General features: G+C 48.5%; 2 protein-coding genes across 3 annotated transcripts; one reads left to right on the top strand and one right to left on the bottom strand.

Moving 5' to 3' along the window:
• Positions 1 to 43900: 43900 nt before the first annotated feature.
• LOC109751891 (phospho-2-dehydro-3-deoxyheptonate aldolase 2, chloroplastic) lies at positions 43901 to 47534 on the bottom strand. Its single transcript, XM_020310767.4, has 5 exons — positions 46963 to 47534; positions 45913 to 46190; positions 45238 to 45514; positions 44566 to 44811; positions 43901 to 44370 (listed from the first exon to the last, which is right to left on the bottom strand). The coding sequence occupies exons 1-5, from the start codon at positions 47431 to 47433 to the stop codon at positions 44101 to 44103; spliced, it is 1542 nt and encodes a 513-aa protein (XP_020166356.1). The 5' UTR covers positions 47434 to 47534; the 3' UTR covers positions 43901 to 44100.
• A 1879-nt stretch (positions 47535 to 49413) lies between these two features.
• Positions 49414 to 68416, top strand: LOC120976874 (uncharacterized). Of its 2 annotated transcripts, XM_040404490.3 has the most exons (6): positions 49414 to 49578; positions 50843 to 50987; positions 51202 to 51273; positions 51403 to 51453; positions 66839 to 66961; positions 67999 to 68416. In XM_040404490.3, the coding sequence occupies exons 1-5, from the start codon at positions 49457 to 49459 to the stop codon at positions 66938 to 66940; spliced, it is 492 nt and encodes a 163-aa protein (XP_040260424.1). In that variant the 5' UTR covers positions 49414 to 49456; the 3' UTR covers positions 66941 to 66961; positions 67999 to 68416. The 2 variants fall into 2 exon arrangements, with proteins under 2 accessions (XP_040260424.1, XP_040260421.1); XM_040404487.3 differs by having other exon boundaries at positions 66839 to 68416.
• The last annotated feature ends 3256 nt before the right edge of the window (positions 68417 to 71672 follow it).

Below are 71672 nucleotides of genomic sequence, written 5' to 3'. Positions count from 1 at the left end.
AATGAAAAAAAAAGATATTTGAAACTAATTGCCGATTTGATGTGTTTTAAAAATTTACAGCCCATTTCTCATTACTGATGGGCCATTTTCTCAGCCAGCCGAATGAAAACTCTCCTCGTCTTGAAAGATTTGCAGCCCAATAGGCCTGACAAAGCGACTTACTTGGCAAATCACAAAAAAACTGGGTTGTGGTCATGGACCCAGCTGTCAGCCTCTCCACGTACAGTACTCTTCCGTTGGAAGTCGTTCCTTGACCACGTTGACCACGCCGTGCGGAGAGCACCATGGCGGTGGACGACGGCGAGGCCTAGGAAGGGGACGACGCGGAGCCGGGGAAGACGCGGCAGTGGAAGCCCGCGCGGAGAGGAGTACGAGGGTTCACTGGTTCGGCTGCGGTGTGAGGCTGCCGTCGCCGCAGGGCCTGGCCAGCGGTGGGAATAGTAGGGGGCGGTGAGGCCTCCGCGGCAGCACAGCCGGCCACGGGAGGCAGGAGCATGCGGCACGACCGGCGCTGCTTTGGGCGGCTGGAGCAAGAAGACCAGAGGTTGAAGAAGCACTACGGCCGTTGGATGGACATCGTACGGTCACCGGAGCTAGAATCGTTCATATTGACTAAAGTTCACAAAGGACCCCGTCCCAGTCAACTTAGTTGGCCCACAAGTCAGCCTCCCACCATGGTGGGTCCCAGCTAGCAGGGGGAGTATTCATTTTTTTGTGCGTAATAAGGAGGCACTTCCTTGCGTGCGAAGATATAGCTGGTGGGTCCGAGCTGTCAGCGGCGGTAACGTTTTTTTCGTGAAATACAGAGGCCCATTTGGTGGGTCCGTGATGTCAGGTAGAGGAATCATTATTTTGCGCATAATAAGGAGGCATTTCCTTACGTGCGGCCGTGGACCCAGCTGTCGGCCTCTCCACGTACAGTCCACTTCAGATGCATGTCGGTCGTTGACCACGTTGACAAGGCCGCGCCGAGAGCACCAGGGCGGTGGACAACGACGAGGCCTAGGAAGGGAATGACATGGAGGCAGGGAAGACTCGGCAGTTGTTTCCCAAGCGGAGGGGAGTACGACTGTACGAGGGTTTACTGGTTCGTCTGCCGTCGCCGGAGAATAACAGCAGGTGTGGGTGAGTAGAGGGATGGCTAGGCTAGCGATGGGAGTACGGTGGGGCGGTGAGGCCTGCGCGGCAGCAGAGCCGGCCGCGGGGAGGAGGGAGCAGCAAGTCCCGCCGGCGCTTGTTTGAGCGGCTGGAGCAGGAAGAGCACAGATTGAAGAAGCACGACGGCCGTTGGATGGCCATCTAACAGTCACTGCTTGTGCGTCAACCTTTTTTTAGGAAAGCCTCAAATCGGTGGAAAACAGCATACAGCCCATCTGCCATTATTTTATATAATTTACAGCCCATTTGCTAATTATTAAGGTTTTTTTGGAGCCCATATTCTTTTTGTTAGCATTACAGCCAATATTGTGGCCACGGTTAAAAAATTATACGAAATTTTGCATATTTCGGTGCGGTCCGAACTGTTTTTAATCCCGAAATTTCGACTCACATTCAAACTGATTTTAAAAATAAATGTATATCAATATAAAATCCAACAAATTCTCCACGCATAAAAATTAATGTAATTTAAAATCTCGAAATGAAAAAAAAAAGATATTTGAAACTAATTGCCGGTTTGATGTGTTTTAAAAATGTACAGCCCATTTCTCATTACTGATGTGCCATTTTCTCGGCCAGCCGAATGAAAGCTCTCCTCGTCTTGAAAGATTTGTAGCCCAACAGGCCTGACAAAGCGACTTACTTGGCAAATCACAAAAAAACTGGGCTGTGGCCGTGGACCCAGCTGTCAGCCTCTCCACGTACAGTACTCTTCCGATGGAAGTCGTTCCTTGACCACGTTGACCATGCCGCACGGAGAGCACCACTACGGTGGACGACGGCGAGGCCTAGGAAGGGGACGACGCGGAGCCGGGGAAGACGCGGCAGTGGAAGCCCGCGCGGAGAGGAGTACGAGGGTTCACTGGTTCGGCTGCGGTGTGAGGCTGCCGTCGCCTCAGGGCCTAGCCAGCGGTGGGAATAGTAGGGGTGGTGAGTCCTCCGCGGCAGCACAGCCGGCCACGGGAGGCAGGAGCATGTGGCACGACCGGCGCTGCTTTGGGCGGCTGGAGCAAGAAGGCCAGAGGTTGAAGAAGCACTACGGCCGTTGGATGGACATCGTACGGTCACTGGAGCTAGAATCGTTCATATTGACTAAAGTTGACAAAGGCCCCCGTCCCAGTCAACTTAGTAGGCCCACAAGTCAGCCTCCCACCATGGTGGTTCCCAGCTAGCAGGGGGAGTACTCATTTTTTTGTGCGTAATAAGGAGGCACTTCCTTGCGTGCGAAGATATAGCTGGTGGGTCCGAGCTGTCAGCGGCGGTAACATTTTTTTCCCGAAATACAGAGGCCCTTTCGGTGGGTCCCTGATGTCAGGTGGAGGAATCATTATTTTGCGCATAATAAGGAGGCATTTCCTTGCGTGCGGCCGTGGACCCAGCTGTCGGCCTCTCCACGTACAGTCCACTTCAGATGCATGTCGGTCGTTGACCACGTTGACCAGGCCGCGCCGAGAGCACCAGGGCCGTGGACGACAGCGAGGCCTAGGAAGGGAACGACACGGAGGCAGGGAAGATTCGGCAGTTGTTTCCCGAGCGGAGGGGAGTACGACTGTACGAGGGTTTACTGGTTCGTCTGCCGTCGCCGGAGAATAACAGCAGGTGTGGGTGAGTAGAGGGATGGCTAGGCCAGCGATGGGAGTACGGTGGGGCGGTGAGGCCTGCGCGGCAGCAGAGCCGGCTGCGGGGAGGAGGGAGCAGGAAGTCCCGCCGGCGCTTGTTTGAGCGGCTGGAGCAGGAAGAGCACAGATTGAAGAAGCACGACGGCCGTTGGATGGCCATCTAACAGTCACTGCTTGTGCGTCAACCTTTTTGTAGGAAAGCCTCAAATCTGTGGAAAACAGCATACATCCCATCTGCCATTATTTTAAATAATTTACAGTTCATTTGCTAATTATTAAGGTTTTTTTTGGAGCCCATATTCTTTTTGTTAGCATTACAGCCCATATTGTGGCCACGGTTAAAAAATTATACGAAATTTTGCATATTTTGGTGCGGTCCGAACTGTTTTTAATCCCGAAATTTCGACTCACATTGAAACTGATTTTAAAAATAAATATATATCAATATAAAATCCAACAAATTCTCCACGCATAAAAATTAATGTAATTTAAAATCTCGAAATGAAAAAAAAAGATATTTGAAACTAATTGCCGGTTTGATGTGTTTTAAAAATGTACAGCCCATTTCTCATTACTGATGTGCCATTATTTTGGCCAGCCGAATGAAAGCTCTCCTCGTCTTGAAAGATTTGCAGCCCAACAGGTCTGACAAAGCGACTTACTTGGCAAATCACAAAAAAACTGGGTTGTGGCCGTGGACCCAGCTGTCAGCCTCTCCACGTACAGTACTCTTCCGATGGAAGTCATTCCTTGACCACGTTGACCACGCCGCGCGGAGAGCACCACGACGGTGGACGACGGCGAGGCCTACGAAGGGGACGACGCGGAGCCGGGGAAGACGCGGCAATGGAAGCCCGCGCGGAGAGGAGTACGAGGGTTCACTGGTTCGGCTGCGGTGTGAGGCTGCCGTCGCCTCAGGGCCTAGCCAGCGGTGGGAATAGTAGGGGGCGGTGAGGCCTCCGCGGCAGCACAGCCGGCCACGGGGGGCAGGAGCATGCGGCACGACCGGCGCTGCTTTGGGCGGCTGGAGCAAGAAGACCAGAGGTTGAAGAAGCACTACGGCCGTTGGATGGACATCGTACGGTCACTGGAGCTAGAATCGTTCATATTGACTAAAGTTGACAAAGGCCCCCGTCCCAGTCAACTTAGTAGGCCCACAAGTCAGCCTCCCACCATGGTGGGTCCCAGCTAGCAGGGGGAGTATTCATTTTTTGTGCGTAATAAGGAGGCACTTCCTTGCGTGCGAAGATATAGCTGGTGGGTCCGAGCTGTCAGCGGTGGTAACTTTTTTTTGTGAAATACAGAGGCCCTTTCGGTGGGTCCCTGATGTCAGGTGGAGGAATCATTATTTTGCGTGTAATAAGGAGGCATTTCCTTGTGTGCGGCTGTGGACCCAGCTGTCGGCCTCTCCACATACAGTCCACTTCAGATGCATGTCGGTCGTTGACCACGTTGACCAGGCCGCGCCAAGAGCACCAGGGCGGTGGACGACTGCGAGGCCTAGGAAGGGAACGACACGGAGGCAGGGAAGACTCGGCAGTTGTTTCCCATGCGGAGGGGAGTACGACTGTACGAGGGTTTACTGGTTCGTCTGCCATCGCCGGAGAATAACAGCAGGTGTGGGTGAGTAGAGGGATGGCTAGGCCAGCGATGGGAGTACGGTGGGGCGGTGAAGCCTGCGCGGCAGCAGAGCCGGCCGCGGGGAGGAGGGAGCATGCCTAGACGGGGCAGCCCAAAACCACGTCCAACACTTGCCAAAACTTCGTCCCTCGTTTTCTCTGTGTGTCGCACACTCGACATTGTGTGGGCATTTTGACTGTGCATCATATGAAGATGTGCTATGCATGAATATTCATCAGCATGATGTTAACTGCCTGGTAGTTCCATTTTCGACCATGAATAAAACTTCCAACATGATGTTAACCCTGTTTGAAAAGGCCGTGTTAATATAAATGCTCTGCCTCTGAAAGTTGCAGTTTCTTATCTGAAACTGAACTTGCAGTTTCTTATCTGAAACTGAAACTTGCAGTTTCTTCTCTGAGAATAACATTGTCTGCACTTTTATACTCCTATGAAACTACATTTTTTAAGTGCTAAAAATAGATCTCTAGAATTCATAAAATACTTCATATGCTCAATACTGCAAATCTGGAATTCAAAAGACATTCATATCTGAAAGTACTCTCAAAATACACAACACAAAACACAATTCACAACCTGCAAATACTGACATCCCTAAGCTCCTCCTGACAATTCACAACCTGCCCGACTATTGGGCTGGGGGGCAGCCCCCTCCTATTCCTCGGCGGCAGACAGCCGCCCCGTGAGACGATGTGAACGGCGAGGGAGACGATGGCGGGAAAGCGTCGTCGGGCCAACTGCTTTTCTCCTCTTGCAGTTGGGTTCGGTCGACGAAGACTCCACTGGCTCGCTCTGGCAGGACACCCTCACAAACGGCATCCTGTAGATGCCTGATCCTTCAATCTGTGGTGGATGCTCCATCTGGGATCGATACTCCCACCACCGCTCCCTCATGATCGGATTCGGTGAATCTGTTTGCTCCATGGCCCAGAGGAGCAGCTCTATGTACTCCGGCGCGACTCCCTCCGGGAGTATCGCCGCCTTTTCGCTCTGTTGCAGATATTTGGCCATGGATGTCGCCGTCGCCGCTAGTTGGTCCTTGTTGTCAAACCAAGATTGTATCTCCAACATCCTAGCTAGCTTCACAGGGTCGCCGTCCGCGATCCTCATGTATCGGTTGTACTCCTCCATCGATCTACTTCTCCACAGCACCTTCACTCGCCGGCGGTGGTTTTTGAATGGAAGAGGAGAGGAGCAACGCTGGTTTTGGATTAGAACGGGAGAGGAGCGACGCTGGTTTTGGACTGGAACAGGAGAGGAGGGGCGGTGGTTTTGAAATGGAAGAGGAGAGGAGCGGCGCTGCATTTAGATTGGAACAGGAGAGGAGCGACCGTGGTTTAAGAGGAGAAGAGCGGAAGAGCGGCGCTGGTCTTGGAAGTATTTTTTTGTTGTTTTGCGTATTTTGGGTCAAAGTTTAACCACGTACTGTATTTGACAAGCAAAATGTGAATGCATGTCACCAAAAATTGTATCGTTTGGTTCGTATCTGAATGTACTTTCAAGTTATATTATTTTTGCAACGTATAACATATATTTTATGTGCGAAAATCATGGTCAATTATGACCCAGAATAAAAGGGAGACTAGTTAATGTGGGGTCGCTTTCTTAATTGAAGGGTAAATTGATTTTGATTTTGATCCAGTCACAGCGCGCCGGCCCTCTCGTCCAATCCTAAATCGCTGCCGCACGCTCCTCTCCCTCTTCTCCATTGCAAAACTACCTCCTCTCCTCTCCATCATCTCCATTCCAAAACCACCATCTCGCCTCTCCCTCTTCTGATCTTCTCCATTGCAAAACTACCTCCTCTCCTCTCCATCATCTCCATTCCAAAACCACCGTCTCGCCTCTCCCTCTTCTGATCTTCTCCATTGCAAAACCACCTCCTCTCCTCTCCATCATCTCCATTCCAAAACCACCGTCTCGCCTCTCCCTCTTCTCTATTGCAAGACCACCATCTCTCCTCCCATCTTCCAAAGCAAGCACCGGACCACTCAGAAGGACATCTATGGAGAGGATGCAACAACGAATCAGGCAGATCGCCGGCGGCGACCAGGCAAAGTTAGCCAGGTTGAAGGAGATCCTTAGTTGGTTTGACAATGAGTGGGAGATTTTGAGGACGGTGCGGGCCATGTGGCAATGTATGCGAAAGAGCGAGACGGCGGCGATGAGGGCGGCGATGTACATGTACTCCTCGGCGACAGTCACGCCGCGGTCCTCCAAGTTCATCGAGTATCTCCTCTAGGCGATGGAGCAGACAGATTCGCCTGAGGCGACAGTCAGGCAGAGGTGGTGGGCGTACAGGTCGAAGGTCGAGCACCCAGAGGATAATGAATCAATCGAGTATGGTGTGCCGTTCGTGAGGGTGCAGAGCTAGCCGGAGCCACAGGAGTATTCGTTCTCCCACCGCAAGAGGAGGTCGGATGGCGCGACGTCGCTTCCCCGCCGTTCTCCATGGTTCCCTCGATGCTCGCCTCATTTCAACGGCGGCAGTAGGGTTTAAGGTAAGCTTCACACTAACCTAATCTTCCACCTGCTCATGCTTACAATCAGTGTGACAGCTAATGAAAATCATGCTTACAATCAGTCTCCGAGTACTATGCCAATCACCCTAAAATAGCTCTGGACCTTTGGGTCAAAGTTATGGCACAGTGTACAAATAAAGAAAAATAGATTGGTGCTTCTTTCAGAAAAGAGTACTCCCTAGAAAACTGCCAATATAAGCTACTAGTATTTGGTTAGGTGATTTGCTGCCGAGAAAGATCCGTCCACGGAGAGCGCCACACATCCCACTGGTGGTGGTGGATGCCAATGCGTGCATGCAGCATGGTTGGTGTCGGTAATTTTTACTTGGCACACCTCGCACTCTGCATATATGCCGGTTCCATACGTACATTTGTGCAGTTCCACCAAAATGCAGCTGAATAACCCTGTTTGCACAGATAATGAAAAAGCGTGATTACATTATAGTGGCACTAGTTGATGAAACACACAAAATAAATAGAAGAAAATATTGCAATAGTATCATAGTATTCCATGCTGCGAGGGCGAGATGGGCCCTGCGACGCCTCATACGGTACGCCTCATACTGGACATCGTCCCAAGTCTCCCAGATACACCTTCTGCCAGTGATGAACATCAGTGTACAGCGGTAGTACAAGGAGGCGCCTTGAGACATTCAAATCTCTATTTTTGTACATATCAACTAAAATTAAGCACCCCAGTTTGCAGAAACGCTTAAACATTAACAATGGGACTAGTTGATGAAACATACATTAACAAAGAGAAGCACTTTCTTTATCTACATTGGAAATGAAATGATAGAGATGACACTCGCTCTATTTTAACTGTATTATTACTTCATTTTATCAGTGACACTAGGGTCGAGCAGGTGGCAAACGAGGTGTACCGTGCGTCGCAAGGATGGAGGCCGGGGGTGCTTAGACTGGGATGCTGAAGCTGGCTCTTTCAGTCACCAACATGGATGATTCAATTCATGGGACCTTTTGGTGCAGTTCACCTAAAATGAAGCAATGTCCCGTGAGCTAGCAGCTTCTTCTTCAATTTTTTTTAAGAAAAGGGCTCCAGCCCCGGTTCCATTTCCATCAGAAAATGAAACCCACGGAGCTTCTTCTTCATTAGTTGCAATAAAATTGAGCAACATCAAGGTTGGTTGTGAAGCTCCTGGAATGCTCAACTATAATTTGGATATCATTTGTGCAGTTCAACTAAGATCGAGCGTGAAATGTATATCTTTGTTTGCACAAAAAAGGTGGAAAGGAGGGTGACTAACAAGTGATGAAACATGCATCAAATGAAAAGAAGCATGTTCCTTATCTGAATGGCAATCCTACAAGGACAGTAGCAATTTCTAAAGCACTGTCATTGCTAGATATTAGTGTGGGCATTAGGATTAACTATGACAACCGTTAAATACGACATTACTTTGGGCACGGGAGAGTAGGCGGACTAGGACAGTTGCATTTCTAACGAAAAGAACCAACTTATCTTAATGGGAAATTTTAGCAGGACATGTAAAGAACTGCCATTGATTCATATTACTGGAGGCATTACATTGAAAACAACATTGGTTTAACGTGTCCTTACTTTTAACAGTGCGACTGCTACATTTTACCAGTGGCATTACATAAGAGCGGCTCGGGGCAACAAACATCAGAACAGGATATCTGGGTTGGTCCCATTTTTGTTTGGTATAGCCACCTTATACTGTGTGAGGCTAGCAAATCTAGTGCTGGACTTACTCTGTTGACTTGTCCCCCAGTCCCCACTTTCTTTCCTTTTTCAACCAATAGATCGGGTTTATATTGAGTTTGTACTGCGTTTCCCTTTATTTCCCTATTAGACCTAGAGACCAGTTGGATAGCTAGTCTCTGCTACTTTTCGCCCCCATTATTTCCTCTTTCGACCAAGTCCTAGATTCAGGTAACAAATCCTCCCCCACCCCCACACCCTTTCTTCCTTGTTTGAACCAAGTAGTACTAGATTCGAGTGCAGGAACTAGTTTTACCTCTTAAACGTTAAAAAAATTAGGTGGTTTTCGAATAGCCGATCGATCCTATCTACGAGGGGGCCTGAGAAATAGTAAAAGATACAAATGCAGCGACGTCAGGAGCTCGGGAAGTAGAGCAAGGCCGGTTTCGAAGGAAGTTATACCTGATGGTCGCCGGGATGTCGCTAGGTGGGCGGCGGGAGGCCGGATCTGCCCACACTACGGCAGCGAGGAAGAAGGGGTCGGAGGCCCTCCCTCACCAGTGGTGCTTGGGAGAGAACGGCAAGGCAGGCTGATCGGGACGCGCCCAGCAGTGGGTAAGAGCCGTCGCCGAGGACGACCGCGTGAACGTTGCACCTTCTCACCTTCCCCGGTGGAGAGGATCCGGCCGGATCTGTGACCAGCGGTGAGCAGAGAGAGAGAGAGTGTGTGGCCACCGCTATCGTGTTTAGATCTGGAGAGGCCGAGACAGTGTGAAGAGAGCAACACTAGCAAGCAAGCGTGGAGGCTCCTGCCTATATAGTGGAGTAGTACTAGTTTTATTTTGTCTACCGGAGCCGGCTTGACCTCGTCAATGACTGTCGAGAAGTCTTCATGCACGTGGCCCGGAGGCGCAGTTGTCGTCATTTTGATCTGAAGCGCCGGATTATAACATATAACACGAAAAAATGCCACATGACAATAAATCATAACCTCACTGCCCAAAGGAGACAACATGAATCCCGACGGACAAACTAGATGAGGAACAAAGCTCAAATTAAAGATAAACTCGTAGAAAAGGGGTCCGCCGATAGATGTCCTAATTAACATAGCCGGCTTGACCTAGATGGCAGCCGAGTAGTCACTATTCGTGCATGTGCCCCCAATGACTAGCCCAACTCAGTTGTCGCTGTTTAACCCTCGCAGTGATCCGAAGCACATGACACCTAATTTTGCGAGATGACAAGAAACCTTTTTTTAGATTTCTCACCACAACTACAGCCATGTACAACATAGCCTGCATAATATGTAGACGATAGCCAATCCAGGCGTGTCTGCTGGAGTCTGGTCACATGCATGGACGAACTGATCTTCCGTGTCTTGCAGGGATCGTCCAGGCACCAACGTAGTACAACACTTCTCTAGTACTATCGCTCGTCTCCCTCTTCTATTAAGTCACCCGACTTGCAGGGCCGGGGAGTGTGCCTATGGTCGGTTCTCAATTGTCGTCCCACATGTGTGTGCAAACGCAATATGACACGCGTTCCATTCGGAGAGCAGCGTGCTAGACGGACCGACCGTCTGGGGTGCGACGCGAATGCGACGGGCGTGCTGTATACTCCGTACATGTGTACCGCCATTTTCTAGACGCTTTGCTCCATGGCGCGGGCGCAATCCATGGATACAAAATTAGTATACTGTATACTATTTAAAAGTCGAGGGCGGGGCTTTTCCTCCGCAGTAGGCGGGGCAGTTCCGCCTAGTCGGTTCGACAGAGACGCGAGAAGACGATGGAGTAGGCTGCTGCAAACGTAGGGCTATGTGATTTGACAGCGAGTTACTGCTGGACAGGTGGGGCCCCGTGATTTGACTTGCCATTATCATTTTAACTGCGGCGCTACGACCGGCGTGAGTCTCCCGATTCCTGACCACCTCCATACAGGTGCCTCTCCCAATGCTCCACCATGTAGTAGAGGTTGGCTCTTGCATGAGAGCCCACTTCTCCACTTTTTCCTTGCCTCTCTTTCCTCCACATATGCAAAAATGCCATGTAAAGCGCACTATTGTACTTACTTTTACTTGCTCCTATAGGTGCTTAAGCTTGCCACATAGGCATAAAGTCTGATGTGGCAAGTTAATCAAGAAGAGAGAGACTAGTTTGGTGACCCAAGGAAGAAACGGTGCTAAGCGCGTGTACCTAGGTGAAAAGACAATTTTGAGTCTATAGCTAATTAAATGAAGCAAACTTAGCAACACCATTTCATTGGAAGAGGTCACTCCTTGGCAAATGCAATAAATACTAGTACTCCCTGTGTCCCATAATCTCAGAACGTTTTTAGCACTACACTAGTGTCAAAAATGTTCTTATATTATGGGGCGGAGGGAGTACGAAGAAAGAGATAGAGAGGAGTAAAAAAAATTACACTTATAGCCAACCTTGTTGTAGTATGAGTGACTAAGTGATGACTATGTATGACATGCCAACATCAGATAGCCTAACGCACCGTGTTAAATCTCCAAGGGCGCGAGCGACGCGACGGTCGTGGTAGGCGCGACCATGATACGGGCTGCTGGCAGCCCTTGGATCTGAGATCAAACGGTCGCATGCTAAGTTGCTGAAAATTTGCAGAATAACCCTCCAGGATAGGATATTCACCCATAGGTCTAGAATCGCGCCATGCAACCGTTCGATCTCAGATCCAAGGGCACTCGGAAGCCCGTATCATGGGAGAATGGAAAACCACTACCCTGCCGTTCGCACGCTGGCAGTTCGCTCCTACTCATCCCCGCACGTCCTTCAATACTACGGCGGTTTGCTCCTAGTCGTCCCGTCCATTCACATTACGGCAGTTCCACTAATCCTAACCCTCCTCCCAAATCCATGGCATCCCAAATCTCCCCGATCGGCGGTGAGTACAAGGTTAGAACCATCACCGGCGATGAGTTCGACGTCATCTACACCCATTCTTCCACGACGGTGAAAGGATGCCTTTCTCGCTTCAGACGCATGTCCGAAGACTCAGATGAGGAGTGGGTCGCTGGGCTAGATGTTGAGTACACCACAGTCCTGGGACGAGAGAAGGATCTAAAGGACGAAGAGAGGAAGAAGCCCGCCGTGATCCAGGTTTGCGTGCATGACTTATGCTTGGTCTACCACATATGCCATGCCGACGTTGAGTGCCAGGATTTTAAGGACTTCCTCGAGAGCAACCTAGTCAAATTTGTTACTGTAGACTTTGGTAACGACAAAGAAGTCCTGCGTCGGATAGGCCTCGTTGTAGGCAACACCTTCGACCTCCAAAAGAATCGGCTGGTGTCCTCTCGTCAGCCTTCAATGCTGACCCTGGCAGGAGCCATGGTTCATCCTTCGTACGGTAAACTGGAGAAACCTCCATACATGTTTCATCGTCATGCATGACAGCGGAATGTACTAGATATAGACCACATCCACTACGCTGCAATGGATGGCTACCTTTGCTTCAATATCTACAAGGGTTGGATGAAGAGCAACAGCCAAGTGTGCGGTTCAAGCAAAGAAGTATCGGCCAAGAGGAAGAGGGACAAGGACGAAGTCGAGGACATGGACGAGGACTCCGAGTAAGATGGCAGTGTCGTTGCTCATGGTGGTTCTAATGCAGTATCTACCGGAATAGTTGCAAAGTTTAATTTCAGGTGTGCTTAATTTAATTTGAGGGGTGTGTTGTGATGAGCCCCCAGCAGAACTATGTTATGTTTCTTCTCGTTACTTTAACTCTTCAGTACGTACATACTAGTATTTCTTACATTTCATCTTTTAGTTGGTATAGTACTACCACTCGTTTCTTCACATTATATACGTACAATATATATGGCCAACATCATATAGCCAGCAGTTTAGTTTTCAAAGAATTTCAGGGTGCTTAGTTTTGTCAAAGAATTCCAGGATGCTTAGAGGGTGCTTGGATCCAAGGGACTTATTTTAGTCTGACTAAAAATAGTCTCTTTAAGAGGCTAAAGTTCCAAGCACCCCTGACTAAAGAGGGGCTAAAACTAGTCTTGAGACTAAAAATTTTTAGTCAGGGGTATCCCTACTAAAATGTGGATTAGTCCTCTCTCTACTCATTTAACTCCTCTCCTTTAACACAGGCGAGTTCTGGATTGGAGGGTTTGGAGGATAATAAATGCTCATTAACTTCATTTTAGCCTTTTTAGTATTTGGATCCAAGCATGGGTGAGGCTAGCATGTTTTAGTCCCACTACTTTTAGTCATGTGACTAAAACGTATCCAAGCACCCTCTTAGTTTTATTTGAGGGGTGGGTTGTGCTCGACACCATTATTGTGACTAGCCTTTTTAATAGTACTATATGCATAATTTGGCGACGAGCGCTCTCTATATGTACCACCTTTTTTTAATTTCAAGTTTTGCTCCATGGCGCAATCCATCGATACTACTGCTGTACAAAAGTATACATTTTTTAAAAGGCTAGAGGGCGGGGCAGTCTAGCTTGGTCGGTTTCATGAGAGGCGAGGGCCTTTGTGATTTGACGGCTCATTACTGCTGGAAGGCGGGGCCTTGTGATTTGACTGCTCGTATAAATGCGCCGACGACCTGATCGAGGAGGAGCAAAGAACCGTGCGGTATACTCAAGTTTTCCACTGGAGTAGTACTGCGACGGAGGAGGACGAAACACGGCAGCCCAGTGCCATATGGCGATAAAAAATGATCTAATTTGCTAGTCATCTCATTGTTACCATTGTTCTATTCATTCCCTAAAAAACATTGTTCTATTCATGCCTCGCAGAGAACGTGACACGTGCGGCGAAACACCCGAAGAAAAAGATGAAACACAGGAGCAAAAGAAGAAGGAAGATTATCACCCCAAATGATCTAATTCGCCGCGGAGTCGTAACTGCTTCTTCATCGCCTCCACGACCTCCATCTCCTTGCGCGTCTCCTCCGCCATCTTCTTCATTCTGTCCATGACGCGGGATTTCTCGACGCGAGCCTTCATCATCTGTTCCACGGCCGCATTACGTACCTTGACAGCAGTCGGGTGCTCGATGCGGAGCTTCGCCAACTCCTCCTTCTGTTCCATGACGAGGGCCTACAGCATCTTCATCGAGGAACTACTATTCTCATGCAGCTTCTTCCAGCCGGCATTCTTCTCCTTCAATAGGTCGATCTCGTGGCAGAGCTTCGCCTTGTCCTCCTGAAGTCGCAGGATTTCGCCGGTCGCCTTCTTATCCGAGGCAATGCTCTTCTTTAGCAGCATCACCAAGCCGGCGGTCAACTCCCCCTGCTGATTGAGCTCAGCAGGCATGTCGTCGAGGCTCTCCTTCAGCAACTCCATCAAGCCTTGGATGAACTCCTTCGGCTTATTGAGCTGATCGGGCATGCCGTTGAGGGATAACGACTCCAGCTCCGCCGGCTCGGCATGTTCGCCTCCGCGGCTAGGGCGCTCCTGGGAGCCATCGCCTGCCCGTGAGAGATCTTTCGAGGTCTCTGCGTGGCGGCGAGCCCTCTCTTTTTTTCCGCAGCCTTGGTTGCCGCTCCCTTGTTATGAGTAGTTCTCGACCTAGAGCTCTGCTCACCGACCATGGCAACGACGGACGAAGAAGAAGCACTTATGAGGAGGAAAGGTAGAGTAAATTTTGGTTAGGTAGTTCCCCTTTTTATAACCTAAGTACTAGCACTAGTACTAATACCTGCATAGTGGGAACACGTTCAGGTTTGGTACGTACTGGTAGGTGTGAGCAGGCTTTCGAATGTGATGGGAACAAGGTAAAGATTAATTGATGGTTTTGGTTTCGAGGCCCGAAACGGCTCCCGATGAGTTTAGCGGAACATAAATTTCAAGTACTACACTGCTCAAATGCGTAAATATTATGTTACTATCAAAAATTGGCACAAAATACGAAGGAGACCAATGGAAGTACTACTAGTAACCCACGATTTAACTACTCGCATGCGCACAGTGGAGTAATAATGTCTTTCTTCCGCCCTCACGTCCACTCAATTTGCATGCGCTGTATTAATTGACCATCAATGAAGTGAACGACTTTACATGCGTCAAATTATCACATCGGGTGGATCTTGGTACAAAATTGCGTCCGCCCGTGTACCCGCGTGTGCGTGCGAGGGAATGAGTCCGTGCGTGGCGTGCGTGCACATCTTCGCTTCGTGCATGTACCGCCAGTATGGCTCAGGGAGGACGAGTACATTCTTCTGGAACCAGCAGCACGTCACTGTGATCAATCCACGCAAGGAGGTCACGACAACGCCTCCACATGTGCCACGTGGCTTCATGAACTGTAAGAGAGACACTGTGTAGCGTGCCATTGGTATTCTAATTTACGTGTTTTGCACATATTCGAAGTACTAGTAAGGTAAACGTGCATTGCACGCATCAGTTTTTGCAACCAAATTATGAATAAATACCACACTATAGCATGTAAGCGCTGAGTCATATATGCCTGATGTAGCCCTTCGTTTAATCTTATAGTTCATCTCATTCAAAATCAATTAGTTTTTATAAAAAAGCTAAGAACGCGGGAATAGGAAAAACATGGGATTATAGTGGAATGTCGTCTTGAATCCTACAGGATTGTACGAGTGTTTGATTGTGCATAGAAAAAACGCAGAATTCTTTCAAAGAGGTTTGAGTGGATGGGATGTTTCCTATGAAATCTAGTGCAAATGAATCATATGGAAAAATTCCTATGGTTTACAATCCTACGAATCAAACAACCAAGATAGGAAAAATTCCTAATGATTAGAATCCTCCAAAATTCCTTTGAGAATCCTTTGAATCAAAGAAGCCCTTAATCTATTTTATGATTCATGGAATTGTGCGTTGTAAAGCATAAAGTAAAAACAAATAATGGCAATTCAACTAGAAAAAAAGTTTGGGCAGTTATGATACGGAAGATTCTAGAACAAAAGAGAACCACTGTTGTTTTGAGGTTTGTGCATTATGCTTAAGTTCAACCATGGAGTCTGCTAGATTGTACATGTGGCAAAATCCGGTGGGGGCTAGAAGATGGTGCGAGGGACCAAGTGGAGGGAGACTATGAAGGAATGCACAAGTGCGAGATCGATATTTAGAGAGAGGGGGCGAACACGTGCGCTGTTGCGCGCAGTGGCGGAGCCATGAAAAATAAATGAGCTAGGGGACAAGCATTGCTAATCCTTTACTAGGAGGGTCAATTCATGAACTTAAACCATTTTTAGCAGCAATTGTCTAATGATCACATTCATAGCCTCGATATATAGTGATGTTAGGTGGGAGGGGGCAGGGCCCTTACTGCCCCCTGTCTTCGCCATTATGCATGCGTCTGAGAGATGAAGCGGAAGGCATGGATGATGAGAGGGGGACATTGGATATATAGTTAATGTGGGTGTATTAGCTATATATGTTAATCCTATATAGAGAGGTATAGATTGATCGATGTGGACGTGGGAAAGAGGGTGAGACCTCACTGGATATATCGATTGATCGGTTTGTGTGGAAAACTATGAAAGACCTAGCTATATACACACATACATAGAGGAACATCGATCGTTGCGCATGCACGCGTGAGAGATAAAGAATGCCTGATATGATGGAGAGGGGGATGTGTGTGGGTGTGTGCCTTCATGGGAGTCCGACCTGAAGAAAAAGATTGTATGCGTGCGATGGATAATGCCGACTGGTAGTGTGTGTGCATGCATGCACGAGAGAAAGTTAGTGGTACAATTATAAAGAGAAGACTACTGTGCGGGTGTAAAAGAATAGGTGAGGTCATAATCAATGTAAAGTTGAATTCAAATATTTGAATAAGAGATCCTGATGTTTGAAACCCATGCATGCATGAATATAACGGAGATCTGCGCGGTGTGGTTTGGAAACGAGCATGTTGTAATGTATACACATTAAACAAGGTCAGACTAATTGAATTTGAGATACCGATGGCAGACATCATTTGGCCACGTCGCATCCGTGCATGGACACACTATTCTAATTGGAGATGATGGGCAGCTTTCGCATCACATATCTATATCTATACCCCTATATATATATATATATATATATATATATATATTTATTTATTTATTTATATTTTTTTATATTGTGTGCGGGTAACTTTAACTTTGAAAGATGGTCGTTGGATGAGGCGAATCCGATGGTCCAAAGATGGCAAATTTGAGCACTACTGGCCGTTGGATATCATCTACATTCCACCAGATTTCGCCACATGTATAATCTAGAAGACTCCATGGTTGAACTTAAGCATAATGCACAAACATCAAAACACAAGCACTTCTTATTTGTTCTAGAATCTTCCGTATCAGAATTGCCCAAATATTTTTCTACATGATTTGCCATTATTTGTTTTTACTTTATGTCTTACGATGCACAATTCCATGAATCTTAAAATAGATTAGCTTTCTTATAAAAACTAGATGATTTTGAATGAAATGAACTATAAGAATTAAACGAACATCTACATCATGCATATATGACTCAAAGCTTGCATGCTATAATGTGGTATTTATTCATAATTTGGTTGCCAAATCTCATGCGTGCAATGCACGTGTACCTTACTCTAGTCTAAATGGTGTTTGTGTGTGTGTTGTGCGTGTTGAGGTGCAAATTGTCTTTTTTGGGTACACGTTAAGCTTGTTCTTCCGAAATTTCAAGCCGCGCCTTGTTATGCCGAAAATTCAAGCTAGCGTCTCTGTCTATCGTGCTGCGAAACTCCCGCATCTTCAACTCACGCCTTGTTAGCCCGAAATATTTAAGATATATCTTTGTCTCGTTGTGCTCCGACAACTCCCTCCATCTCAACCCGTGCCTTGCTATTCCGAAAATACAACGCGCGCGAAAACTCCCACCTCCTGTGAAATCCCGACACGCGAAATGCCCGTGGTACCCCTGAACCGAAAGAACCGCCTCAAATTGGTGGGGGTACTTTCGTAACTTACCCCACATTTCGGACAAGCGCGTCTCTAAGCCATGGTTCCCCACTGCCATCCCATCCGCCCACCCATTCGTACACCGAGGCCGCGAAAACCCGCGATGAAACCCTACACCCTGCTCCGTCCACCACCCAGCCGGAGCCTCTTCCCCGACGACGTCGTCCACAGCAACACCTCGACGTCCCTCATCCACCGTACCGGATGAGGATCCGTCGTCGACCTCATCGTCCCGCCGGTTCAGCCACCCCGTCCTCCACCTCCAAGGAGCTGCCCCGACGTTCCCCTCGTCTTTCGCGCCACCTCCATTCCCACACCGCCGTCTTCACCTACACCACTGGAAGAGCATCATAATCACCGTTTCCTCGGATGAAGCTGCGGCCTAATCGGCGCCACCAAAGAGGTTGTACACTAATCGCCGCATTTTCTTCTTGATTCAATCTCACAGTGCTGTCGGCGCTCGGTCCCGAGCCAACACGGCGCGGCTCCATCCACGGCGGTGTCGCCGGCCACTTCCTCCATGGCGTCGCTCCCTCGGCGGCGACGTCCACATCAGTAGGAGTTGCAGCTGCTTTAGCTCTCGCTCGCGCTGCTGCTCTGCTCTTGCTCTCGGTCCAATGCCTGGTCTGCTCTTGCTATTGCTCTTGCTCGCGCTGCTGCTCTCGCTCTTGCTCTTGCTTGCGATGCTGCTCCGATTTAGCTACACTTCAGTCGACTAAATCGACTTTTGGGTCAGTCAATTTTCAGGGGGTGGGGGGGGCTCGCCGGGGTGAAGGAAGAACCAGCCGCAGCTGGGAGGGGGCTCGCCGGAGAGGTACCCCACTATCTATCTTAGGCTTCAGGATGGGGGCGGTGGTCGCCGGCGGTGGTGGGGCGTTGGTGGGGTGGTGGCGTGGGGATCGCCGGAGAAAAAGCTTGGCACGGGGGGGCCTAGAGGGATGGCCGGGGCGGCGGCGGACCGGCGGTGGGGAGTGTTTTCGGGGCGGGCAGGGCGGCCCACCGCCGGCCGCGGGCGGCGGGGAGCTGCTGTTTGGCCGGTGGTGGCTGGCGGCTCAGGGGGGTGGAGATTGAAGATGAACCGCAGGCCCTTGATTTCGTATCCAACGGCTGCAAAATCGACTGACCAGAGATGAAAAAGTCAGTCGACCGACGTGTAGCCTCACCTTGCTAGTGCGTTCAGTTTCGACAGCAAAATTCAGTTTTGACAGTTAAGTTCAGTTTCGACAGTTAAGTTCAGTTTCGACAGTTAAATTCAGTTTCGACAGTTAAGTTCAGAGATGAGCGGCTGATGTATTTTACATCTAGCACTTTGTGGTTATGTATTTTACGTCATGTATTGGAGATGCTATTAGAATTCCACTCAGGTTAACGTTGTTCGTTGTCTCTCTTGTCCCGCTTCAGCCTCGGCGTCGTACAACTCACCGGAGCTGCTCCAACGACGAAACCCTCCATCATAGCGGAGCAGTACCTCGGGATCCATCTCCAGACGCCTAAGATCTTCTTCCCCTCCTCCGACAGCCAAGTCAGCCGGAGCATCCTCACCGGCCAACCCAATCACGCTGAGATCGACATGGCTTCGCCAAAGAGGTTGTACACTTGTTGCATCTCTTTATTACTCTACATGTTATATATATTGTCCACTGAGCACTCGTAGTAACGGGAAATACGATTATTTTATCCTACTATATGACAAGCAGTGAGGTACCAGGCAACTTAGCTATCCGTGATGGACTCTCTTGAACGCCATCATTATTTATCTCTGCGCGTTTGAGTTGTGCATTTGTCGATGGGCCTGGGAGTTGAGCTAGTATGGCAGTGGCCTGGGTCCAAAGTAATAGAAGTAGCACAAAAACATTTTTTTAGTGTAGGATTTTCCTTGCTCAAGCCTGCCTACAAGAGTCGCCAGTGCTTGAAAGGAAAAGTGAATGAAAACATCGGAATTGGAAAGTTTCCTATGGGACTACTTTTCATGAATTTGGTGCAAAGGAATGGAGCAAAGGAAAACTGTAGGATTTGTTCCTTTAGTGTCTCCTTGAAAGAAAAATCGTAGGAATTCTAATTTCCACTTCTCCTCCTTTTCATATTCCTATTCATCAAGCACAAGACTAAGAGATAGTAGCATAATAGCATTATAACCGTACATTTTCTTGTGGTTTGACTTAATCTCACCATGCTTTTTTGCATCCTGTGATCTTCCAATTGTTGTGAATCAAACACCCAGATTGGCAGAAATCCTGTGTTTTTAAATTCTCTGTTTTGCACGTGCATTCCTATCCTATTCCTGTCTATTTCCTATCCCGGCATTGTTAGAATCCTCAAATTCAAACAAGCCCATACTCAATTACTTCTGTTACAGATATGTGTCAAAGAAAACCTTGTGTGGTTTATCCTGCTCCTCCGGCGCTGTGTTCCACCCCAGCTCAGCTGCTCCAACGACAGAAGGGTTCACCACAGCGGGGATCCGCTCTCCAGACTGTCTTTCGCCGCCTCAGATCTTCTTCCCCGCCGCCGGCAGCCACGGCAACTGCATTACCATCATCAACTGAGCAGATGACCTTGAGGACTACACGGGTCCGCAAGAGAGGTCGCACTCTTCCGTGTCTGCTTACGTTATGCGTCACTTAATATGATGACATGCTACATTATCGTCGTGTTCACCTATTAGACTCCGAGTCAGGTCCAAACTAATGCTGAAACTTGAGTTTTTAAATGGTTGTGGGGTACATATTGGGGCAGCAATTAGTACTATCTGTCTACTATCTGGTTAATCTCCGGTGTCTACTATGAGTTTCATGTTGGGTGCAAACAAACATTAAAGGAGCCATTATCTGTATTTTTTTAACTAAAGCTATTATCTGCCTGCTATCATTGGTTTTGGGTCTATCCACAGTTTGCTACCATCACTCTGGATTTGTGCATGCACTCCTTACATAATCTCACTATGTTTTATTCCTATGCATGCCAGTTATTGTACACAATGGAACTGATCATGTAGAGCAAAAGAGACGAGCCTTGCGTGGCAATAAAATTTCATGCAGACGTCGTTCCATGGTGGGCGCAAAGGCAGCCCCCCTCCACCCATTTCGGATCGTAATCAAGAGGAAGATAACTGTTCTGAGGGGGATTCAGAAGGAGAAGACCACTCCTATTTACCCCATGAGGTCTTCGCTCTAACTTGGCATGCTGATGTTGGTAATATCATGCATATGGTGCCTTGCATTGCTTACTGTATACATTAAAGATGTCATCTGCTTAGTTTAGACATGCTTTGTGTCAATGCCATCTGTTTAGTTTCTTTATCGTATATGTGAATCATGCAATGCCATTTGTCTAGCCAGGCATCATATATGTGAATTTTGCAATGCCATCCTGGTTAGCCAGTCATCTTATATGTGAATTATATCATGCCATCATTTTTTTATTACGTGTTAAATTTGTCATCAATTTTACTACATTCAATTACTCTTCCTGTGCATCAGCCATTCGGCACGGTCATGGAAAAATCTGGAGTGGAAACAAGGTCTTTAGAGCAGACAATGTTATCTGACGAAGCGCATGTCTTGCTGGTTACCGATAGCTCCTCAGAGGAGGATTCAAAGACAGATGACCAGTCATATTCCCCCCCCCCCCGAGGTGCATGCCCTAACTTGGCAGGGTTATGTTGCTTATATCGTGCGTATGGTATCTTGCATTGCTATGTCATTTGCTTAGTTTAGACATGCTTTGTGTGAATGCCACCTGTTTAGTGTCTAATTACCATATATGTGAATTATGCAATGCCATCTTGTTGCAAGACATTATATATGTGAATTATGCAATGTTATCTTGTTGCAAGGCATTACGTATGTGAATTATGCAATGCCATGCTGTTTAGGCAAGTGTCATATATGTGAATTATATCATGCCGTCTTTTTTTGTATTTCTCATTGCTTTTGTCGACAATGTTTGTATATTCAACTGCTCTTCCTGTGCATCAGCCATTTGAATTGGTGATGGAGAAATCTGGAGTGAAAACAAGGTCTTCAGAGCAGGCAATGGTACCTGCTGAAGCGGATATCTTGCTGGTTACAGATAGCTCTTCAGAGGAGGATTCAGAGGCAGATGACCAGTCCTATTATCCCCCTGAGGTGTATGCTCAAACTTGGCAGGGTTATATTACTCATATAATGCATATGTTGTATTGCAATGCTTAGTTTTTACATCATATACACAATATTGAATGACATCTCCTTAGTTGACACATCATATATGCGATTGCCCTCTGCTCACTTCCTTAGTATATAAATCATATATTTGAATTATGTCATGCCATGATGTTTACATAGACAGCATGTATCTGAATTATGGCATGCCAACACATTTTCTAAAGACATAATGTAGTTATATCATCTCATCCTGTTTACATAGTCATCATATTTTAAATTATGTCATTCTATCCGTGAATTATATCATGCCATCATGTTTCCATCGACGGCATGTTTGTGATTTATGGCATGCCAACCACTTTAATAGACACATCGTATAGTTATATCATGTCATCCTGTTTACATAGTCATCATATTTTGAAGTATGTCATTCTATCCTGTTTAGTTAGCCATCATACATGTGAAATTGTGTCATGCTATCCTGTTTAATTAGCCATCATATATGTGAAATTATGTCCTGCTATTCTGTTTGCTTAGACAACATAGATGTGAATTATTTCATGCCCTGTTTTCTTCCCTACTATCCATTGCACCTGTCTATCTTACAATGTCTGTACATTCAATTACTTTTCTTGTTTATCAGCCATTTCAATTGGAGGGAGTGATGGCAGTATCTGTGGGAGTAAAAACACGATCTTCAGAAAAGATCGTGCTACCTGTCGATGCAGATAGGACCACGGTTGTACTTGCCCAAGAACCAGCCCCACCACACATAACCCACACTCATGCAGATTGTACCCCTACCCAGTTGGACAGAGAACCAGCTACACCCCTTCTAACCCCAACCCCAGCAGATAGACACCCAGTTCCCGTTGACACAGCACCGTCTCCACCACAGAGCACCCAAACACGAGCAGTTAGTAAGGCAACTGCAGTGCCCAAATCACGAGGACCACCACTCCGAACCCGAAGTCAACGCTTAAAGCAAAAGAAGAATTGTTCTCAGGTCAGGTTTCGTAGTTATGGTTCATACTACTTTGCTCTTGCATCACTATATATACTAATACCAACTAATTTCAAATTTGAAGGATGCAATTGAAACTCCAATGGCGCAACAGGTATGTTTTAAACATGTTTCTTCAACGTGTTTGGCTGTTTGCTGTTGTAACTTGCTCTATGTTGATTTCAGTTTCAATTGAATAAACAGCTATGTTCTCATGCCATGCACATTACAAGTGTTGTTATTGCTGTGTAGTTTCCCACACTTATATTCTGTCTATGCTGCTTTGTCTTAAATAGATATGGTTCGAACTGTATCTATCTTGATTTGGCAACATAAACTAGAATGATATAGACCATACAGTGACCATACTACATAGATATATGTTTATTTCATGTTGTTATCCTGTCCACCATACTACTGAACTGGTTTACCAAAATGAGTTTCATATACTACATTGTAAACCTGAGATGTGTTTGTTTGTTTCTCTTTTAGAACGCGGATAAAATATTGGAGAAGAGTACCCTGTTATGCAATGGTAAAGGAAGTAATGCAGATAAGGTTGAAGATAGTGAGACATCCCTGTTGGTCTCCAAGAAAGCTGATAAAAACTATATTGAAGACACTGAGACAACCCCAAAGTCCTGTCTTGATGTAGTGTTCGAGTTACTGGCTACCACTGCTCGCACCAGCTCTTCGAACTCGTTGCCTGAATCAGTTCGGCTTCTTGAGTCTCAACTTCAAGTTGAAAGACATCGATCAGATGTTATGCGACAGGAAGCCGAAGGACTGAGGAAGTCCCTGCAGAATTCAGATGCATACTTTCTGGTGCAACAACAAGCGCTGGAGGACTTAAGCGCCAAACAAGAGAAAGTTAATAAGCTTGCTAAGCATCTTGCCAGCATTATGGGTACCCAGGATATTGTTTCTTGAGCTCTTCTGAAGTGGTTTTAGTTCTGGACTTGTTTTGCTGCGGCGTTTATATGCTGCTGTGTTCCCTATATTTGCACTGGTGGCGAACTTTGATGCCCAGTGGATGTAATACGTGTAATAGCCGTGATAGCCTAGTGTAAGTTGCTTGCTTATTTATTTCCTTGTTGTCTTGTTTATTTGTTTGCTTGTAGTCAGTGCAGTTCTTTTTCTGCGGTTTGCTAGTGGCTGCAATAACCTATTTTTTAAAACTAGGCCACAATAACCATGGGCTAATATTTACTGTAGTGACACTGGGCCTCCTACGGGTCGTAGAAATAGTGGGCCTTCTACGGGCCGTAGAAACAGTGGGACTTCTATGGGCCATAGAAACAGTGGGCCTTCTATGGGCCGTAGAAACAGTGGGCCTTCTACGGGCCGTAGAAACAATGGGCCTTCTACGCGCTGTATCATCAATGGGCCTTATACGGGCCGTATGATCGATTGGCCAAACATGGGCCAAACAGACCGCATTCTGGCCGTAAACGGGCTAGAGTTGGAATCGTCCGTTCATGGGCCGACCATAATGGGCCATCGTTAATAGGCCGTATTTGATGACGCTATGAAAACGGCCCAACGTATTAATGGACCACAAACGGGCCGACTGTAACCACGGGCTAAATTTGGCCCACAAGCAGAAAATGACAGTAACGGGCCGTAAGTAAACGAATGCTGGAAAATAGCCCAGGAATAAATGGGCTCTGAGAAGGCTGAAAGATAACATGGGCTGGAAACGGCCCAACAGAATAACGGGCCGTTAATGGGTATAAAGTGATACACTGTTCTTTACGGGCCAGTTTCACCACGGGCCGTTAATGGGTGTAAAGTGATACACTGTTCACTACGGGCCAGTTTCACCACGGGCCGTTAATAGGCCAAGAGTTACATAGGGCCTCATATGGGCCGAAAGACGTCATGGGCCATACATGGGCCAGAAGTGAAAACGGGCTGGAATCATATTGGATGGCCCAGATGACGCTACTGGGCCTAATTTGAATAGGGTGTAACGAGCCTTGGGTTAGCGGGCTGTAAATGGGCTATATGCGAACAGGCCGTTAACAGGCTTTCCATGGGCCGGCCTGCCACCTTTTGACCGAGTCAAACGGGCCGGCCTTTTCACAGGAATGGGCCTCTGTTGGGCCATGCCACGTGTCGACGTATCATAGGCGCCTTCTGTCCAATGAGTGGATGACATCTGTCCCAGCGATGAGCCGACACGTGTTTCCTCCAGCCAATGATGATTTTACACGTGGAAAATCCCCATTGGTCGGGGCTGTTAATGGGTTATCGGATCTAAAACCCGACCCGATAGCTTAACGGCGTTCCATTACGGTGGATGCCACGTGTCGGTCACCCTTGACGAAAGCACTTCTGTGACACGCGATTTATCATCATGGAAGTGGACACTTCCGTGATGATAATTTTGGTAATGTCATGGAACACTTCTACGACAGCACAGGTATGACTATCTTGATTCTGTCATAAATTTGTCATGGATGTACATGCATGACAAAAAACGCGACCTACTGTGACAAACACGTATCATCACGGAAGTGTATTTTTTTTGTAGTGTGATCTGCTGCAAAGGCTATCGCAGATGCACGAACAGGCGCGGCTCGCGATGCGGAGTGTTGCCAAGGCCCTGTGGCCATCCGCCTCCCCTCCGGGAAGTATGGAGGAGCTTGTAGAGCTGTTCAAAGGAGCGCGGCGGCGTATCCGACTATGGAAGATATTGGCCTGTCGAGAGGGTGCACGAGAGGCTTGGGCCATGGTGAAAACTCGGTATACCAAGCTTGATCCTAATCACATGGCTCGGGTTGAACCGCTAGGGTCGAATGAGGAAGAAATTCCCATTAGTTTAGTGTATGACCAAGTAGAGGTGGCCGCCAAATATTCCCAACAGGATTGTAAGTTAGACCGCTTGTTGGACGGTATAGAGAAGGAAGTGTTTGAGTCCAAGTGACTATGTACTTTTCTTACCCTATGTAATTCTAGCTGAACTGTATAGCATTTGTCATGGCAGACCTTTTCACTTCAACCTCCAGACTCGATGGTGCGGAGTGTTTCCGAATACCCTCGCGGCCGAATAGACCGGGGTATGCTTGGAAAACTAGGCGTAGGGGTCATAGTTGCTTGAACAGACAAGTTGTATTCTGCTAGTTATGTTATATTACATTGAAATAGTAAGAAACATCTTCCAGAGAGAATAGTTCCGTTAAGGGTTCCTTTCTCTGGGTGTGCATGCATTAGGATACATGTCTAAATTGTGATGTGAAGATCACAGCGTGTACAGCTTCTGGGGGTTCGTAATGGAGTGAGTACAGAAAACATCTTTAATTCGCCGTCCGAATATTCCCTTAAGAACGCTAGCTTTCGGCTTCACCCAGTCTGAGGTACACATCCGGATGACCCGGCAATAACAATCGCAGAGGTGCTCCTTTTATGCCCTAGCCGAACTAACGGGAACGTAGGGCATAAGCACAGGAGCCATGCAACCCAACTTGGCCAAAACTTAAGTCATATCGATGCATATAGTGGCAAAGAAAAGGTACGTATGGAAAGACTCATATGTGAAGAGCTTGATGCTCAGTGAATTAATGAAAAACTTCTGTCCAAGAATCCCCCAGCCATAATGGGCGTACACATCTAAAGATATGTACGTCGGCAGTGTTCGTTCAAGCCGTATGAGAGCTTTAAAGCGAAAAAGGTGTAAAAGAGAGAAGAAATAATGGAAACAAGGGGAGAAGGAGACTAACAAAGAATTCGGCGCTACGCATAGAACCTTCGGAGTCTAGCTGGATTCCAAGGGTTCGGCTCTAGGCGGTTGTCTGATGCATCATGAAGATGGTACGCTCCTCCGGTAAGAACTTCGTCAATTATGAAGGGACCCTCCCATTTGGGCTTGAGTTTGTCCTTTTTCTTCTCCGGCAAGCGTAGAACGAGTTCGCCAACGTTGTAAGTCTTGGCCCGTACTTCTCTGCTTTGGTATCTTCGAGCCTGTTGTTGATAAAATGCTGAACGGGCTTTGGCGACGTCGCGCTCCTCCTGCGGGGCATCTAGGTTGTCCTGCCGATCCAACTCGGCCTCTTTCTCTTCGTACATAAGCACTTGAGGTGAGTCATGTATAATATCGCAGGGCAATACAGCCTCTGCCCCATACACCACGAAGAAAGGTGTGTATCTGGTAGCACGGTTGGGCGTGGTCCGCAGCCCCCAGAGTACGGAGTCGAGCTCCTCAACCCAGTGCTTGTCTGATTCTTTCAAAGACCGCACTAGCCTGGGTTTGATGCCGCTCATAATAAGACCATTGGCTCGTTCGACTTGACCGTTTGTTTGCGGGTGGTAGACAGAGGCGTAATCGAGCTTAATGCCCAGATTAACACACCAGGTTTTTACCTCATCGGCTATGAAATTGGAACCGTTGTCGGTGATGATGTTGTGCGGGACACCATAACGGTGCACCACATCGGATATAAATGCAATCACCGGTCCGGACTCGGCCGTTTTAACTGGTCTAGCCTCTATGCACTTGGTGAATTTATCCACCATGACCAGTAGATATTTTTTCTTATGGCTTCCCCCTTTAAGGGGTCCAACCATGTCCAAGCCCTAGACCGCAAAGGGCCATGTAATGGGGATTGTTCGTAGGGCGGTTGGGGCATATGGCTTTGGTTGGCGAAGAGTTGGCATCCCACGCAGCGCTGGATGAGGTCCTGCGCGTCTGCTCGAGCCGTAGGCCAATAAAATCCTGTCCGGAAGGCCTTGCTGACAAGTGCCCTGGCTGCAGCGTGGTGCCCACTAAGACCGGCATGAATTTCTGCCAAGAGTTGCCGCCCCTCCTCCTCGGAGATACACCTTTGAAGGACTCCGGTAGTGCTTTTCTTGTAGAGCTCTCCTTCATGAACTTTATAGGCCTTCGAACGCCGGACAATGCGGCGAGCCTCGTCCTGATCTTCTGGGAGCTCCTTCCTATTAAGGTAGGCCAAGAATGGTTTGGTCCACGGGGCAATGACTGCCATAATGAGGTGGGCCGATGGTGTTATTTCGGTGGCTGAACCTCCAATGATATCGGCGTGTTCGCTATCTATGTTTGTGTTCGGAACGGGACTGTCGTTGCTGTCTCCCCCTTGCCACACCATGGATGGCTTAAAGAGCCTTTCGAGGAAGATGTTAGGTGGGACGGGGTCGCGCTTAGCGCCAATGCGAGCAAGGACGTCTGCTGCCTGATTACTTTCGCGGGCGACGTGATGAAATTCGAGCCCCTCGAACCGAGCCGACATCTTTAAGACGGCGTTGCGATAAGTTGCCAGCTTTGGATCTTTGGTATCAAAGTCTCCATTAATTTGGTATATTGCGAGGTTTGAGTCCCCGCGCACCTCCAGGCGTTGTATGCCCATTGATACGGCCATCCGAAGGCCATGTAGCAAGGCCTCGTATTCGGCTGCATTGTTGGAGTCTGTGTATAATATTTGAAGTACGTACTGGACGATATCTCCCGTGGGGACGTTAATACGACGCCTGCTCCTAGCCCCGCCAACATTTTGGAGCCATCAAAATGCATAACCCAGTTGGAATACGCGCCGTACTCTTTAGGGAGTTCGGCCTCTGTCCATTCGGCGATGAAGTCAGCCAGTACTTCGGATTTGATGGCTCGACGTGGTTTGTACGTGATGTCGAATGGAAGGAGCTCAATGGCCCATTTGGCAATCCGGCCGTGGCATCCCGGTTGTTTATTATATCATTGAGGGGCACTTCAGAAGCCACCGTGATCGAACACTCCTAAAAGTAGTGTCGTAACTTTCGAGATGCCATGAAGACTGCATATGCTATCTTTTGATAGTGAGGGTGCCGGGATTTGTATGGTGTGAGGACGGTCGATATGTAGTATACGGGCTTTTGGAGCAGAAATTTGTGTCCGTCCTGTTCTCGCTCGACAACGAGTACGGCGCTCACCACCTGGTGTGTTGCCGATATATATAGGAGCATTGGTTCGCCGACGTTTGCCGCAGCCAGGATTGGGTTGCTTGCCAGAAGGGCTTTTATTTCTTCCAGTCCGGCCGTCGCCGCGTCTGTCCACTCGAAGTTATCGATGTGCCGTAGAAGGTGATAAAGTGGCAGCGCCTTTTCCCCCAACCTGGAGATAAAGCGGCTTAAAGCTGCCACGCACCCAGCGATTTTTTGGACCTGTTTAAGTTCGGTTGGCGTAGCCAATTGTGACAGAGCTCGGATTTTGGCTGGATTTTCTTCAATCCCTCTGTTGGAAATGATGAAGCCCAGTAGTTTTCCGGTGGGGATGCCAAAGACGCACTTTTCCGGGTTAAGCTTGATGTCATATGTGCGGAGGTTGTTGAATGTGAGACGCAAATCGTCTATTAGTGTTTCAACGTGTCTTGTTTTGATGACGATGTCGTCCACGTAGGCCTCCACTGTCTTGCCGATCTGTTTCTCGAGGCATGTTTGGATCATGCGCTGGTAGGTGGCGCCGGCGTTCTTGAGTCCGAAAGGCATGTTGTTGAAGCAAAACGGCCCGTATGGTGTGATGAATGCCGTTGCGGCTTGATCGGACTCCTTCATTTTGATTTGATGGTATCCGGAATATGCATCAAGGAAGCACAACGAGTCGTGTCCTGCAGTAGCGTCGATGATTTGATCAATGCGAGGGAGGGGAAGGGATCCTTAGGGCAAGCCTTGTTAAGGTCTTTGAAATCGACGCACACACGCCAGGATTTATCCTTCTTTGGTACCATTACCAAGTCTACCAGCCAGTCCGGATGTTTGATATCTCTGATGAATCCGGTCTCGATGAGTTTGGCCAGCTCTTCCCCCATAGCTTGTCATTTGGGTTCGGAAAAGCGCCGCAGTGTTTGTTTGACCGGTTTGTATCCCTTCAGTATGTTGAGGCTGTGTTCGGCCAACTCGCGTGGGATTCCTGGCATATCTGAGGGGTGCCAGGCGAATATATCCCAGTTTTCGCGCAAGAAGTCTCGTAGTGCGGCGTCGACTGTGGGGCTGAGTTGCGCTCTGATAGATGTTGTCTTCTTCGGGTCTGTTGGATGGACCTGAAATTTGACTGTTTCTTATGCTGGCTTCAAGGAAGTAGATTTGGGTCGTTTGTCCAGGATCACATCGTCCCTATCCACAGTGGAGCGTAGTGCGGTTAGTTCTTCGACCGCAAGGGCCTCAGATAATGCCTCGAGGGCCAAGGATGCGGTTTTGTTCTCGGCGCGGAGTGCTATATCCGGATCGCTGACGAGGGTGATTATTCCATTAGGCCCGGGCATTTTTAGCTTCATATACCCATAATGAGGTATGGCTTGAAAGCGCATGAAGGCCTCTCGCCCTAACAGGGCGTGGTATCCACTGTTGAAAGGGGCCACCTGGAAAGTTATTTCTTCGGACTGATAGTTCTCCGGCGTGCCGAATACCACATCAAGTGTAATTTTTCCCGCACATCGTGCTTCCTGACTGGGAATGATACCTCGAAAGGTTGTGCTGCTTCTCTCGATGCGGCTCCTGTCTATTCCCATCTTGTGGAGCGTGTCCTCATAAATGAGGTTTAGTCCACTGCCGCCGTCCATGAGGACTTTTGTAAGTCGGAAACCGTCCACGATGGGACTAAGGACTAACGCGGCTGGCGCTCGGACTGTTCTGTATTTAGGTTCGTCACTGGCGTTAAAGGTTATGGCCGTGTCGTTCCAGGGGTCAATTGCGGCGACCTGGCAGACTTCGGCGAGATCGTGCAGTGCCCTTTTACGCTTATTGTTTGAAGCGAATGTCTCGAAGACCGTCAATACTCTTGTGTCGTCGTTTTCTGGAGGGTGTTGTTCTGGGGTGTCCTTGATAAGGATGTCCTCGCCGCTCTTGGCTACCTGCCAAAGTATCCAACATGCTCTAAGGTTGTGGGTTGCCACAGTGTCTGGCGTTGTGTGTATTTTGCATGGGTCATTGAGCCATCCCTCCAGAACGGTGCCATGCAGCGCTGTGGGTTTATGTTTTTTGATTGTTGGGCTGGGCGTGCCACGGGGGTACATCCTCTTTGCTTTTAGGAGGATTTGAGTTGGGCCCGACGGTTCCCAGCAAGCTGCCTGAGTTTTCCAAGCGCTTTCCATCGCGCTGTACTTTTGTACGATAGTCTCTAAGTCAGCAAACTTTAGTATGTGGCGGCGATTGATGGCGTTAAGGATACCTCCGTCCGCGCAGTTGTTGCAAAATGCTGCTATCACGTCTTCATCGCGGCAATCCTTTATCTTATCTTTGACAAGGAGGAATCTGGCCCAGAAGTGGTGGACCGTTTCCTGAGACTGTTGTTTGATGCTCATGAGAGCGTCTATGTCTGGGTGGGTGGGTGGAATTAAATCCGCACCCCAACCCGATTTTGGATCCGGAGTTTGAAGATCAACCGGACCTGACAGTTCGGGCTCCGGGATATTGGCTGATTTTTTAGGCTCATCGTCCGACTCTATGTTCGGAGGACGAGACACGCCTTTCTGCCGTAGAATATCCGACCCTTCAAGATCGGAGATCCGAACATAGTTCGTCTTCAATATAGCAGAAGAGTTGTTCCGCTCCTCGACTACCGCTATCTGGTGGGTGATCGGCAGAGTTTTAATTTCTCTCTGGTCGGGTTTAAGCCCAACCCGATCATAGTCTGTAGCGACCCCCAAGGCGGCCATGCGATCCAGGAGTTTGTTCAACGACGATAACTCCGTTGGATCCATTCGAGCGGAGTATTCGGGATCAACGCGGAGGCGATTTTCGATGACTTGAGAGGTCATCGTCGGCTTAAGGGCCGAACTAGCGGTCATGACGAAGCCGCCCAGCCGGAGGGTTTGTCCTGGGGCCAGGGCTCCTCCGGAGACGATATTATCCTTGACAACAAGGCGAGCCATCAACCCTCTTGGCGACGGCACAGTGGAACTCTCAATCAAAGCACCAATGTCGGTGTCAAAACCGGCGGATCTCGGGTAGAGGGTCCCGAACTGTGCGTCTAGGATCGATGGTAACAGGAGACGGGGGACACGATGTTTACCCAGGTTCGGGCCCTCTCTATGGAGGTAATACCCTACTTCCTGCTTGATTGACCTTGATGAATATGAGTGTTACAAGAGTTGATCTACCACGAGATCATAATGGCTAAACCCTAGAAGCCTAGCCTATATGACTACGGTAATGTGTATATCCCTATATGGACTACGCTCTCCGGTTTATATAGACACCGGAGAGATCTAGGGTTACATGAAGTCGGTTACATCAGAGGGAATCTACATAGTCAGTTGCCAAGCTTGCCTTCCACGCCAAGTAGAGTCCAATCCGGACACGGGTACAATCTTCGGTCTTCATGTCTTCACAGCCCATCAGTCCGGCCCACGAATAACAGGCCGAACGCCCGAGGACCCCTTAGTCCAGGACTCCCTCAGTGGTGTCCTGTATATGCACATATTTGAAATCATACTTATATTTGGGTTACAAGAATAAAGTCCCAAGCCTTTTGCAAGCAACAATGCTTGGCACTTGGGGGCTAATGCGTACAGAAAAATTCTTCATATAATGGCAAATACGAATAAGTCCCAAGTACTTTGCAAGCAAGTGCACTCGGCACTTGCGGGCTAATGCATATTATTCGCGTTTCATTACTACTTTATGATGACCCGGTTGTGCCACAAACACCACAACCGGTTCACGGGGGCTACACAAGTAAGCTTTCATTTATAAACAATGGTGAATAGTACTGGTTCATTCATGCTGATTAAACCGACCCTTGGGGGCTACGGATGCAATGTTAATTGTTAAAGACCTTGTTTAACTCGGATGGTGAAAGCCGGCCTTTGATGGATTCTACCAAAGCTGCTTTTTATACTCATGGCTATTCTAAGTCTACAGCATATTCAATCCTATCATACACGGTAGACTTGGGGGCTGACAGGATATGCATAACTTATTAAAGCAGGAATTCATACCTCATATTTTTGATGCATCTGCTTCACCATATCAATTTCAAGGTCGCGGCCGGTATGCACTTGGTTGAGATAACCAGAGAGTACTTCACTAATGTTCAATTGAGAATAGTTGGCGATGTCAAATCTCACTTTTCGCCTTTCAATAAGTTCTTCTTTGGTGGAGTGCTTGGCCAAGACAGTAGGTTTTCCCGGCTCTTTGAAGCAGGTGCTAGTGATCACAACATCGTCGGCATGTGTTTCTGACGGTTTAATTGGGCTTGATGATTCAGTGTTCAAAGGATTGATGTTTGTATGGTCACTGGAGAGGTCAGGAATTTCTGGTGGAACATCATGGACAGGCTCTTCTGGTTGTGGCGCGGAGGTGTCAGACGCTGGAATTTGCGGCTCCGGTTCATGGACTTTGGGGTCTTCAACCGGCTTGATCACCTTTGCCTTCTTGCTAGGCTTTGCTTTTCCACTACATGGGTTATGAGAGGTCAGTACAAGTATAAGAGCATAAGGAGGTAGAAAATAAAAAGTAATTGTTATTACCCAGGGGCGGTTTTGAAAGCTGGCAGCTGGGTCTGTGATGAGTCGCCGGAGGAGGAGCGAGAAGCCTCCTGATAGTTTGAATCGGAAGAATTAAGTGGCTGGCGAATGAGACCCGCCAGAGGGTAAAAAGAGTTTAAATTTGGAAGGACCTCGTTTCGACGTTTCCGCGGAGCTAGAGTATATGGTAAGCCGGAGGATAACTCTTCACATCCGCTGGTCCGCGTTTGTCACCGGGTCTCGTGTTGCTGTTGCTTCAAAAGAAAGTGAGGATCCAAATGAGCTAAGGGGTGTGAAAAGCTTACTTTTCGGGTTACCTGTCGAATTTTCTGTCTTGGCAAAGGCGCTGAGTCGGAGGAAATAATAGTTACCTCTTCTTCGACCGCTTGACTGGCCCCCGTGTCATCCTGATGATAATTAGTGTCAATAAGATAGTTGAAAAAGGATCCAAGGGAGTCAAGGGCTACCTCCGACTCAGAGCTGTCGTCCAGTTCAAACATCTCAGAAGCGCTTAATTTCTTCTTATTCTTCTTGGCAGCTCTCTTAGCGGCTTTCGCTTTGGCCCTCGCTTTTTAGCAGCTTCATGGTCATATTCTTTATTCCAAAAATCGGATTCAGCCTGTGAAAGTCATCAAAGTTAAGTTAATAGAACATTTGAGTGATAAGGTATAGTAAGTGATTTAGAGACTCACATCTGGTGGCGGATTAAGTTTGCAGAAAGGGTTCAGTCCCACTTTGCTGCAGCTTTCTAGGCTCTCATTCAGAAGGGTCTTTGTCATTTCATTGACTGCATCATTAGTTAAACACACGGAGCTGTGGCGTAGTGGATCTTTTGCACCACCCGTGTAAGTGCACATTAAGCCGGATCGGCGGCTCAAGGATATGATTCGCCAAGAAACCCAGCACCGTACCAAGTCAATACCGGTTAACCCATTTCCCAGCAGGGCCTTGACCTTTGCAATAGTGGGTGCAAGCTTTGCACGTTCAGCAGTGGTAAGCTTTTTGGGAAGATGATGCTTTGGGTCGAGCCGCTGGACACGATAACCCGGCAGTGGATTTTCATCAGCCGGAGAAGTATCTTTACAATAGAACCATGTTTGGTTCCAATCTTTGGGGTGACTCGGCACGCGAGCATAGGGGAAGATAGCATCTCTTCTTCGTTGAATTGAGACCCCGCCAAGTTCTAAGCTGGGGCCATTGGTAAATTCGTTCTGCCGGTTCAGATAAAAATATTCCCTGAAAAGTTCAACACTGGGTTCCTCTTGAAGGTATACTTCACAGAAGACTTGAAAATTACAGATGTTTGACACGGATTTGGGTCCGATGTCTTGAGGATGCAGTTGAAAGAAGTGCAGAACGTCACGGAAAAAATTAGATCCAGGCGGTGAGAAGCCCCGGTTCATATGATCAGTAAAAACAATGATCTCACCATCCTGCGGCTGAGGTTTTTTCTCATTTGGCTTGGGAGCGTGCCAGTGCATGATGTATTTTGCTGGTAAAAAGCCGACTTTAACAAAGTCCATGAGCGTGTTTTCGGTGACAATATAAGGAACCCAATTACATGAAGTGACTGTCTTCGGCATTGTGAAGGAAGAAGCCTAAAAGAAAGGAAATTTGCCGGTTTAAGTTGATTCGTTAAGCCGGAGGTGAACATTGCAGTATAAATTCACATTGGCGACTTAATGGGGCCTAATGACATATGACTAGTTATAACTGGTGATGTAAGCCGCCATGACAATACTGATATTTAAAATCTATCAAGAGCAAATTCTGCTAAGTGTTGGATAAACCGGTTTTATACATTGGTGCAGTCGATTTTGGATCTGACGCTGTTCGGAAAAGAAAGGTAAAATCAAAGTCTAAACATCACAGCAGCCAAGGAACTAGCGCATTGCCAAGATTTCTGCATCTAAGAAATATATTTGGTGATTAAGGGAAGGTACAGAAACAGATTCCACATGTTTGAACTGTTATCGTTGGATCAAAATAAAGATTAAACAGAGGTATGGTGAACAACGATGACGAACTCCTAAGAACTTCAGAAACCCTAATGGAGATCGACAGTGGGGAAAAGTGATGTGCTTACTAGATCTGTTGAGCAACGGAGAGGCACCGCAGTTGTCTGGATTCGTTCAGGTTGATGCAGCGGCCGGAGTTGAGGAAGCTGACGATCTCGGCGGCGGCGGTGCCTAGGTGTGCAGATGTGTCGCGAAGAGAGAGGTTGAAGATGATAAGGAGAAGGGGGAAATGAAAAGGCTGTCTGACCCTATTTATAAGGAAAGGGTAACAGGTGGGCGCGAAAATCGAGGAGGCCAAAGAATGATTATCTAGCTGCTCGGATGCCTCGATTTTCGGGATGGTTATTAAAGATAAGGTTCTATTAAGATATGCTGGGTATTGTGTGAAATTAATGGCAGATGACGTCATGGCGGGTTTCCATAATTCCAGGAGATGACGTCATGGCGGGTTACAATATCTTGCAAGAACAAATGAAGAAGGATTTTTCTAAGTGTTGAAGATTGACATGAACAAGTTCAAATCAACCTGGGGCCTAAGCCCAAAGGCGGCTTAAGGCCCATAGATGTAAAACCGCCATATGTGTATGACTTGTATTGTAAGGCAAGTGTATTTAGTCACCGAGCCGGACACGTTGTTTATGAGCCAGCCGGGACTCCGTGAGCCGCTCGGTGTCAACCTGTGTATATAAAGGGACGACCCGACGGCGGTTTAGGGCAAGAAACAAGAGATCGAAAGCTAGGTCAAGCGTATTCGCTCCCTGGCAATCGAAACATAAGCAATACCACCTCAAACTGGATTAGGCCTTTACCTTCACCGTAAGGGGCCAAACCGGTATAAACTCCCTGTGTCCTTTGTCCCGCTTAACCCCTTTAAGCTAACCTAGTTACGATGGCTCCACGACTAAGTACTCACACTAGGACATCTGCCGTGACAATCCCACGACACTTTCCATGCTAGATATATCATAGGCGGTTCCCAAACAGAAAATAAAGTGTATTCCTTTTTCAACCATACTTTCACTTTCCATGGCTAGCCGTATCCACGGTTGCCCTCCATACCAACACTTTCCAAGGAATTTATTATTTGACAACATAAAGTAAATTCATTTTTTATTTCAGGACTGGGCATCCCTAATACCTTTGCCTTACTCTCGTGTAATGACAAGTGAATAAACACTCATCGTGAGAATAACACATCTAGCATGGAAAATATTAGCCACCCCTCACCTCTCCGCGGGCAGTACGAACACACAAAAGAGAAGTTTATTTTGAAAATTAGAGATGGCACATGCAAATTTGCTTAGAACGGCAAAAGAATACCGCATATAGGTAGATATAGTGGACTCATGTGGCAAAACTGGTTTGAAGGATTTTGGATGCACAAGTAGAGATCATACTTAGTGCAAAATAAAGGCTAGCAAAAGATTGAGAAGCGACCAACCAAGAAACAAATAATCTCATAAGTGAGCATTAAACATAATTAACACCGAATAATGCACCACAAGTAAGATATAATTTCATTGCATGACTACTGACTTTCGTGCTTGCATAGAGAATCACAAACCTTAACACCAATATTCTTACTAAAGCATAATTACTCATCAACATAACTCACATATCACATCATCATATCTCAAAACTATTACTAAGAATCAAGTTTATTTTGTCCAATGATCTTCATGAAAGTTTTTATTATATCCTTCTTGGATATCCATCACTTTGGAACTATTTTTCATGTGTTGCTTTTCATAAGCTCAAACAAATATAAGTGAAGATCATGAGCATAATTTTTTTTTCTTTCTCTCAAAATAATTTAAGCGAAGCAAGAGAGAATTTCTTGAAAATTTTACTAACTCTCCAATAAATCTAAGTGAGGCAAGAGAGCATTTCTTCAAAAATACTAAAGCACACCATGCTCAAAAAGATATAAGTGAAGCACTAGAGCAAGTCCATAGCTCATAAAAAATTTAAGTGAAGCATAGAGAGCAATTCTAACAAGTCATGACATAATTTTGGCTCTCTCAAATAGGTGTGTACAGCAAGGAACCAAGACTAAAAATAGAAAATAAAACAAGCAAAGACTCATATCATACAAGACGCTCCAAGCAAAACACATAGTATGTGACGAATAAAAATATAGCTTCGAGTAAAATACCGATGGTCGTTAGAAGAAAGAGGGGATGCTACTCGGGGGCATCCCCAAGCTTAGTTGGTTGCTCATTTTTGGATTATAGCTTGGGATGCCGGGGCATCCCCAAGCTTAGGCTCTTCTATCCTTCCTTCATCCATCGTAAGTTAACCCAAAACTTGAAAACTTCAATCACACAAAACTCAACAAAACCTTCATGAGATCCGTTAGTATAAGAAAGCAAACCACTACTATAAGTACTGTATCAAACCAATTCATATTTTGTTTTTGCATTATATCTACTGTATTCCAACTTTTTTATGGCAAAAACTCATCAAAGAAAACCATAGAGCCATCAAAACAAGCACACAACGCAAAGAAAACAGAATTTGTCAAAACAGATCAGTCTGTAGAAATCTGACTATTTAGAATACTCATGTAACTCCAAAAATTCTGAAAAATTAGGAAGACCAGGGTAATTTTTATATTAATCTTCTGCAAAAAGAATCAGGGAAAAAGCACTTTTCTATGATTTATGAAAATTATTTTCGTGAGTGCATAAGTTTCTGTTTTTCAGCAAGATCAAACAACTATCATCCAAGAAGATCCTAAAGGCTTTACTTGGCACAAACACTAATTAAAACACAAAAAACACAATCATAACAGTAGCATAATTGTGCAAACACACAAGAACAGAAAGCAAAAAGCAAAAATAAATTGTATTCATTGGGTTGCCTCCCAACAAGCGCTATAGTTTTACGCCCTTAGCTAGGCATAAAGCAAGGATCTAAGTATTGTCATCTTTGGTTCGAGATCCATAAGATGCCCTCATGATTGATTCATATGGTGGCCTAATCTTGTTCTAGGAAAGTGTTCCATACCCTTCCTCAAAGGAAATTGGAACTTGATATTGCTTTCTTTCATATCAATCACGGCAGCGATAGTGCGTAAAAACGGTCTACCAAGAACAATAGGACAAGATGGATTGCAATCAATATTAAGAACAATAAAATCTATGGGCACATAATTCCTATTTGCAAGAATAAGGACATCATTAATTATTCCCATATGCTTTTTAATAGTGGAATCCGCCAAGTGCAAATTCAAAGAACACGATTCAATATCGGTAAGACCAAGCACATCACATACAAATTTCAGAATTGTAGAAACACTAGCACCCAAGTCACACAAAGCAAAACACTCATAATTTTTAATCTTGACTTTGATAGTATGTTCCCATTCATCATGCAATTTTCTAGGAATTGAAACTTCTAATTCCAATTTTTCTTCAAAAGCTTTCATCATACCATCAACAATATGTTTAGTAAAAGCTTTATTTTGTTCATAGGCATGAGATGAATTTATCATGGATTGCAACAAAGAAATACAATCAATCAAACAGCAACTATCGTAATTAAAGTCTTTGTAATCCAAAAGAGTGGGCACATCACTAGTTAAAGTTTTGACCTCTCCAAAACCCACTTTTATCAATTTTCTCAACAAGATTTTCACCCTCCGAATCATCGGGACGCCTTCTAACTAAAGTTGACTCTTCTCCAGTCCCTTTTTCATCAATCTTAACTTTACAACACAAGGAATCAATAGAAGAAACACCAATCATTTTAAGATGTTCATCACTTTTGTGAAAGTAATCACTAGAAAATGCTATTTCTAAAAATTCTCTTTTAGCTCTAAGCATAGCGGTTCTTTTCTTACTTTCATCGATAGAAACATAAAGAGCTTTAATTGATTCATCAACCTTAGGCACAGAAATTTTCATCTTGAGATTTTCCACATCATGAGAAATTCTATCAACACTTATAGACAAACCATCAATCTTATTCAACTTTTCTTCCATGGTAGTGCTGAAAACTTTTTGCGTGTTGATAAATTCTTTAATATTATTCTCAAGATCAGAGGTGTTCCTATTATTATTGTAAGATTGATTTCCATAGGAATTACCATAATTATTAGAGGAATTACTAGGAAAAGGCCTAGGATTAAAATTACCTCTATAAGCATTGTTATTGAAATTATTTCGAGAGATAAAATTCACATCTATGGCATCACTATTTTGCTCAATCAAAGTAGACAAAGGCGTATCATTAAAATCAATAGGAGCACTTTTACTAGCAACCAATTTCATAAGAGCATCAACTTTTTCACTCAAAGAAGAAATTTCTTCAACCAAATTAACTTTTTTACTAGTAGGAGCCCTTTCGGTATGCCATTGTGAATAATTTGCCATGATATTATCAAGAAATTGGTGGCTTCACCCAAAGTAATTTTCATAAAAGTACCACCCGCGGCGAAATCTAAAAGATTGCGAGAAACAAAATTCAACCCCGCATAAAATTTTTGTATGATCATCCAAAGATTCAACCCATGAGTTGGGCAATTCCTTTGCATCATTTTCATCCTTTCCCAAGATTGTGCAACATGCTCATGTTCAAGTTGCTTGAAATTCATGATTTGGGTTCTAAGGGAAATAATTTTTGCGGGCGGAAAATACTTAGTGATAAAAGCATCTTTGCACTTATTCCAAGAATCGATACTATTGCGAGCCAAAGAAGAGAACCAAATTTTTGCAGAATCACGCAAAGAAAACGGAAATAATTTCATCTTCACCACATCATTGTCCACATCTTTTTTCTTTTGCATATCGCATAATTCCACGAAGGTATTAAGATGGGACGCGGCATCCTCATTTGGAGTACCGGAAAATTGATCTTTCATAACAAGATTCTGCAAAGCAGTATTAATATCACAAGACTCCGCACTAGTGGCGGGAGGAGCAATCGGAGTGCCAATAAAATCATTGTTGTTGGTATTTGAGAAATCACACAACTTGGTGTTCTCTTGAGTCATGATGACTACACAACCGGATTGCACTCAAAAGCAGATCCGGCAAGAAAAACGGCGAACGGAAAAAGAGGGGCGAATAAAACGGCAATTTTTTGTGAAGTGGGGGAGAGGAAAACGAGAGGCAAATGGAAAATAATGTAAATTACGAGGAGATGAGATTTGTGATTAGGAACCTGGTATATGATGTAGATCCTCCCCGGCAACGGCGCCAGAAATTCCTTTTGATGTCGGCTAGGACTACGTCGGTATTTCCCAAAGAGGAAGGGATGATGCAGCACATCGACGGTAGGTATTTCCCTCAGTGAAGAAACCAAGCTTATCGAACTAGTAGGAGAACCAAGCAACACAACGTAAATAGCCCCTACACACAAATAACAAATCCTCGCAACCCGACATGTAAAAGGGGTTGTCAATTCCTTTCGGGCAGCGGCCCCAAGAAGGGCAAACAGACGTGAGGAAATTGTAGTAGATTGATAGATCGAACGCCAAATAAACTAAATAAGAATAAAACGCAGCAAGGTATTTTTGTATTTTTGGTTTAATAGATCTGAAAATAAATGCAAAGGAAAAGTAGATCGCAAAGGCAAATATATGAGAAAGAGACCCGGGGGCCGTAGGTTTCACTAGTGGCTTCTCTCGAGAAAAATAGCAAACGGTGGGTAAACAAATTACTGTTGGGCAATTGATAGAACTTCAAATAATCATGATGATATCCAAGCAATGATCATTACATAGGCATCACGTCCAAGATTAGTAGACCGACTCCTGCCTGCATCTACTACTATTACTCCACACATCGACCGCTATCCAGCATGCATCTAGTGTATTAAGTTCATGGAGAAACAGAGTAATGCAATAAGAACGATGACATGATGTAGACAAGATCTATCTATGTAGAGATAGACCCCATCGTTTTATCCTTAGTAGCAACGATACATACGTGTCGGTTCCCCTTCTGTCACTGGGATCAAGCACCGTAAGATCAAACCCACTACAAAGCACCTCTTCCCATTGCAAGATAAATAGATCAAGTTGGCCAAACAAAACCCAAATATCGGAGAAGAAATACGAGGCTATAAGAGATCATGCATAAAAGAGATCAATGAAACTCAAATACTTTCATGGATATAAAAGGATATAACTGATCATAAACTCAAAGTTCATCAGATCCCAACAAACACACCGCAAAACAGTTACATCATATGGATCTCCAAGGGACCATTGTATTGAGAATTCAGCGAGAGAGAGGAAGCCATCTAGCTACTAACTACGGACCCGAAGGTCTACAAAGAACTACTCACGCATCATCGGAGAGGCACCAATGGAGGTGGTGAACCCCATCTGAGATGGTGTCTAGATTGGATCTGGTGGTTCTGAACTTTGCAGCACTTTGCAGTGGCTGGATCAATATTTCGTCGACTCCCCTAGGGTTTTGGGAATATTGGAGTATTTATAGAGCAAAGAGGCGGTCCGGGGGGCACCCGAGGTGGGCACAACCCACCAGGGCGCGCTTGGGCCTCCCGGCGCCCTCTGGTGGGTTGTGCTCTCCTCGCAGCACCCCCCAGGCGCAGCCAGGGCCCATTATGTGTCTTCTGGTCCATAAAAAATCTCCGCAAAGTTTCGTTGCATTTGGACTCCGTCTGATATTGATTTCCTGCGATGTAAAAAACATGCAGAAAACTGCAACTGGCACTTGGCACTATGTCAATAGGTTAGTACCAAAAAAATGATATAAAATTACTATAAAATGATTATAAAACATCCAAGATTGATAATATAACAACATGGAACAATCAAAAATTATAGATACGTTGGAGACGTATCAAGGGGTTAGTGAGCCGGAGGTATCAGAGTCCTACGTGGCTGTCGTGCAGACTCCGGCAACCTCCCCCCCCCCCCCCCCAACTTTGTCTCCGTTTTGCAGGAAAAAGTGCATCCGAACTGTCGAGCGGACCAATATAGGGCCGCGCTGGATGACACCACACGTTCGAACCGCACGGTCCGGACGTATACGGGCGGTTTGAGGATCAGCATTGGAGATGCCCTTACTTGCTATCCTACCTGTTTGCACCATTAAGCTGTAGATGTGTTTTAGCATCAATAAGCCCGTCCCTTTGGTGAACTATGACAGCTCATATACTTTGCACCGATCAGTGGTGCATTTGAATTGTATAATTATTGTTGAAATCTTGTGGAAATATTTGTGCAACGGGCAGAAGAAATATGCTACTAGAAAAGTTATGGGAGCCAAGTTTTAAGGGGAGGGTTGGGTGTAACAACCTTTTAACTCCTCCAAATTTGAGGAGTTGAGTTTGGAGTGTCTTTTGAGGACATAAATTTTAGGCCAATGCTAGGCGCCGGTCGATCGGCCCAAATTTTGGTCGGTCGCCGCGCGTGCGTTGAATTGGTTGCTTCCACGCTGCCTGATTTGGTCAACGCTTCGTTCTTCCCCCTTCGCGCACCTCGCTCACTACCACCACACCCCTTACCAGCAAACTGCATATGCGCGTGCGAGGGCTCCACCATCGTCCGTCCAGCACGTCAGGTCGTCGTCATCGTCGTCCGCCTCAGTCACCGGAAGACTCGCGTGCCGCGCATGGTCCCCGCATGAAGCACCGCAACACCTCCCCCCGCCCGCGCATCTCCCGCCGCCAGTCGAAGCCCCCGACCATCGCCGGCTGCAGTGCCGCCATGAAACGGTTGCAACTCCGCTGTCGCAGTCATGCACTGCCGACACTAGGATGCAACTTCGCCGGTGAGGGTTGCAACTCCCACCCACGTTGGTTGCAGCCTTTTCCGCCGCCCCGCTGGTTGAAGCGTTTTTGTCGCCCAATGGATGTAACCTCGCCGGCGGCTAGTTCCAGCACTGCTTGATACTGGTTCCAGCATCTCGGGGTGTGGTCACCAGCAAAAAAGATCTGGTCAGCAGCAAAAATTCTTGCTGGTTCCAGCAAATTTGATTGCGGGTCCCAGCATAATGATCCTTGATGCCATCTGGTTCCAGCATTAGTGCACGGTGGTTGCAGTTTTTTCGCAGGTGGTTCCAGCAAAAAAAAAAATCTACGGTTGCAGCACCGGCGAGTTTTTTCGCAGGTGGTTCCAGCAAAAAAAAAGATCTACGGTTGCAGCACCGGAGCTCGCCGTTTTCATCGGCAGCGGCTGCTGGTTGTAGCAACCATGGGTGCTGGTTCCAGGCTTCCAGCATCGCTTTATACTGGTTCCAGCATCTCGGCATGTGCTCACTAGCAAAAAAGATCGCGTCGGCAGCAAAAATTCTTGCCGGTTCCAACATCGCTGGATTCTGCTCCCAGCACCACGGTCTGCCCTCGGATGCAGCAGCCGTCGGCAGGCGCCGACACTCGCCGTTGCAGCACCGTGCTCCACCCTGTCGCAGCTCTGGTCGTCGTCGAGCAGTGACAGATGCAGTTGAGAGAGAAAAACGAGGGGATGGTGCTGGCTCGACGGTTGGCTTCGTGGTGCTCACCGGAGGAGAAGACAGCGAGAGAGGAGGAGGAGGAGGAGATCCCTCGGGCAGAACAGAGGAAGAAGAATTGGGCGAGTGGCTGAGGACGACCGCGAGAGAAGATAAGGCACTTACTTCTCATATTGCGTTTCCAAATTTAATCTATAAACCTTATGTCCAGTCTCAGCAAATACCGAATGAGTAATCTATTGTCAGGTCTCATGTAATCTCTCCGCCCTCACACAAACTGCATCAAAGAAACGATGAAAACGAAAGAAACTGAAATTGAACCAAGCACAATGGGTACTGCACCAAAACAGCTATATCCTATTATTTGAGGGAGATTTTTCCTCGGCATTTCCAAAATCAAACGGCATCTATACTACTAAAAAAACTAAAGAATGCAAAATTATGTCCTCTAGTAGCTGAAGATAGTTTTGCGGGGAAGAAATCTAAGATTGATATCTTAAGCTTCTACTTTAGATATCAGGCTAGTCCATGTCCTGTCTCTCTTCCTCCTTAGCCTCTCGGCAATGGCAAAGGCCAGCTCGAGCGACTGCGACGCGTTCAGCCTGGGGTCACAGTGCGTACGGTAGCGGGAGCTCAGATCGTCAAAGGTCACTGTGTTGGATCCACCAATGCACTCTGTAACGTTCTGCCCTGTCATCTCTAGGTGAACCCCTCCGGGGTAGCTCCCCTCTTGCTCATGTACATCAAAGAAAGCCCGAAGCTCAGCCTGTGCAGCCATAAAGAAACAGTGAAAATTCTGAACCATGCCAAAGTTGGTAAGTCCGAACAATGCTATTGGATGTCTCAATGGCATGTGGTTCCAGAAAACAACAGTCCATGTCTCATTGTAACAAACGGCGTGAAATACCCACCATAAGTAGGTTGTTCTATGTCGAATCATGCAAAAAGTTATCACGCTTACCCGGATTGCATCGAATGATCTTGTCTTGAGCCCACATGGTGCGCTGATGGTGTTCCCATGCATGGGATCGCTGACCCAGGTGACAATCAGCCCTGCTTGACGCACGGCTCTGATCATATGGGGGAGCTTGGCACGCATGTTCTCGGCCCCCATCCTTGTGATAAGTGTCAGCCTCCCGGGCTTGTTGTGAGGATTCAAAATCTCACACAGTTTCACAAGCTCTGATGAATCAAGCTTATCACTCACCTGTATAACATAGTCAGAGTCATTAGATTTGTCAACTGATTTTTTTTCCATCTAAGACAGTCATAAGATTGTGACTAATAAGATTTTAAAAACAACAAAACTACTGTTCTTCGTAGTTGTTAAAAACACGACATCTTTCATGTCATTAACAATATATGACAAAAGATGATTATCAACAGATAAACACTATACATAAGCCTGGAGACCACAAAACTGAAAGATCGATAAGAGACTTGTGAAGCATTGATGGTCGCCATTTGCAATGGAAGTTGAAGTACTTAGAATTAAGATGTTTATGATTTTACGTGACCAACTCCAACAACGAAATGCAAACCTTCAGGACTTCAGTAAAAACATATGCCATATGAAGAGATGTCACTGAAGACCATATGCAGGCAAGCCAACTCTGATGGGTGCTTTGGTTACCTTGATGCCGACAGGATTGGAAATACCGCGGAGGAATTCAACATGAGCACCATCCAGCTGCCTAGTTCTCTCCCCAACCCAGAGCATGTGTGCAGAGCAGTCGTAATAGAGGCCAGAAGTGGAGTCCTCCCTGGTCAGTGCCTGCTCATATGGCAAGTGAAGGCACTCATGGGATGTCCAGAATTCAGCTGTGGTCATCATGGGATGCTGAGGAGGCAGACCAGCAGCAAGCATGAACCCGATGGCGTCATGAACCCTCTGGGCAAGCTCCACATACCTGCTCAGAGAAGAACATAAGGAGGTAAGATCTACTTTTATTGTATATAACAGGATGTCAGTGATCATATTTAGGCTGACTGATATTTCCTACAGAATCCTAGAGAATGAATACCTAGCTATGATTACACGTGACTGATGCTGTCCAGATTAGTGTGCTAAAACAAGTACATCAGTTGTTTGACAAAATCACTTTCCTGGACTTGCAAATTATCCACAAACAAGGTCAGAAGTAAAAATTAAACCAAAACCATTGCATATATGTGCAAATATGGCATGAGCCGTGCGCTGGAGAAAGATTGATGGTAATTTTTTAATTCAGATGATATTTGCGGCAGGGTGAAAAGAGTTTTGCATAAAGGCTAGTCACTTGATGAGATCAAGTAGCAATTTAGTCACCTGTCTCCCTGCGTGCTGTGCCTCAGAAAGTCTAGGTTCCACTCGGTGACTCTCTGAAGATCAGCATATCCTCCATGGGCAAATGCTCTCAAAAGATTCAGGGTGCTCGCAGACTGACTGTAGGCTCTAATCAACCTTTGAGGGTTTGGTGCACGCGATTTCTCATCGAAATCATCGTTGTTGATGATGTCACCTTGATAGGACGGCAGCGTCACTCCATCTCTAGTCTCGATTGGGTTCGATCTTGGCTTTGCAAATTGGCCTGCCATCCTTCCAACCTGAAATACATAGTGCCATAAATCTTTTGTATAACAGGAGAGATGTTTATATACAAAGATGGAGTGTGGATGGTTTTTCTGCCAATCATGGAAGGAGAACATTTAGAAACATTTCTCCTCAGCATAACAAGAATCTTTATTTTGTCAATATAAGTTTTCTTAATCTGTAGATAAATAAACATGGTTAAGCACCATTTCATAGTTTCATGTAATCTATAGCTTTAATCAATTAGTGTACTAGTTTGCAGATGAATCGAATGCAAAATAGCAATAGATCATTTTACCATCCATTAAACCAGCAGTATGGGCACAATTATTGTCGGGGACTCCCCAACAGTTATTCCGCTCAAAAAAGCAGTAGACACAACACAGCAATCTAAGTTCTCGGCAAGACCTTTAGGAAAGAGAGTAAAAAACTCAGGATGGTTGAGTGGATTCATAACAGCCTATGACAGTTCAAGAATCCATAAATATGACCACTTGTGTCCTGATGTAGCCAGTAGTCATATTTTCTGTGATTCTACTGAGATTACAAGTGTTTTCATTATAGACACTTGAATATCTGATGAAATTGTGGAGGCGGCAAAGTCTGAACTGCATTGAGACTTACAGGAACCAAATCCCGATCCATGACAGGACTTGATCATCACAATTCACAAGTCAGAAGGACATAAACCCTTGTTAACTGGGGCGCGAATCCAACGGAAGGCTACTTGCCTAGGATCGTCAAATTAAGGGGTATGCTATGCATGGATGAAAGTGGGAGTAGGACCTTGATGATGGGCATCTGGCCCCCGAAGGTGAGGACGACGGCCATCTGGAGCATGAGGCGGAAGGTGTCGCGGATGTTGTTGGCGCCGAACTCCTTGAAGCTCTCGGCGCAGTCGCCGCCCTGCAGGAGGAACGCCCGGCCCATGGCCGCCTCCCCGAGGCGCTCCTCCAGCGTCCGCGCCTCCCCCGCGAACACCAGCGGCGGGAAGGACGCCAGCGTGCGCTCCGCCTCCCCGAGCGCCGCCGCGTCCGGGTACTCCGGGATCTGCCGCGCCGGCCGCGCCCTCCAGCTGTCCGGCGCCCACCCGCTCGTCACCGCCGCCGCTGCCGACGACGACGCGCGCACCGACGGGCCCGTCCCGCGGCGACGCGGCGGGTCGGAGGAGGCCGACGAGGACCTCCGGCGGGCGGAGATGAAGGGCGACAGGTGCGCGGGCGCCAGCGGCGCTACGGGGAGAACGGGAGCCGCCATTGAGTGCGTGACTGGACGGGAAACGGGGCTGATCTAGAGGCGGTTAGGCATGCCGCGAGAAGCTGTAAGCGCGAATATATATGCAGTGGCGTGGCGGGGCCGAAGGCGGCAGTGCCACCCCGCTAGATAAGACGATCTTCTCGGTTCTCACGTCTTCCGTGTGATTTAACAAACAAAAAAAAATTCGTTTAGTTATTTCCCAATTTTATCATTTTTGGATTATGTCATTATGTAACTTTCTTACTTTAGAGCTAGTACAAGTTATATATATACACAACTTGTTCTAAACAAAGCTAGATCTACTATATTTTATATTTTACTAATAAACAATCCAACATTATCTTCTTTAAACGCATCCCACAAAACGTACACGGATCCATTATCACCATATAGGCTTAATCTAATCTGTTTTCTGGTGCGCGTTTAGTAATTTTGGTTGACTGACCGTGCTGCACCGAGGAAAATAGGACGCGCTCACGTCCGCAGCCCCTATCACGCGTGAGGCATGCGAAAAGAATGCTGATCGCAATCTCCTCAATTTGTGCGGTGCCTTGCTCAAAAGAACTCCCCCCACACTACCCACGCCGCCTGCCTAACGCCCTAGAGCGCCGCCACCTGACCCGTCCTATCATCTTCCCCACGCAACGGACGACCAGAGGAGGTAGAGCCGACGTCTCCCTCATTCACCTACAGCGACGACGAGCTGCGACGACACCATCTCGCCGTACACGCTCCTGATCTGGACGGCACCGCCGACCCCGTGGCCCTCCTCCCCTGGTTATCGGATCCAGCCGAGATTCGTCATGTCTGTTCATCACCTTCTCGCGCCTCCCACACCGGCCTCCATGGTTGTCCTCCTCTGCACTCAAACTCTGTCTATAAGCTTCATGTGCATCAGCGGGTTTGAGCCGACGATCTGGATCGAGTAGGTCGCAGGAGCTTGCCGGCAACACCCGATCTTTGTTCTTGTTTGAAGTTCGTCTGAGGTGATTTCTTCTCTGGATTTTTTTTGAAACATTCAAACTACATTTTGAAATCGTTCATGCTAACTGAATTTTATCGATCCTACATTCATGAAAATTTATGGATAAGACAATCGTGGGTGTTTGCTTTCAGACGTTCTGGTGTATCAAATCCCTATGAACATCAATACATTGAGGTTGAAGCGCTGCCAAGATAGTTGGCATTCACGCTGGGGAGGAATCAGATCAGCTCAATCATCTCCAATTAGTCTTCTTTCTTGCTATCCAGGTCTTAAATGAGCAGACAGTCTTTAAACAAAGGATGGATGGGAGTACACGGTTTGGACTCCGCTGCAGAATAAAACAATTTTGTGATACATAGTTTACAATTTTCGGAACTTAACACAGGAAGGTTCCAGTTGCGCTTCCAATATACAATTCTGATTAGTATTTTCTCATGTTACTTCATCATCCCCTTTTGTTCTTAGACTTGGAGCGTTTATTCCCACAGGCTGTATATACTGCTATTGTGAACGTACCTATTTTGTGAAATTTTGGTTAAATTTGGAAGGGTCTCTCTATGCCACATCTAGATGTGATATATTATCTCACATCTAAGCTGACATCATCCTGTAATCTGTCCCCACTTGTTGACAAACAACCAGCGTGGTTGCTTCCGATCACCCCCGCACAGTCGACGCTTGTTTGCTTGTGGCCTATTTGTTTGTATGTGGGCTTCTCACCTCTTCCAGTCCAACTACCCCCGCACGCTGGACCCTTTTGTGTTGGGCTTGTTTGTTTGTTTGTTTGTCTCACATGAGAAAAGCAACATGTGTGCACGGCCCTGGCCTTGTTAGTAGGAAAAAAACAGTAGCAAAATTGAAGCTTAAGGTGGCTCAAGAAAAGTGCAAAAACCCAGACAGGGTTTAGGCAGCTTTTCTGTTGCACTTTACACCTGCACACCAACTGTCCAGTGGCCACCCCACCCCACCCTCCCCACCCCCCGGCGACTCTTTCTTCCCAAATCAGTACCAATCCCCCAACCCACCCTCCTCTTCCCCATGCAGCCGCCATGGATGAACTACAAGATTGAGGACAACAGAGTAAAAATTGGGAGGTTGGCTAGAGGAAGAAGACAAAGTTGGAGGAGGAATCATGTCGGACACTTGGCGTTCTTACCAGGGTGAGTTTGTAGTACAAGAAATTGTCCTCTCCTTTTAGATCATTTCTCCTTTCACATGTGGGAAAAACACACACCAGAGTTCAACTAACGCATGCTGAAGTTCAGAAAAAATCAGATCAAGTAATTTGCTAAGCAGACCATAGGTACAAAGAACACACAGACAACATTATGTTTGACCCAAGCACACTATGATTAAGTTTCAGAAAACACATAGTTAGCACAAGTGTTATTTAGTTTCAGAAAAATAATTGTTCTGGCCCTAAGAAACTGAACATAGAAAAACTGCATTTTACTGTCTTTTGCATGGTCAGATAGGTTGTTTGTTTTTTATATGTTGAGCTTAATGCGTGTGCTAACTGAATAGTGGTAATAATCAAACAACTCCTTGTTCCAGTTTATTCAGAGTGTGTTTGTTTCCATTTATCCAGAGAGAAACTACTTTGAAAATGAAAAACAAGTCCTTGTACTAGTGAAGTAGAACAACCCATCAGAAACAGAACAATGTAGGACAAAAATGCTAGCCTGATACCCCTAAGGAAAATAACTTATGGATTGCTCCTCCATTTTCATACAAACATTGGTGTGAATAGAGTATAATATTAAAATGTTGTACAGCAACATAAATGTTTTTTTTTGACAAAAAACTGTTGTCTGCAGGAAATGAAGATAACTATACATGAGACTACATTGGAACCAAGGAAAAAAATAGCACGCTATTTCACCGTTATAGCGCGGTTATAGCATATTCGGAAGGGACACGTTACGTTTTGGCAAAATCGGCCGCTACGGCGCTAATTGCGTAATTAGCACACTACACACGCTATAACGTTGTAGCGTTACACGTTTTAACGTGCAGACCATGCAAAATTTAAACAACCACAGCCCAGCAGGCCAAAACCAACTCACGACCACTACCTTTTTCACTCTTTTTATGTTGAAACTGTTTAAGACTTACAATTTTTATGTCCTAGATTTGGCCCTTATGCATATATTGCTTGCTCCTAGCAAAAATTTAGTTGCTTAAATACTTTGTTTCTAGATATATTTGAAATTTTTTGCAAACGCTATTTTGAAATATAGCACGCTATTAGCATGCTATAACTTGTGTAGCATTTGGAGAAGGGCCTCGCTATATTTTATAGCGCGCTATTTTTTTCGTTGATTGGAACTCAGGTATGGATCTCTTATTCACAAAGAACGAATGGGACCATTACAAATTGACAGCAAAAAAAATATGAAACTTACTGATAAATTTTGATTGCAGCTCCCAGTACCCAGAAGTGATGTTTGAACCAAGGCTTTTTCAAATGGAAGACAGTGGACAGCAATACCTGCACATGATTCCACCTTACTCGTTCACCACTCCAGTTTATGAGTTTGCAACACCATCGAATGCTGCTCTGAGTCTTGTGAGTAACAGATCAAACCCACTTGCTCGTCAACATGCTGGCCGTTTTGTTTAGTAGAAAGAAGATGTAAGTTGGTTTATTGTTTTGGATCAAATAAAAATAGTAAAAGTGCTTTTGAAGAAAAAATCATGAAATTTATGTTCTCTCTGTCTAGTTGATATGTACCGTATCTATTTCAAAATTTTAATCCCCATAAAATAATCAAAAATTGCAGGCATTGGCGTTGAATGAAGTCTTCAGCAGGAACATCTCATACACAGAAATGCTACTAGCTGCTGACTCCGAGGTTTGAACAAATACACATCTAGGGTGTAGCACTTCAAAAATTCTATCCTACTTATGTGGTTCATATAACAAAAATAGATGATTGAAAAAAAATAAAAGAGTGAGCTTAACTTTGTTTTGTGTTGTGCAGGCTGCATTTTTTGGTTCACCACACATAAATTGTTATCCCGTTGGTGCTGAGGTATGATCAGAAAACAGGTCACTTCTGTAAACATTAGGATAAAAAAAAGTGTTAAAAAACTACAGCACTTAACTAAAAAAACTTATGTTGAAAGACTAATAATAGTAGCAAAAAAACATCTATGTTGAATAAAAAAAAGTGTATTGTTGTCTTTGTCAACAAAATTGCAGAATGAAACATTCATGTTGACTGGACGGAGTACAAGGCTAAGTGAGCAAAAAATGAAACAAAAACTATGGGCCCACAATTGTGAGTCGATGGTGGACTTGCAACTGGGCTATTACAACTAGACAAACACCACAGTTGCCAGTCTAGGGTCGGCTTCCAACTGGGGCTATTACAACTAGACAAACACCATAGTTGCGAGTCGAGGGCCAGCTTGCAAGTAGCATCAAACAAAGAACCCGGTTGCAAAGGCAAGGGTCAACTTGTAAGTGGCATAAAACAAAAAGACCCAATTGCAAGTCGAGGGTCGACTTGCAAGCGGCATCAAACAAAAAAACGTAGTTGCAAGTCGAGGCTTCACTTGCAAAGTGGAAATGAAACAAAAACTATGGGCCCACAATTGCGAGCCGATGGTGGACTTGCAATTGGGGCCATTACAACTAGAGAAACACCACAGTTGCGAGTCGATTGTCGGCTTGCAAGTGGCATCAAACAAAGAACCCGGTTGCAAGTCGAGGGTCCACTTGCAAGTGGCATAAAAAATAGAAGACCCAGTTGCAAGTCGAGGGTCAACTTGCAAGTGGGATCAAACAAGAAACCTATTTGCAAGTCGATGATTCATTTGCAAGTTCGAAAATGAAACAAAAACTAAAGGCCCACAATTGCGAGCCAATGCCGGACTTGCAACTAGGGCTATTACAACTAGAGAAACACCACAGTTGCGAGTCCAGGGTCGGCTTGCAACTGGCATCAAACAAAAGAACCCAGTTGCAAGTCGAGGGTTTACTTGCAAGTGGCATAAAAATAGAAGACCCAGTTGCTAGTCGAGGGTCGACTTGCAAGTGGCATAAAACAAAAGATCCAGTTGCAAGTCGAGGGTCAACTTGCAAGTGGCATGAAACAAAAAACCTAGTTGCAAAGTCGAGGCTTCACTTGCAAGTGGAAAATGAAACAAAAACTATGGGCCCACAGTTGCAAGTCAATGGTGGACTTGCAACTGGGGTGTCGGAGTAAATGGCCACGGGTAGCCTAACCGACTACCCATGGTTCTTCAAAAATTATCAGGCCGATTGAGCCTTCAAGCGTTCGAAGCATTGGGCCGACTTCCCCTGGCCGACTACCCCAGGGGCCGACTCTCCAAAGGCGACCCGGCCTTGGTAACCTCCCCCAAGATAGTTGCGAGATGGCCGACTCCAGGAAGCCGGCGCCAAGAGGACCGACTTCCAAGAGCCGGCCATGAAGCGCGCCGGCTCCACAAAGCCGGCCAAGACCGCACCCACCAGAACTACGCCCACATAATGGTGACAAGACGGGGTGTGGCCACAGTGCGGCCCACTACCCCCGAAGCCCGAGGCAGGCATGGCCACAGGACGTCGTACGGGCCGGCTACCTCCCGTTCGGCTCGGCACTGTAGCCATGCTGGCCTCAACGTCATCCACGACAGGCGCCAGTACGGCCCACGGGCGGCGGGCCCCTTTTGCCAAAGAGAGGCGCGAAGGCGGCCCGGCCTCCCCCAGTCGGCCAAGGGCGTAGCCGGCCCCCAGAAGCCGGCTACCCCCCTCCCTCGAAGCATGCGCCACATTAAGGAGACAAGACGAGGTAAGGCTACAGTGAGAGCCCTCGAGGCGGCACACTGTAGCCACGCTTACCTCGACAAAGCCCTCATCATCAGAGGCGAGGCACAGTAAACAGCCGCCGATAAGACCCCTAGGCAGTGGGGCCGGCCTGTTGACCAAGAGGCCGGCAGCCGGCGGGACCCACCAGTCGGCGGGCCCCAACGGCCGGCGGAGAAGCCGGCGAGCACAGACACTGACGACTGGGACCCGCGCTCAGCCGGATTACAATTGTACCCCCGGGGGGTAGGCCTATATAAACCCCCCGGGGCACCCATGCAAAGGGTTGGCTTCTTAGAGTTACACTCACACCATATAAAGAGGGAAGTGAGAGCTAGCCTTGCTCTTCTTCTCCCTTGAACCCGACAGCTCTAGGAGCATTTGTAGCTACTCTTTCTGATCTAGTGATCATGCGGAGACCCCGCAGAGCAGGACTAGGGGTGTTATCTCCACGGAGAGCCCCGAACCTGGGTAAGATTCGCCGGCGTGCATGTCTTCGCCTCATCCCGTTTCCAGGCACCGGCGACATCTTACTGGCTCCCACCATGATAAGCCACCCGTTGGCATATGTCGCACCTACCACCCGACATTTGGCGCCCACCGTGGGGCCAGGTGCACCGTCGTCCGGAGACCTGTTCTGGACGGGAACCCTCTTCCTCCCCTGCGAGCGCAGCCAGCCTGCTGCGCCCGATGGCGTTGGCCCCGACGCGCTGCAAGGCGTCGACGACGCCTGCGCAGCGAGCTGCCTCGCCGATCTTCTCGGCGAGGCTCGCATCTCCGACGAGCCTGCGTCCGACGCAGGCACGGACTACCCCGAGAGTCGCCTCGTCAGCCTCCTCGACCAACTACACGTCTCCAGCGAGCCTGCTGCAGACTTGGAGTCGGTCGGCTCCACCGACCCGATGCTTGTCGATTCCGACACGGCATCGCTCGACGCCTACCCCTCCGACGTGGTGGTCTTCGACGACCCTCTTCCTCGAGCTGACAGCGGCAGCAGCGCTGTCACCGAAGTGTTGGTCATCAGCCACGTCGCCAACTCGGGCGAGAACGCCCACGACGCCCTGCAAGCGGCGATGCACGACCTATCCGTCCCCATCCCGGCCGACGCCGATGCCGAGACCCTGGAGGCACGCCGCCTCGCCCTCATCGCGGAAGGCCAGAAGATAGCCTCCATGAGACGCCTCACCGAGGCCCACCAGCGCGAAGTCGACCGCGCCGCCGCCTAGCGGCCTGAGCCGAGCCGGCTTCGTCCAGAAGCGCGGCGCGGCTATCGCCAGCGTGCTGGGGGCAGATTGCCCCGTCTACGCCACCCCGCTCGAGAATCTACGAGCCGCCCAGGCGGCCGCTGAAGAGGTAAATGGGCTGGGAGCCGATGAGCTCCCCAACATGACAAGGCGGATCCAATAGCTGATTGACGCGGCTGTAGAACGGCATGAAGCGGGCGCCCGCGCTGATAGTCATCCCCCGCGCCGGGAGCACGCCGCGACGTCCCGCTCGCCGACTGCGAGCGGCACCCGCCAGAGGAAAGACAAGGAGCCGGCTGCTAGCCGCAACCGGACTCGTATCACCATCGAGCGCGACGCGGAAGGCCGCCCTCGAGCGGTGGAGCGCCAAGGAAATCCGCTTCCTCCCCCGCCTCGAAGGAAGAGACGTCTCACCCCGCCGCCCGTCACGCACCCGACTCTTGGTGACCGACTAGGCCGCCGAGAAGGAGTCGGCGAGAACGACGCCCGCCACCGGATCGACCGCCTTGTTCGATCCATGGCGCTAGAAGAAGACGATGTCGGCCCGCCATGCTTTGGCCCCCGCATCCGCGACGTGCCCTTCCCCAAAGGGTTCTCGCTCCCCAGAGACACGCCCAAGTACAACGGCTCTGTGAAGCCGGAAGATTGGCTCATCGACTACTCCACTGCTGTCAGCATAGCCAACGGCAATCGGCGCGTGGCCGTGAAGTACGTCCCCCTCATGCTGCAAGGCACGGCGCGCACCTGGCTCAACAGCCTCAAGCCCTGCAGCATCAACAGCTGGCTGGACTTCACGGAAGTCTTCGTCCGCAACTTCACCAGCACATACAAGCGGCCTCCCAAGCCTCGCCAGCTCTCCCTGTGCGTCCAAGGGCCCAGCGAGTCGACCCGCGACTACCTCACGCGGTGGGCCGAGCTCCGCAACTCCTGCGAGGGGGTGCACGAGGTTCAGGCCATCGAGTACTTCACCGCCGGGTGCCGAGAGGGCACCCTCCTCAAGCACCGACTCCTCTGCGACGAGCCGGCTACCCTCGACGAACTCCTGATCATCGCGGACAAGTACGCCACGGCCGACTCCTCGATGAAGACCGAGCTCCGATTGGACGCCTCTGGGAAGGTGCTCGCTCCGGCTCCCAAGACGCCGGCTGGCGACTCCAATCGGCGCCCCTACCAGAACGATCACAAGCGCAAGGCCCCCATGTCGCCTTCCACCAGTCGGCAGGTGGCCACAGTAGAAGATGAGCGGCCCGAAGAGCGGCCCGCTCCCAAGAAGAAGGGTGGCAAGCCGGCTTGGCAGCCGGCTTTCTCTTACGAGCAGACTCTTGACGCCCCCTGTAAGTTCCACAGCGGCGCGAAGCCGTCCAACCACACGACTTGAAAATGTCACTGGCTCACGCGAATCTCCAAGGGCGAAGGGTTGCTGCCGCCTCCGCCTCCCGGCTCGCCGCCTCCAGCCCCCCAGCAACCGGCGGCTCGGCCGGCAGTCGGAGCCATTCAAGATGAATTCCCTGAAGAGCACGCCGCCTACGTCGTCTTCACCAGCCAAGCCGAAGACAAGTGCAGTCGGCACCGTCAGCATCAAGAGGTCAACGCAGTCGCCTCTAGTGCCCCCGAGTTCATGCACTGGTCCGAGAAGCCCATCAACTGGAGCCAGGCTGATCACCCAGAGGTGATGCCATCCCCTGGCTCCTATGCACTGGTCTTGGATGTCACCCTCGCGACGGAGAGGCGAGCTGCTCGATTCTCCCGCGTCCTGATAGATGGCGGAAGCAGTATCAATATACTGTACCGCGATACCATGGAGAAGCTGAACATCAAGGCGAAGCAGCTTATGCCAAGCCGGACCGTGTTCCATGGCATCGTCCCCGGCTTGTCTTGTTCCCCGATCGGCAAGATCAAGATGGATGTTCTCTTCGGAGACAAGGATCATTTTCGCCGAGAAGCGATCTGGTTTGAAGTAGTGGATCTGGAGAGCCCCTATCATGCTTTGCTTGGCCGACCTGCTCTGGCCAAGTTCATGGCTGTGCCCCACTACGCCTACCTGAAGATGAAGATGCCGAGCTCGAAGGGGATCATCACGGTAGCCGGTGACTACAAGAAGTCCATTGAGTGCGCCATGGCCAGTAGCCGGCTGGCCGAGTCCCTTGTAGTAGCAGAAGAGAAGAAGATGCTGGAGCGGGTTGTGGCCATGGCTGGCAAGCAGTCGGCCCTGTCCCCCAACCCCAAAGATTGTGATGCACAGGGCTCTTTCCAGCCGGCCAAAGAGACGAAGAAGATACCTCTGGACCCGGAGAATCCGGAAAGGTTTGCTGTCATTGGGGCAAACCTGGACAGCAAACAGGAAGGTGAGCTCGTCGACTTCTTCCGTGAGAATCGAGACATTTTTGCATGGTCCCCAAAGGACATGCCGGGTGTCCCGAAGGATTTCGCCGAGCACAAATTGCACGTCCGAGCCGACGCGAAGTCGGTCAAGCAGCCCCTCCGCCGACTGTCCGAAGAGAAGCGAAGAATCGTAGGAGAAGATATAGCCCGGCTCCTCGCTGCTGGCTTTATTATGGAAGTGTTTTTTCCAGAGTGGCTTGCCAACCCAGTTCTGGTATTGAAGAAGAACAACAAGTGGCGCATGTGTATAGACTACACCAGCCTCAACAAGGCCTGCCCCAAGGATCCGCTTGCTTTGCCACGGATTGACCAAGTGATAGAGTTTTTTGGATGCCTACTCAGGGTACCATCAGATCAAGTTGGACCCAGCAGACCGCCTGAAAACTGCCTTCATCACACCATTCGGAGCTTTCTGTTACCTGACTATGACATTCGGCTTAAGGAATGCCGGTGCCACTTTTCAGCGTTGCATGCAGAAATGCCTCCTCAAGCAACTCGGCAGAAATGCCCACGTCTATGTAGACGCCATTGTGGTGAAGACAGAGAAGCGCGGCACCCTGCTGGAAAACCTCAAAGAAACATTCGCCAACTTGCCCCGATTCCAAATCAAGCTCAACCCCGAGAAATGCGTGTTCGGAGTACCAGCCGGCCATCTGCTAGGCTTTCTGGTCTCCGAACGCGGCATCGAGTGCAACCCTGTGAAGATCAAGGCCATCGAGAGGATGGAGATTCCCACCAAATTGCGAGATGTGCAGAAGTTCACCGGGTGCTTGGCCTCCCTAAACCGCTTTATCAGCCGGCTAGGAGAGAAGGCTTTCCCCCTGTACCGACTCATGAAGAAGTCCACTCACTTCGAGTGGAATGACCAAGCCGACCAAGCCTTCCACGAGCTGAAGAAGATGCTGACCACTCCGCCTGTCCTGGCGGCACCGACTGAGAAGGAGCCCATGCTCCTCTACATTGCCGCGACCAGCCGAGTGGTCAGTACAGTAGTCGTGGTCCAGCGCCCGGAAGAAGGCCGAGCCCAGCTAGTCCAGAGGCCGGTGTACTATCTAAGCGAAGTACTATCCAGCTCAAAACAGAACTACCCGCACTACCAGAAGATGTGCTATGGGGTGTACTTCGCCGCCAAGAAGCTGAAGCCCTACTTCCAAGAGCATCCCATCACGGTCGTGTGCACCGCCCCGCTGGCCGAGATCATAGGCAGCCGGGATGCATCCGGCCGGGTGGCCAAGTGGGCCATTGCGTTGGCACCATACACAATTTTCTACCAGCCCCGCACCGCCATCAAGTCCCAAGAAGCTGAACGGGCCGACTGCCGTAACATTCATCACCGACATCACTACTCGGTACGGCGTGCCGCACAGCATCATCACCGACAACGGCACGAACTTTGCCAAAGGAGCACTGGCACGTTTCTGCGCGACACAGGGTATCCGACTGGACTTAGCGTCCGTTGCCCACCCGTAGTCAAACGGCCAGGTCAAGCGAGCAAATGGACTCATCCTCTCCGGCATCAAGCCCCGACTGGTTGTGCCACTGGAGCGATCGTCCGGCTGCTGGCTCGATGAGCTGCCGGCTGTCCTCTGGAGTCTGCGTACTACCCCTAACAAATCAACCGGCTTCACTCCATTCTTCCTTGTATATGGTGCCGAGGCTGTCATCCCAACCGACATCAAGTTCGACTCGCCTCGGGTCACCATGTACACGGAGGCGGAGGCCAAGGAAGCAAGAGAAGACGATGTCGACCTGCTGGAAGAAGGCCGGCTGTTAGCACTCAGTCGGTCCGCCATCTACCAGCAGGGGTTGCGCCGCTACCACAACCGCAAGGTCAAGCCAAGATCCTTCCAAGAGGGCGACCTTGTGCTTCGGCTGATCCAGCGAACAGCCGGCCAGCACAAGCTCTCGGCCCCTTGGGACGGCCCCTTCGTCATCAGCAAGGCACTAGGCAACGACTCCTACTACCTGATTGACGCGCAAAAACCAAGAGCACGCAAGAGGGACGACTCCGGCAAGGAGTCGGAGCGACCATGGAATGCGAACCTCCTGAGAAGATTTTACAGTTGAAAGCAGTATGTATCATGCTACCCTTTTGTATTAAGTATGAAACAACAGGCTCCCCGAGGAGCACTTGGGGACTGCCTTGATTTATCTATGAGTGACGAGTGTCATATCCATGAATGTATTATTACATTTGATTTCTTGTCTGGCACCGGGTTCGACTAGTCGGCCCGGGGACTGGCCGCCTTGAGCTATATTAGAAGTTCTACCTGAAGTCAGACAAGTAGCGTGCCGGCTCCCGAGTCCTCTCTTGTTGAAAGTCGCAGCTCGAAGAACCGACTGTCCGACTAGCAAGAGCCAAGGCAGAAAGGATGCCCACACGAAAAACGGCTAAGGACTAATGAACCTATATAGCGAAAAGACGGCCTCCAACCACGCCTGCCGGCTGTCAGAACAGCCGGCTGGCCGGCTTCCTAAACACTTAGCTCTAATCCAACAAAGCTAGAGTACTTGCCCTCCCAATCGGCCAAGCACTTCTCCAGCTACAGATTGCAGAGCAACTATCTGTATGAGGAGGCGGCAACCAGGGGAGGGCGGCAAAGGAAACAGCAGAAGGATGAAAAGCAAAGAACAAGGAAAAGCCAAACACATGCATAGTCATATATACACATAAAGCCCTCAACAGGCCGGCAATCGACATAGTTCGAATATACCCCCAGTGGGTGGAATTGTGTAAACTTAACAGAATATTGTTCCAAAAGTGACAAGACAGGAAAACAAAAGACAGAAGACTAGACTAAGGCGCGGTGCGTGAGCCGGGTTGGTCGGTGGAGATGTCGTCGCCGGCTGAAGGAGTGGCCGGCTGGCGGGTCTCGGCTTGGTCACCACCGGTGGCAGGCGACGCGCCCGCGCGTGACGTGGTGCTGGAGACGCGGTCAGGCTGAGGCTGGCCGGCCGCCCCACCATCCGGCCCGGCGTCTTCACCCTCCTCCTCCTCCTCCTCCTCGCCCTCGTCGCTGGAGTCGATCTCCTCCGCCGAGTCTTCGCCGTCTGCTGGGTTCAGCCCGAACCAGTCCTCTGGCTGGGCAACACCGTTATCATCTACCTCAGGGGCGAAGGCACCGGTGTCGGTGTAGTCGGCGATCGCCGAAGCCCGCCGGATGATAGCCGGCCGCGCCGGCTCCAGTTCTGTGTCGGCTTGCTGCCGCCAGGTAGCCAGCTGGTCCAGACTCAGGCCGGGATACCAGGCCTTGACGAACTCCAGCGCCCGCCTGGCGCCGGACCGAGCCGCCGAAGCCTTCCAGGCTGCAAAGCGGCCGACTGCCACCTCCAGCCAGTCGGCAGTCCGACTGGGGGTGCGGGGGACCACTTCGCCGAGCCAGAGGGCGGCCAACACTTGCGCCCCGGCACGCTGAAGCCGGCGGAGCAGTCGGTGAGCCGGCTGGAGGCGGGCCTGGATCGCCAAGAGCTGCTCCTCCAGCGAACGGCCAGCGTTTGGTGCAATCTTGGCGCCAGCCTGCCTTCGTGCTTCGCGGCGGGCCTCGATGATCTGGTTGGCGGCGGTAGAGTAGCCAGGGAAGTACTCTGCGCAAGAAAGAAAGAGAAAGAAGAGAAAACACCAAGTCAGAAAATGAGCCAAAAGCGGCAGACGGCAAGAAAGGACGAAGAAGTAGGCGGCTTACCGTCAACCAAATCTTCGATCTGGCCATAGCCATTGATCAGAGTCTGCTTTGCTTCGGCCCAGCCAGCCACCTCTGTCTCGTACTCGGCCTGGAGGGCGGCTTCGCGTTCCTGCACCGCCTTTAGAGCCGACTTGTGGCCCTCCTCCTGGTCGGCCAACCTCTTGGCCAGGCGGTCACGTTCCTGGACCAAGGCGGCAAACTCGGCCTCCTTGGCACGAAGGGCGGCCTGAGACCCTCCCAGCTCTGCCCTCAGACTGGCGTTGGCCGCTACAGGGACGGCAGGAAAAAGAAGAAACAATAAGAGGAAGTCGTCAAGGAAGATCCGACCCGACTGCTCAGCAGTCGGCCCGAATCTCGGGGACTACACCCAGTGGGTGCGCTGACGCGCCCCCACGTGAGGTAAAGGACAAAGCACTTACCCCAGCTCTCAGTTAGGTCGGCGGTCTTCTGGGTCAGCTCCCGAGCCTGGGAGTTGAAGGCAGCCGCGCGAAGATTGTGGTAGTCCTGCAAGACAGGCAAAAGAGCGAAGTAAGAGCAAGAATGGCAAGACTAGATCCACTAAAAAGTTCCAAGCCGCCTGCTCAGCATCCGACTCGGAACTCGGGGACTACACCCAGTGGGTGCGCTGACGCGCCCCCACGAAAGAAACCAAGATCAAAAAGAAGCAAGATAAGAAGACTAACCCGGATGGCCGCCCGCGTCGCAAGGAACTCGTCGGTGTACCGCCTCAGCGCCGTAGCCTGGGCTTGGAGCTGGGTCCGGACGTCCTGCGCGGCCACGTTCATCACGGCCGTCCCTCCGCCCGGCGTCCACCCCGAGATGGCGCTGGCCGCCTCCACATCCTGGGCCGACGAGCTGGAGCCCGCGGCCGGCTGCGGCTCTGATGCAGCCTTCTGCGGCTCTGACGCGGCCTTCCCCGCGCGCCGGCTTGGCGGCGTCTGGACCGCCAGCTCAGTCCTCGCGGCCGGCTCGCCCCCCGCCGACTGCGCAGGCGGCAGATCAGGCCGGCCGCCTTGAGCCGTCCCAGTCGGTGCCGGCGCCCTCTCCAGGATGATGACGTCGTCATCCCTCTCCAGCCCCGGCTGGTCACCGCCGGCTTCTCCTAGCGGGGGCTCCGTGGCCCCAGGCGCCGCGACGCGCAGTGGGGTGACCAGCAAGGCCCCCTCCGCCATCGCCGCAGCCGCAGCCTCCGCTTGGGCCTTGGCCGCGGCGGCAGCGCGCGCCTTCGCCGCCTCCTCCTCCTGCACCGCCTTGGTGGCGGCCGCCCTCAACGCCTCCGCCTCCCGCGCCTCCCGCTCCTCTCGCGCCTCCCGCGCGTTCCGCTCCGTCGCCGCCTGAAGGTCGGCACGGGGGTCCACGCGGCGAGTAGTGCTCCCGGATCCTCCCGGCGACCCAACGACGGAGGCGGCTGCAGCCCGCTCGAGCGACAATGGAGCTCTAGTTGTTTGGAGAAAAAGACAAGGATTCAGGAGTTACCAGAGAAAAGAAAAAAGAGTACACGAAGGAGTATGTACTTACGCCGACACCGTCTGCGGCTTCACCGCCTTGCGGAAGCGGGCCGCCTTCGCGGCCGCCTCCTCCCGCCTAGTCGCCGCTGCCCCGCCTCGGGGCTTCTTCGGCCGACTGCCGAACAAGCCCGGCGCGACGCTTTTGGCCGCCACCCCGAGCAGGCGGCGCGGTGGAGGAACCCGCACCGTGGCTAGACGCCGGCTGGCGGCGCGGGACGACTTCAGCCTCGTCATCGTCCGGCCAGTCGTCGAAGCTGACTCCAAACCCGGAGCCGCCTGCCTCGCCGCCGGCTTGGCCACCGCCCGCCTCGGTGTTGTCGTCCATAGCGGCTGCCCCCAAGTCGGGGTCCTCCAGGTCGTGCTCTGTCCGGTTGGGGATGAATCGGCGCTCCGCGTCCGACCCGCCTGCAGGCCGAAGAAGAGGGCTCTGTCGAGACAAGCCGACTAGTCAGAGTCGGCCAAAAGGAACTCGGCAATAAAACTGAGAACAGAAAAAAGAGACAAGGAGAGCATACCGTGGGCGGCGGATGGGCTCGACAATATGGCTCCTTGCCGAACTGCCACTCTGCGGAGAGTTTGCAGTTCGCAAGGTAGTTCACCATATAGGCCACCTCGTCGTGCGGCATGTCCTTGATGCACATCCGACTCGGATCGAGCTGGCCGCTCATCTGACAGATCAGATGAGGGCGGCTCTGGAGCGGGAGCACCCGGCGCGTGACGAAGGCGGCCAGCAGGTCGGGCCCCGACAAGCCCTCCGACTGGATCATCACCCGCAGTCGGGCGACAGCTGCGGCTCCAGCCGGCGTCAGCTTCACGGCCCGATAGGACCACTGGGGCCGCCTGCCCGCCGGTGGGCCGGCTACGTAAGCCGGCAGATTGACGTAGTCGCCCTGCGGGGCGACGTTCTTCACGTAGAAGTATGACTTTTGCCATAACTTCACCGACTGGATCAACGTGATGACGGGGAAGGGGTTGTCGGCAGCCACCCTCCGCATCGCGATGAAGGCGCCAGTCTGAGCCGGCACGCCTTGCATGCGCGTGCCCAGCTTGGACTGGAAGAACTCCCCCCAGAGCTCGAGGGTAGGGAGGACGCCGAGGTAGCCTTCGCACAAGGTGACGAAGGTGGACAGCAGCACCACCGTGTTCGGGGGGAGGTGGTGCGGCTGGAGTTGGTAAAACTCGAGCCAAGAGCGGAAGAAGGCGCTCACGGGCAGGCCGATGCCGCGCAAGAAATGTGAGCGGAAGACTACCCGCTCGCCTTCCCGCGGCTCCGGCGTAATCTCCGTCTCCGGCGCGAGACGGACCTCCACCTTGTCCGCGCCGGGCAGCCGCCGCGTCTTGCGGAGGAACTCGACGTGATCTTCGTGGACGTTGGAGCCGTCCCAATCCCCGCCATACTGCATCGTGACGTGGGGCTGGCGAGAACGAGCGCGGCGGCGGAGGATCGAGCGGTGGAGCAGTGCGGCGGCGAGGCGCTGTTGCAAGAAAGGGCAGAAGGAAGAAGATGGCGGAAAGGGAAGGGGCGTGCGAGCGCCTGCCGCTCTCCCCCTCCCCCTACTTATAGTTTCGCGCAAAGGAGCCGGGGAGGCGGGGCGTGGGGCGAGACGTGGGATTAACTGCCCCACTCCCCCACGCCTCGCGATTATTACCGCCTGAAGGTGTGCCGAAACTGCCGTAGGAAGGTGTGCGGCCGGTTTCGGGCCGCAAAGATTCCGCGCCTGGGCCCGGGCGTAGGCGTGGCGGGCCCCCGACCTGCGGCGACGTCCCGTCGCGCGCGTGGGCTGGCAGGCTTTTTAGCCAAGAGAGGCCACGTGGTTCGCAGGCGGCAAGTGGCCGGCCCGCGGCCCGGGGCACGCGCCGGCAGGCTCCCGCCCTCCGACTTCAAAAAAATTCGCCGAAACGGCGCACCCAACCGAAGCCGGCTCTCAGCTGCCAGCTCGTCAAGAGAGGAAGCTGACCGAGCTTCTCGACTCCCACCCAACCTCGAAGCTCAATCAGCTTCGGGGACTACTGTCGGAGTAAATGGCCACGGGTAGCCTAACCGACTACCCATGGTTCTTCAAAAATTATCAGGCCGATTGAGCCTTCAAGCGTTCGAAGCATTGGGCCGACTTCCCCTGGCCGACTACCCCAGGGGCCGACTCTCCAAAGGCGACCCGGCCTTGGTAACCTCCCCCAAGATAGTTGCGAGATGGCCGACTCCAGGAAGCCGCCGCCAAGAGGACCGACTTCCAAGAGCCGGCCATGAAGCGCGCCGACTCCACAAAGACGGCCAAGACCGCATCAACCAGAACTACGCCCACATAATGGTGACAAGACGGGGTGTGGCCACAGTGCGGCCCACTACCCCCGAAGCCCGAGGCAGGCATGGCCACAGGACGCCGTACGGGCCGGCCACCTCCCGTTCGGCTCGGCACTGTAGCCGTGCTGGCCTCAATGTCATCCACGACAGGCGCCAGTACGGCCCACGGGCGGCGGGCCCCTTTTGCCAGAGAGAGGCGCGAAGGCGGCCCGGCCTCCCCCAGTCGGCCAAGGGCGTAGCCGGCCCCCAGAAGCCGGCTACCCCCCTCCCTCGAAGCATGCGCCACATTAAGGAGACAAGACTAGGTAAGGCTACAGTGAGAGCCCTCGAGGCGCCACACTGTAGCCACGCTTACCTCGACAAAGCCCTCGTCATCAGAGGCGAGGCACAGTAAACAGCCGCCGACAAGACCCCTAGGCAGTGGGGCCGGCCTGTTGACCAAGAGGCCGGCAGCCGGCAGGACCCACCAGTCGGCGGGCCCCAACGGCCGGCGGAGAAGCCGGCGAGCACAGACACTGACGACTGGGACCCGCGCTCAGCCGGATTACAATTGTACCCCCGGGGGGTAGGCCTATATAAACCCCCCGGGGCACCCATGCAAAGGGTTGGCTTCTTAGAGTTACACTCACACCATATAGAGAGGGAAGTGAGAGCTAGCCTTGCTCTTCTTCTCCCTTGAACCCGACAGCTCTAGGAGCATTTGTAGCTACTCTTTCTGATCTAGTGATCATGCGGAGACCCCGCAGAGCAGGACTAGGGGTGTTATCTCCACGGAGAGCCCCGAACCTGGGTAAGATTCGCCGGCGTGCATGTCTTCGCCTCATCCCGTTTCCAGGCACCGGCGACGTCTTACTGGCTCCCACCATGATAAGCCACCCGTTGGCATATGTTGCACCTACCACCCGACATGGGGCTATTGCAACTGGGAGGTATGAGAAGTTTACCACCAAGGTTTCATCCACATGGCGGAAAAACATGCCGAAGCTCTCGCTGTTGCCCACATCGCAATGAGCAAAGCAAACTGGGCACACAATCCTGGTTCATAGCAAAAAGAACCAAAAAAATAGATGGGACCTTCAAAAAATATTTTTCAAAACAGAAAAACAAACATATAGATAAAAGATGTCGTACTGGCATTTCGGGATGCTAAAAAAACATCCTGATAATAACCTATATAAAAACTGCATCAGCCTAGCAACTGAGGGATCATACCGATGGTTACGCTGACAGAAAATGCTGTTAGACCACTAGTAAATAAAACTCTTGTAATGTTTTCAGTTTATGTGATTATCATTTCCCATGCATTATTATTCATCTATAGTTACCCAACTGCAAAATTCCAAAAAAGAAAACAGAGGCAAAAAAACCACAGCTCTTCTCTGTTTTGTGCTCGCAACTCGACAACAGATACATACTTGTAAACCCTTCGGAAATTGGTTTCTGATTGTAAATCCTTGGGAAATTTTAGTTTGTTTTACAAAAAAATACATGCAAATAATAAACACTACATACAACATAATTAGATAAGCCTGTTGGGTCCCCATTTGGATGAGCAAAAAGCACCAGGCACGTAGAATACAACTGCACAGGAGCATCCATCGCTCTGCACGCAAAAACATGAAAAATGGAGATACATACCAGTTTTCTACCATTTCCCATTCTAGTAGAAAATTGTACTTCAATCTAAAAAACAAACAACTACTTAACTCAGAGACATTTCCCCTAAAAAAATATCTAAAAAAACAGATTAGTTTTGTTACAATCTGTCATCTAAATCAAAAGTGTAGAAGAAGAAATGTTAGTAGAATATACATGAACGTAATGTTGCCTCTACCTAAAAATTCAGTTTAAAACGAACATAAAACTCCTATTGCGGCTCTCTCCTCCATCTTCGGTCACAAAATAATCGCCGCCGGGAGGAATCGCTGCCCCAGAGAGGAAACAGGCAAGCGGGGTGACAAAATACTAGTGGATGAGGATGAGGAGGTGGAACAGTTCCTGAATGATACACTCATTTAGGCAAATACACTCCACTTAGCTGGGCTGTGAAAACGCTCGCTGTCGACAAACAAAAAAGGCCCAGCAGCCCAACAACGCGAGAAATAAAAAAGACAACAGCCCGCCCCAACTCGTAAGGAGCTGTACACGGCCCGCCGCCTGCGATAACGAGGCGCGAGCTAGCGAGCAAACAGAACAATTACATGAATCTTAAAGATAATAAGGATCCAATGGCCCAGGACTTAGATGTGAGATAGCTATTTCACATCTAGATGTGAAATAGTAAACCTGAATTTGTAATGCATGGCCTGTCAGCTTATATTGTCTATCTTGTCCAGTTGTAAGCCCAGCTACACTAATTATGACAGATGTATTTGATTGAAAAATAGCACGAGCTTACAATTCGCAAGCATGTGATTTGATTTCGCATGTTCATTTGACAAGTCTGGCTGTATTTGGTAACCTATTTTTAATTTTCAATTTCTTTTAGGGGAGCGGCCTATTGTTCATTATCTCTGATAGTTTACGGACACGGACGGTGGCGACCATCTTTCACTACACGACATCGCCTTGGCCAGCTGCAGAAACCTAGCACCGTTGCCGATTCGTCTTGGTTCGTCTCTCTTCCTTGCACTTTGGTTTCAGTCATAGGCTTCTTGTGAGGATATATCTTGCTTGCAAGGATGTTTGTTCTAGCCACCACGAACCAGAACTGGAGTGCAACCCTGTGCGTCGTCCCCTTTCTACTTAAGTGAGATTGGTTCCCTTCGGGGTTGCCTTTTGCCATTTGGAAAACTTGTGATTCTGAACCTGTGACTCTGCTCTTCTCCTCTGCCCTGAAACTCTGAACCTGCTGCCCTCTTTCTTCTCTGTATTCTACTCTCTGTTATCTGAATTCTGTATCCTGTGAAGATAGAAATACCAATTTGGTGGGTGTGGATGCTGATTCTGAACATAACTGTATCGAATTACTCTGCTGCATTGGTGCCTCAAGGTACTATGATTTCGGCTGAAAAGTAGAATAATGACTCTGCGGGACATGTATATACATCTCTGCCTGCCATAAGTAAGCATGCAAATAAATTTCGGTAAGCAGCAGCAGACATATTCTTTGAATTTTGTACCTAATTAAACGAACAAAATTTGAGCCACTGTATTCTTTCCTACAGTACCTATATGTTATTGTGCTTATTTGGTAGATGTTTATTAGGTATTGCTATAAATATGATGAACTCGGTTAGAAGGTTCTCGAAAGAGTGGTAACTTATTATAATGGCTTTGCTAAAGAGTTAAACAACACCGTGTTGGTTGATGAGTTGAATAACATTATATTATTTCATGCAGCTCCATTACTGCTGTCAAAGTTATATCGTATTTATCTCATGGAATAGTCTACATCTCTAGAGCCTTAGCCTATTTTCAAATTTGTAAAGATACATGATTCCATTGTAAGAAGCACCCATTTTAGAGACTTAAATCACAACTTTTCTTTAATTTGGTTAAGTGAAACTAATGATTATCATTTAGTATGCCCTGTTACACACCATGATTGGAGCATGGAGCTCACTGGAACTGCATGAAAGCTGTAATGCTATTTTATTTATTGAATTTACTTATTTTGGTAATGGCACCCTCTGATGTTTATTTTAGATCAAACATGTACAACTCAATGCGCACACACAAAGGTAAGGCTCTTCAGATCCTGTGGTAGCAGCATGATGTCTCCAAGGAGGGATTTTTGAGTTCTTGTGAGGATTTCTTGGCTCCAACACTGGGTGTGAGGATCTCTGAGATTGAAGATATGCGACCGCACACTATGTGACAATCGGTTTAGAATGCCCTGCATCCCTTGCTAAATTATTTGACAAACTATAAACATCTAAGTTACTTGTTCATGTGTGCATTTGAATTTACATAGTTGTTGTAAGTAGGGAGAGTGGACTATTGCACTGTGGTGTCTCAACAATAACTCAGTATGGCAGGACCATAGGAGAGCATCCTGGCTCCTAACTTGTAAGGAACCAAACTGTTACTTGCTTCTATGTGATTGAACCGTGTGCTTACACCATTTTTCTTGTACTCTCACCTGACCAACAATTTGACTGTGGCCTAAGAGTCAGCCACCAATACGAATTCATAAAAGTTTGAGGTATTTGTATTTTTGGCCGGGAATAATTGTTCGATTGAGCAGCTCGAAGATGGGATCGATGTCCTTTTTGACGGAAAGATATTCTAAGCAGGAAGGCACTCTGCATCCTACACACTCCTTGGAGCACAGAACATATTGGGCTGATATGTATTTAATTAGGGTGGGCCTTTATTATGTTGGTTTTTACCAAATTGGTATAATTTCGTATTAGTAAACAACCTTTATACTTAGGGCAATATTTCTAAAAGCATTCACAATTAGGTGCATATATATGGATAAAATAATGTTAAAAAGAATTTTAAATATATTGAACTATAAGATCGCGCGTTGCACGTGCACGCTTACTAGTATACAACTTAATTTGCATTCAGGAGTTGCTTACTACCCCTCCATTATTTTAAGTATTTGTGTGTATACAAAGTATTACAAAGATATGTGACGATTAAAATTAGTTAGTAAAACAGTACTATGTGATAAAAGGATGCCATATAATAATACCATTGAGAGAATTGACTTATTTTTCTCAGTTGTGTTGAATCTTTGCTAAGAAAAGACAAACGTCTATTTTGTTTTCTATCTTTTTCAAGACATCAATCATCTCACTCGAGGAAAGCCAATAATTCGCAGCTCCACAATGAAATTAATGACACCATCTCTCTAGTACGTACTCTCGCGAATTACGGATCGACCAGAGACATGAAAGTATCACATTGCTTGTGTCTGTGCTCTCTTAAGCCTAAAACGACTCTTTACCTGAACCCGTGAAAATATCTAGAAATGGAATGAACATGTGCACAACATGTATATATTTTGTCACAAAGATTAATAAAAACAATAATTTACAAACAAAACGAAAATTACAATATCTTTTTCGACCTATTCATCTTCGCTGTCTATAGATATTTATCCCACTACAATGATGGGATAGAAGCAGAGATTCATGCTATGATGCGAGGCATGGCGCCCTACAACACATGGAACTTTCAGTCATTATGCAGTCGGACTCGTCCCTAACTATCTTCAGTGATGGGTCACTAGTCCGGTCTCCATATGGACACCTGGCTCGAAGATTCTAGCCTTACGAGAGGTTTGGGAGTTTATTCCTCAAAAGCTTATCGTTCTCAAAATGGAGTGGCAGATTGTTTAGCAAGGTATAGTCATACTAAATGTAACATTGTTGTTTGGCTACACAGAGAGCTTCCATGTATTGAGAAATTCTCGCCTCTGCATTGTACCTCTATAATTTTGAAATACTTTCTTTCACCCCGCAAAAAAAACACCATAAATAATAAAAATTACCTCTAAATCCGTAGACCACCTAGCGACGTCCGCACTGAAGCGAGCCGAAGGCGCGCCGCCGTCATCGTCCCTCCCTCATCAAACCCGGACAAAACTTGTTGTAGTAGACAATCGTGAAGTCACCGTACCAAGGCCTCATAGGACCTGCGCACCAGAACAGCAACCGTCGCCGATAAAAAGAAGCGTAGATTAGAAGGATGTAACCTCAAGACACACAAATGTAGACGAACGAAGACCAGATCCGAACAGATCCACCAAAGACAACAACCGACTGAATCGCTACGAGATCCGCCGAAGACACACCTCCACACGCTGCTACTTGTAAGCTGTGTTGGGATTTTCTCAAAGAGGAGAGGATGATGTAGTACAGTAGAGATAAGTATTTCCCTCGGTTAAGAACCAAGGTTATCAATCCAGTAGGAGAACCACACAACACCACGTTAACAGTACTTGCACACAAGATAACAAACCCTTGCACCCAACACGAACAAGGGGTTGCCAATCCCTTGGCATTCACTTGCAAGATTTAATTATATGGCGATAGATAGATAGATCGCACAAAAATACAAAATAAAATTAATAAAGAAAAAGTGTAGTAAGGTATTTTTGGTTTTAATATGATAGAAAATAGACCCGGGGGCCATAGTTTTTACTAGAGGCTTCTTTCTTAAAAATAGCATACCGTGGGTAAACAAATTACTGTTGGGCAATTGATAGAAAAACAAATAATCATGACGATATCCAAAGCAATGATCATATATGTAGGCATCACGTCCGAGACAAGTAGACCAAAAGGATTTTGCATCTAGTACTATTAATCCACACATCAACCGCTATCCAGCATGCATCTAGAGTATTAAGTTCATAAAGAACGGAGTAACGCCTTAAGCAAGATGACATGATGTAGACAAAGTAAACCCATGCATGAATAAACCCTATCTTTTTACCCTTAATAGCAACGATACATACATGTCATGTCCCCTTCTGTCACTGGGATTGAGCACTGCAAGATCAAACCCATTACAAAGCTTGCAAGAAAAATCAATCTAGTTGGCCAAACCAAATCAATAGATCGGAGAGAGATACGAAGCTATACTAATCATGCATAAAAGAGTTCAGAGAAAACTCAAATAATATTCATGGATATATCTGATAATTCATCGGATCCCAACAAACACACCGCAAAAAGTCATTACATCAAATAGATCTCCAAGAACATCGAGGAGAACATTGTATTGAAGATCAAAGTGAGTGAAGAAGCCATCTAGCTACTAGCTATGGACCCGTAGGTCCGAGGTAAACTACTCACGCATCATCGGAAGGGCAGCAAGGTTGATGTAGAGCCCCTCCGTGATCAATTCCCCCTTCGGAAGAGTACCGAAGAAGGCCTCCATATGGGATCTCGCGAAAACAGAAACTTGCGACAACGAAAAAAGTATTCCGGGTGGCTCTCTGATGTCAGGTGAATATTTGAGAATTTATAGAGGCGGAATAAGGTTAAGAGGTGCCACGAGGGCCCACAAGCCTGGGGGGCGCCCCCAGGAGTGCGCCTCCCAAGATTTTCGTTCCCTCGTGACTCTTCAGGCCTTCTCTCGAACCTTCTAGGGTCTCTTCTTGTTCAAAAAAATTAATCCAAAGTTTTTTCTTCGTTTGGACTTTGTTTAATATTGATTTTCTGAAAAGTCAAAAACAAGCAAAAAACAACAATTGGCACTGGGCACCAGGTTAATAGGTTAGTCCCAAAACATGATATATAATTGCATATAAAACATCCAAGATTGATACTATAATAACATGGAACAATTAAAAATTATAGATACATTGGAGACGTATCACACGCCCTGGGTGAGCCGGCAAGCCTACTGAAGTTAGATAT

Source organism: Aegilops tauschii, chromosome 1 (genome assembly GCF_002575655.3).
Source record: "Aegilops tauschii subsp. strangulata cultivar AL8/78 chromosome 1, Aet v6.0, whole genome shotgun sequence".
Lineage (NCBI taxonomy): Eukaryota > Viridiplantae > Streptophyta > Magnoliopsida > Poales > Poaceae > Aegilops > Aegilops tauschii.
This window is presented reverse-complemented; position numbering and strand designations above follow the sequence as displayed.

What these genes read in the sequence shown, in the direction of transcription:
- LOC109751891 (XM_020310767.4), bottom strand. Translation starts at nt 47,433, where the DNA reads ATGGCGGCTCCCGTTCTCCCCGTAGCGCCGCTGGCGCCCGCGCACCTG. An exon ending in CACAGCACGCAGGGAGACAG is followed by an intron (nt 45,515 to 45,912) that starts GTGACTAAATTG and finishes TTCTCTGAGCAG; the next exon opens with GTATGTGGAGCTTGCCCAGA. An exon ending in GATCATTCGATGCAATCCGG is followed by an intron (nt 44,371 to 44,565) that starts GTAAGCGTGATA and finishes ATGGCTGCACAG; the next exon opens with GCTGAGCTTCGGGCTTTCTT.
- LOC120976874 (XM_040404490.3), top strand. Translation starts at nt 49,457, where the DNA reads ATGCAGCCGCCATGGATGAACTACAAGATTGAGGACAACAGAGTAAAA. An exon ending in CGAATGCTGCTCTGAGTCTT is followed by an intron (nt 50,988 to 51,201) that starts GTGAGTAACAGA and finishes CAAAAATTGCAG; the next exon opens with GCATTGGCGTTGAATGAAGT. An exon ending in TACTAGCTGCTGACTCCGAG is followed by an intron (nt 51,274 to 51,402) that starts GTTTGAACAAAT and finishes TGTGTTGTGCAG; the next exon opens with GCTGCATTTTTTGGTTCACC.